The sequence below is a fragment of the Schistocerca nitens genome, chromosome 2, assembly GCF_023898315.1.
Source record: "Schistocerca nitens isolate TAMUIC-IGC-003100 chromosome 2, iqSchNite1.1, whole genome shotgun sequence".
Classification (NCBI taxonomy): Eukaryota; Metazoa; Arthropoda; class Insecta; order Orthoptera; family Acrididae; genus Schistocerca; species Schistocerca nitens.
In genome coordinates this window covers 1,061,290,181-1,061,362,269 of record NC_064615.1, presented here as the reverse complement: position 1 = coordinate 1,061,362,269, position 72,089 = coordinate 1,061,290,181, and the positions used below count along the sequence as shown (strand labels likewise).

General features: G+C 39.5%; 1 protein-coding gene across 1 annotated transcript; it reads left to right on the top strand.

Moving 5' to 3' along the window:
- Positions 1-24,738: 24,738 nt before the first annotated feature.
- LOC126237425 (group XIIA secretory phospholipase A2) lies at positions 24,739-56,863 on the top strand. Its single transcript, XM_049947534.1, has 4 exons — positions 24,739-25,245; positions 37,238-37,305; positions 51,175-51,346; positions 56,453-56,863. The coding sequence occupies exons 1-4, from the start codon at positions 25,014-25,016 to the stop codon at positions 56,569-56,571; spliced, it is 591 nt and encodes a 196-aa protein (XP_049803491.1). The 5' UTR covers positions 24,739-25,013; the 3' UTR covers positions 56,572-56,863.
- The last annotated feature ends 15,226 nt before the right edge of the window (positions 56,864-72,089 follow it).

Below are 72,089 nucleotides of genomic sequence, written 5' to 3'. Positions count from 1 at the left end.
AAAGATGTTTTCGTCCGGTTTAGTGCAATTTCCAGCTCGCATTCGAAGAGAATAGCAATTTTAATGTAATTTTCAGCCTGCGTTTGAAGAGAAATGGTATAAATTTTGTGCTGGCGTACACCTTCGCCAGCACGCCGATCGTCACTAGGAGACATTGTATAGCAGGCGCTGAATTAGGCGCGCCTATGACAAAAGAAGACCAAGACACGCCCCCTGGGTAACGTGCATATAGGCCACCGCCGCCGACCGAGCTGCCTCAATCTCAGTATCACAGTACGTCGCACCGGGACTCAGTTCGCATTGCACCTCAATACGTTGCACTGTGCTCTAATCTTCCACAGTGACAGTCGTCGCCTCGCACCTTAGCCGGCTGTGAGGGAACGTTAGTCATTGTACATAGTTGTGATATGGGCACGGACAAGATTCAAGAGTTAGTACGTGTTATATGATTGCTGTTAACCACAGAACTTCAGGTTGGACATCATTGAAGTAAAGTACTCAGTTGGTTCCTGTAATAAAGTGTCTTTTAACCATGTGTGCCTTTTGTGTTGTAGTGAGAGGAAAATGACCACTCACCTATCATACCACCCTCTCCTCATCCAGCCAGGAACCACAAAACATTACAAGAGGTCACAACCACAACAATTTTAGTGTGATATTTGTAGTGTGCTGTAGCACATTATGAGATGATAACCAGCCACTGCTGTTGCTTCATGTCTTCAGCTGTTTGGCCAGTTTCACAACACTGTCTCTAAATGAAGCCGCATGTCTGCAATACTATAAGTGTGGTCCTATCGCTGCATCGCCGAAACTACTGTCATGTGTGTATCGAAGTTACACTCCTGTATAGCGCGATTTTGACGTATGCTTATTTCGTAGCAGAACAGCAAACAAACTCTGATGATGCCCTGAAAAGACGAAACGCGTCATTAAACAATAATTATCGTAACCAAGACCGTTTTCCTTTAAAATAATACTCACTATATGTGATCTTTCCCAGCCCTTTTTCCAGTATGAAGTCTTGAACTATTCCTCTTGCTAAGATGTATTTTGTTTTGTTCATGTTGAACTGAAGGCCCAAATTTTTATAATTCTCTATTAATTTTCTAGTAATATATTGAATTTCTTCTTCATTTGTGCCTAAATTTGCTGGTCAGCAGCAAATAATAGTGAATATACAGCATCATCATTTATTAAGATTCCCATCTTCTCACATATTTTCTTCCAATTTTCCAACGCTTTCTCTGTATGTATTTTATAAAGTGCCATTGATAGGCTGCATCACTAATGCAATCTCTTTGCAGCTTTAATTCCAGGTGAGAGGAAGTTTTTTATTTCTGTTATTGCTGTAGAATTTTCGTATAGATTCTGAATTCCTTTGCTTATTATAGGATTAATATTAGATCGGCTTAAAACCTAAACAAACTTCGTAAAGGTATGTTACGATAGGGTTTTTCTGTGTCTACAAATATTAAGGAGCTGACTACGAATATTCTTCTACTCAAATATTTGTTCCAAACAACGTTTATGATCCATACTGGAACTTCCTGCTCTGAAGCCAGCTTCTTCTTTGACCTCTGTTTCCTTAAATTACATTTCTAAAAATGTTTAATAATTCTTCCCTGCAAAAAATATTAGTCAGAATTATTCCTCTATAATTGCTACTCTAACTCTTTTCTTGTTTCTTATGAATTGATGGTAAAAAACCTGTTTTTCAATCTTCTGGGATAGCTTCGCCATTTAAAATTTCTTTAGAACGGTTTCTATAAAGTTTTCATACTTTTGACAGTTTAGTTGGGGTTCCTCCGGTTCGTTTAGCTCTTCCGGTCTTTGGGGTTTTGGTTGAATGTTTTAGTAGTTATATATTCCAATAAATGCCTACATTATTTTCAGTTTCATTTGTTTTGTTATTAATTGTACCCAAAAATTCTTTGCTATATTCCTTTAACAGTTCTATAAAATATTTTCCCAAGACTGAATACTAAAATTTAAAGTGGCTAAATACACAATATGTTCAGGATAAAATAGAACTAAGAGCACAATAAGCTAAAAATTTGAATAATGAATATTTTATTACAGACTACTGTAATAATTATGTGCCATGTAAAACAACTGAATAGTCTGTATGTGCTGGGCCTGTACGGAAGTACAGCAGTGTTCTGGAAAGGTTCGCATTTACCTTCAGTTTAGGTCAGCAGTAATATACCACTGTGCAGAAGGAAACGATGCAGTTAGCCACGAGCGGTGTGACAACCTGACGCCTTGTACCATTTCAAAAGTCCAAGATCACGAATGGTCCAATAATAGTACATGCGTCCTGTCAGGTCCTGTCCAGTTCTATGTTGCTCAGCGATTTGACGAAATACTGTTTTGTGTGCAGTTTGGAATAATAGTCTTTTGCTAGGTAGCAGAATCCACGTGTCCATTGCATGCTATTTCCTTGGTAATGTTCACTCAGAAAGTGGTTGAGATGGTCTGCACTCACTGACAGCAACAATTTCTGTTCGGTTTGAACCCGACTGTCACTGGTAGTGCATGGCACTCGCCTCCAATCCCTGTCGGACAGGATCTTTTTATGACTGCTGTTAGATGGCTGTGGGTGGTACACCATTCCTGTACATTGGACAGGCCCCATTGTTACAACAGGAAATCGGACAATGTCATGCATGGTGTGGTTTTAGACACGTCAAAATACGACAAATGCTTTGCACCATGTTTTCAAGTCTCCACGGCGACCATCTAACTGCACTTTTTGCTTATAAACGATTGCTGCATACATACCACTGCACTGCCGTAAGTTACGTCAATGGTCACATGACCGCTTGGTGCCAGTTGTAAACAATCTGCAGCGCCCCAAAACGGTCAATGTCTTCTTTTAAGGGGGTGGCTAATATTTTATCAAGTGGGCAAACCATCCCAACACTCGTCTTAATTGCTTCAAAGATACCACGGCAAATCTAATTCTGAATTCCAGAACAGGGATTTAAAGCCTCCATCTCTCCAATCCGAGTGGAGTGTGCTATAACCACCGCACCAACACGCTCGATCATGGGCTGTGCATTGTTGTTGTGTCTTCAGTCCGAAGAGCGATTGGTGCAGTTCTCCACGCCAGTGTATCTTGCACAAGCCTCTTGAACTTCTTATAACTACTGTATCCTACATCCATTTAAATCTGCTTACTATATTCAGCTTTTACCTCACCCCTCCCACCCCCAACCACTTTTCTTCCCTTATCAAACTAACGTTCCTTTGATGCCACAGGATTTATCTTGTAAACCGATCCCTGCCGCAAATTTCTTTTCTCATCAGTTCTACTCACCACCCCTTCACAAATTTCTCGTTACACTGGTCTAATCTTCAGCATTTTTCTGCGGGCACCACATTTCAAAAGCTTTTCCTACTATGCTACGTTCCATAGATATACCTTCAGAAATCACTGCATAACACAATCCATCTAATATATTTCCCCTCTTCCTACTACTGCGAATGTGCACTCCATTCAGTGCCCTGTTATCTCAGCTTGTGGTCTAGTGATTAGCGGCGTTGTCTCCAGATCGCGGGGTCCGGCGTTCGGTTCCCGGCCGGGTCGAAGGTTTTCTTTGTTCAAGGCCTAGGTGTTTGTGTTATCTTATCCATTTCACCTCATCTCCTTCGACGTGCAAGTCACCGCAGTGGCGTTAAACAGAAAGACTGCACCTGGTGCCGTTTAACAGTCACAGGTCGGGTGTCCTGGCAAACAATTTGAAGCGATCTTTTCATTTTTATACCCTCTTTAAATTGCAAAATTCATCTATAAATTTTAGTGCTCATTTTGTAGTCTGATTTCCTCGGAATCGCCTGATTTAATTCGACAGCAATTCATTAGCCTTGTTTTCCTTTACTGGTCTTCATCTTATACCCATTTTTCAAGAGACTTTACATCCTATTCAACTGCCTTAGACTAAGCGATATCTGACAGAATTACAATGACATCGACAAACTTTAATCTTTTTATTTCCTCTTTTTGAACTTTGATTCCATATCCAAATTTCTCCTTTTCCTAAATCGAGAAATGTTATGAATGTGGGTTTTGCCCTTCGATGGTGATTTACAAAAAGAGGAACAACTTGGAAAAAATGGTGTCTGTTTATGGAGAGAAACTTTATAAACAAAGAATGATTGTGTGAGCGAACCATTAGCAACAAAAAACGACACAATACAACAAACAAATCAGCGAATACATAATGTGATGCCAAGGGGAGAAAAAATGTTTAAATCTGTTGACTCAGTGATTGAACCAGATGAAATTGCAAACTTCCGAGTAGAACTCCTTAACTTGCTCAATGTTTCCATAATTATTCATAGCATGAATTTCACTCATTTCAACTAACCATTAGGCTTTAAAAGGCGAAATTTGCAATACGATTAGCGTACAATATGATTACCAATAAAGCACAAGAGTGAATTAGAAGAGTCCTGTTTTTCACATGGACAATTGTACATAGCAAGTTCGTATGTTTGACAACCAGAAAACCTGTTCGCCTCTGCACCCAAAAGCAAAACACGAGATGCAGTTTATAATAATATATTATGAATAAATTAAACGCTGCACAATTAAGAAGACTAGTTGAAGACTATTTTCAATTCAGAAGAAAATGAAAAAAGAGCAAGAGAGATTGCTCTTTTTCAGCTAGTATTTGTACACTTACATGAGGGTATGATTTTGTAATTCTATCAGTGATAGTAAAGCACTTGGAAGAACAGTTGAGTAGAATGGATAGTGTCTTGAAAAGAGGGTATAAGATGAAAATCGGCACAAGTAAAACAAGGAGAATGGGATGCAATAATGTGAAAGTGGGCAATGCTGAGGAAATTAAATTAGGAGATAAAAAACTAAAAGTAGCAGATGCGTTTTTCTATTTGGGTTGCAAAATAACTGAGGATGGCAGAGAAATGAGAATGTAAAATTAAGACCGAAAATGGTTCAAAAGACCTTTTATGAAAAAGCCGAATTTGTTAATATTGAATATAAATCTATATTTAGGACTAACACAGGTACATGGTGCACAGCCGCAGTTGCACGTTGCCTATCTAATGGCTTCCAGCAGTAACAATAACTTTCTTTCAAGCATTTCATTTCATTACTGAGCGAATTTAAAAATTTAAACTTCTGTCATAACCTACCCATTATGAGGTATAATCTTGCGAGAATGTAAAAGGTTTCACACAGCAAGAAAAGCATTACAGGCCTATTGGCCTTTACTCCCCTGAAAATCTTGACGAATTTTTTTCCTGGGACTGTTTGATGTATCTGGAACTGGCAAGGAGCGCCGATAATCTACTTCTTGTTCTTGTCGATGTGGCGCTTTTTCTTTTTTTTCTTACTGGTGGCTGAGGTCTGTTCCTCGGGGTTGGCTTCATACTTAGCGTATTCTGCCTTCAATTGTTCTCCATAGATCAGAGAACAGATTAGACCTCGCATCTGGAAGGTAGTGAAGGCGGGGTAGGAATTAATGAGCTCAGAGTCCTCCCTGGAAAGTCCAGTAAGACCTTCTGGATAGGTGAGTCCATGATCTGGATGTGGCGGTTTTGGATGATTTGGTGGGACAAAAGGATAAGGATTATCGTGGTGGGGATATGTACCGTCGCGAAGCGAACTAGCAATCTTCATCAGTACAGCACTTGCGCGGGAAGCGACAGGAATGGTGCTTCTTCCCATTCTTCTTCCTCTTGGGCAGCTGCTTCGGTGACCTTCTGCTGTATCGCCTCCCCTTCGGCAGGCTCGTCGGTTTGCGTGGCCACCGTTGCGAAGTCCTTCTCTCAGGCAGGAGTCGTCTGGGTGGCGGTGTCTTCTCTTGTGGCGGAGTCTTCTTTGACTGAGCGAAGTTCCTGTGTCAGCACAGCAATCTGACGCCGAGCCTCGCCCAGTTCCGCCAACATGGCCGCTCTCTCTTCCGCCATGGCGGATTTGAAGGCGGACATGGCTTCTTGTACAGCGTCTTTTAGACACCTGGAGACGACGTCTTCTGTACAAGAGACCACCTCTTCATGTGTGGTGGTCACTTGCTTCTGCGTCTTCTTCTTGTCCGGTCCGCGCCAATTCCTCTTGTAGGCTCAGGAACAGGCGTTCGCCGCATGTGCGCCGCCGCAGTTGACGCAGGTACAAGGGGTGTCCTTCTCCTTCTTGTAGTCGCGTGTGTCATGTGCTTGCGCACGCTTCAAACATGCAACTGCGCCGCTGCAGTGCTTGGCGACGTGGCCAAGCTTTTGGCAGCGAAAGCACTGCGCTACAGTCTTCTTCTTCTTCTTGCCGGATGTTCCTGCTAGCGTGAGCAGCAACTCCGCCAAGGCAGCAGCTTTGCGTCCCCTTCCGCGTCCCGACATCTCGAATACCAACAGCGACAGCAGCTATGCGTACCTCTCTACAGCCTGAGCGGGAATGAAAAAAAAGCGTGCCTCGCCGTCATATTTAGATGATACCTGTAGAATGAGCGTCTTTGCTACATCCCGCCTCATTTATACTCTCCTCGCCCCCTCCCCTCCACCCCTTCCTCCACTGCTGGTTGCATGTCGTTATTGGTAGAGTGGAAGAGATTAGCCAACTGCCATTTTTGGACATCTTATGCAAGCACAGAATGTACGTCACTATAGGACACAGTGTGTACAGGAAAGCCACCCACAGTAATTTGTACCTCCCCGTCGCCAGCTACCATCGTCCTTCAAAGTGTGAGGGTGTGCTATGTACACTGGTACACGGGGCCTGCATAATATTGGATAAATAAAGCCTACCAACGGAGCTTAACTACGTTAAGCACGTTTTCAACAAGAACTGGTACTACGAAAGACAAATCCGACATGCTCTCAGGCAGAAAGTACAAGCCCAGCAGACAGAAAACGACGAGGAAGAAAAAACATTGGCGTATCTGTTGTTCGCCGGCGAAGTGTCGAACAAAATCGGCAGAATCGTAGGTACGGTAAAAGATGACCTGTTTCTCTGTAAAGCAGGTGTTTACAGTATTCTGCGTAAACGCGATAAGGCATATTTTGGGGAGACTGTACAGACAATTGAAAAGATGTGTAAGGAACACAGAAGACACACTGAGCTTAACCAACAAAATCTGCAATTGCCAAACGCTGCATGGCTGTAGGAGACTACATGAAGTATGAAGAAATGGAAGTGTTAAGGTGGACCTCACCATTTTGGGATTGTTGTGAAAGAGGCTATTCAAATACGAGTGGCTGATGGGCTGATCAACAGAGACGCTGGGTGCACTCTCAGCCAACTAAAACCACAGTATTAGCCGAGGGCGACTTCTGCACCACGCGCAGGCCACAGTGAAAAGTCAGAACTAGAAGGCCAGTGGGAAAGCGCTATATTTCACCCATGTGCATGTAAACGGTGTGTAACATGTGATTTGTGTTCTCATGGTTTCTCCACATTTTCGCTTTATGCACGCTTGATCGAAGTTCGAAGTGCATTGTATTCTCGTGACTTTTCGCTTTGTGTTCGCCTGATGGAAGTTCGCAGTTATAATTCATCATGATTACTTTCAGTGATAAAACTGCTGACGAACAAAAGAGTGAAATAGCTTTAACTAAGTAGAACTGTTTACATTATAGTTTTCCTACTTCCGTTTTTATCATCTTACCTTTCTATCACTGAAAGTAATCATGATGAATTATAACTGCTGACTTCGATCAAGCGAACACAAAAAGAAAATGGCGAGAATACCGTGAGAACACAACAAATGTGTAACATACATCTTATCTGCGCAAGGGTGAAACTTAGCGCTTTCTCATTGGCCTTCCACTTCTGACTTTTCATTGGTCGCTTGGTTAGAGCTGGGACGATGTGGTGGGGATAGTTCAAAATCCCCAAAACCCCGTGTCGTTTCCAGTCTCGCGGAGTACTGATGGACCAGAGCTCACAGCCACCATCCGGCGGCGCCGTACCCCCCTCTCCCCACCTCCACCACTCCACCCATCCCAGCGTGCGACAAGCGGTGGTGAAAGGGGCAGGGATCGATCAGAGCGTAAATAAGGCAGGATGAAGCAAAGACACCCAGCAAGGTACGATGTCGAATTATTTTTACAAAAATGACTGCACCCAGCTAGACACCTGACAGCAGTGCAGATACATCATGAAACGTTTTCTTCGTTCACCCCGAGCAAAATGAAGGACGATGAAAGGTAATCCCATACTACATTTTCGCTGGTCCTGCAATAAAACTTCAGCATCAGGCACAGTATTTAATTTATTAATCCTTACTACTAATTCAATGTGCAGTATATTTTACAGAGAGGATCTACATATGTTACTGTATGTACTTGTACAATTATCATTGTATGCAACATAGTTCTGGACATATGACAGCATAAAAATTGAGATGCATGAGATGCTACCTTTACTTAAAACGGTGGGCCAAATTACCTAGCCTACATTCATCCAGTATTTGATAATGCGTTCCCACAAACCTTTTCTCGCTACATTTTTAATGCCAAATATTAACAAAGTAACTCATTTGTAAAGTAATCAGATGTTTGAATCTGGTTTATATGTGGGAGTTCAACTCCTTAAAGACGCAGGGGTTTACTGGTTTACTACTAATAGAAGGGATCTTTTTATAATAAACTTACCGAGGTATAATGGAATCGCCAATTTAGTAATGGAGGATAGCGATGGCGATTAAAATCGTGGACTGAGACACAAGTTTGAATACTGTAAACAACTTCAAATGAATATAGGTTTCAGTAATTGTGCAGAGATCAAGAGGCTTGTACAGAGTAGAACAGCATGGACAGCTGCATGAAACAGATTGAAGATAACAACAGTCTCACTAAAATCACACAATAAAAAGCCTTAGTCAAAAGACATTATATACCCAGTGGTAACAGTTTCTGATTTATTGATTGTAGGCTATTGGTTTTAAGTTAAATACAGCCTGTTCTGTTGCTCTGTCAGAAATCCTACTGTTTGCTACTGACTATCTTTACCCATACTAAGTTTTGTAAAGTATATTGTGTATTATCTTTTTAAATTTTTTTTGAAGTATTGGAAGTAATGAATTGGATTGGTAATCCTATACAAATGATTCATCACCGTTTTGTGACAATTCTTTATGTAACTATCCCAATACATTAATTAGTTCAGTAGAGAAACATTTCATTATTTTTACTAGTGATTTCATCATAACCATTTAAACATTTAGTTCTAAAAGAATTGATAAGATCGAAAACTGCCTTCTGTGGTGTAAAATTATGTGGAATGTAATAAAACTTGTTTTGGAAAATTTTTCTTGGAAAATGTATGTTGTTTACTAATGAATTATTCAAACAAAAATTATCTGCCACTGGCAGAAAAAATATTAAAAACTACCTGAAATTTTATAGTTGTTTTTGATAAATTATCTACCTTTTTAGAAATTTCTTAATTTCCCTTATTTGTTCCTCCTGTCTCATTTTTTACTATGTTGCAAATAATCCTTATCTTGTTGCTTGAGGATATTACTTTATCTAGAAAGTACACACATTTTGGTGCTCTGCTGACTGCTTATAGTTTTACAATGTAATTTGTAATGTACAGTTTTCTGTTTGTTTTCTATTATATTCTAATTCCATTTGTAATCGAGGGTTGAGGCGCATTTAATCTGCTTGCTCTGGTTAAGTTGTTAGGAAACTGTTTTAAAGTAGTCTGTTACTTTGTTACAGAATACGTTACATTTTTCATTAATACCAGTGGCTTTGCATACAGCTTTTGAGTCTGTATTTGACAAATACTTCTTGAATTTCTTAATTCCTTTTTTATCTCTTATCCATATAGTTTTTCAGTTATTTTTATTTGTGCCATGCACGTTGATATTAAATGTCAGAAACAGTTTATCATGAATTGAGTGACTGTTAACTATGGGAATTACTCTGTGACTTTTCAATCTCGATGCATGTGTAGAAACATTGTCAAATGCAGTGTTGCTGGTTCTCATAAATCTTGTTGCATATTGTATGAGGGGAGCTGGATCATATGAAATGTCAAGGAATTCCAGTAAAACACTAGAATAGGTATTCTCTAAAAAGCTGTCTGTCATTTGGCATAAAAGACCACTGTGCTATCATACTGTAATATAAGTCATGAGGTATAACAATGCAAAAACTTGTACATGTTATTAATACATCATTGAATCTTATCCTCAACTTTGCAGTTGAGGACGACTAAGATCACATTGTCGGGAATGCTTCTCACAATAATGTGAAGACTGTTTGATTCTTTGGTAGAACAAAATGTACTGGATCAACTGTTCTGTCAAATCTGTAAATGCAGACCAGAATTTGCTTAACAGGTTGAGGCAAATGCAAGTGTATGTGATTGGTACATCACCCTCACAAGGTCGAACCATACACATCATTGTACACATCTGAATGTACTGGTAAGAGATTACATGAACAACTATTTACCAGGAGCATGTACTGTAACTAGACCACTGTCTGTCAAATCCCTCTGATTTTCAACATTTTCAGCATACAGTAAATGTTTCTAAACACAGATCTGTCCAATCCCAGTTGACTGGAGAATTTCTCATATTCATAAAACAATGCAGCTGAAACGAAGTGTCTTGTGATGAAGGTTGTGGAATCTGTCACCCAGTATACTTACAAATTGTGTTCATTTATTACCTATTTTACTGTTGGTGATTTTGTAGTCACACTACAGTCTAAATTCATAAAATCAATACAACAGTGAGGTAGCTATAATTGTAGCTAATTCGGTTTTGAGGAGCTATCTCAACACTTTACTCTGTTTCTCTTCAGATTAGCCATTTCTTTGCAAAACATTATATAATAGTAGATACCACAAGCATATTTTTAGCGAATGAATACTTTCTGTTTTGGGCAAAGTTGCTTTCAATGGGGAGAAGCTAGTATAGTTCGAATAAGACAGCAGTTGACAAATGAACAGCTTTGGAGATAACATATTGGAGTTGATAGGGTATATCGTCGTTTTCCTATTATAAATTGAGTGTTATAGCCAGTTCATACTGGTTGTCATGTCACATCACATTGGGTTGTATTCACACTGTCTGTCACATCACATGACACCATGTCAATTCGCTTAGCTCAGTACCAAATGTGAAAGTGAGGTTATCAGCTGTGATGCTTTACACAAACACCCAGAGTATAGTACTGGAATTGAGGAACTAACAATGATAACGTTTGTTAACCGCCAAAGCAAACTCCATAATGTATATTCTTGATCAGTATCTTAAGGTAAAGTTCTGAGAAATGGAACAACATTTTAAAATACCAACATTTATTTCCTAGCGAAAATTAGACATACAAACACATCAACATTTGTAAGGGAATAAATAGAGCCTGTTTATTTCAATTATTATGCTTTTTTATTGTGTAATCAACAACATCATAAACATCTATATTTTCCTCTATATTAGACCTGATTTTGTCACTTAAAACTTTATTTGATTAAAATTTCATCAACTTATATTCTCTTTTAAATACAGTGTGGGCATCAGCTCTGTTTCTTTCCTGAAAAACGTAAGTAATTTTTGACTCTCAGATATCTGACCTCGCTTGTGGATGAACACTCAATGTAAAAAATATCCAAGCCGTCATGAAACATGTGTGATTTGCGATGACAACAAAGCATAATGATAAAATAAATATTAAGAACACACAAAATCTAGTACTGTGAACAAAGCTAAAATTGGTTAACTCCTAATGTTATCATCTGATACACGAACAAAGGCAGTCCACACAGATAGAGACACAGCAGGTATTGATTGCACTGTTGCTAGCTCCGAGCAACAGTTGTGGTATGCACATAGAGAGGCTTTCCATTTGAAGAAAGTATATACCTTGCAAATTATGTCTCTCACTTGTTTGTGTAGAATTTGTTACTTACCACCACTATCAGCCATGACAGCTCACAACAAATGAAATAAAAATTCACTAAATAGCTTGCTACAATTACGTTTAATGCCCGCATTGGTTATGACATTCATCAGAGTCAGGACATTACCAAACACTCACTGGCTGTTGGAGAATGTTTGATGTAAGTGTGCAGAACAAGCCTAATCTCGGCCTCTACTGGTTGTGACTCCAACTACAGCAGAAAATGTCACTGGTCCATTGTGTGAATGCTGCCGTTTGAAACGGTTTATGAAATGTTTTTATATGACAGGAAATGACAGCCAGTGTAAAGTAGCCTTATAACAGTATGCCGTTTCAAGGCAATGGTGCACTGGAGATTTATTGCATGGATTCAATAACTTAAATAATTTAAATGCATAATGCAGTACAGATTGTCGCTGAAATAAAGTGTGTTTGGGGTGGGGAGGGGGGGAAGGTCAATATTTTACACAGTAAGAGTATAAGTAATTCTGAACAAAAAATTTTATATGAACATGGGTCTGCAAATGCTGCATTAAAGATGTATGGGTATTGAAAGGAACTTTAATTCTGCAAAATTGATGTGGACAACGAGAACGTATACACAATACAACTGGACCGTAACGTAATTTTCTTGAAAACAATGTTACAGAAAAGTACTGTTATGTTACATATTTTTACACAATGTTTATTTGTTTTGCTTTTTGTACATAATGCATTGCAACATGCATGTTACATGTACGGCTTTAACACTTATCATACAGATGTTGTACTGTTCACAGAATAGGTTCGAGTATCCTACCATGAACGTCAATGCACTTTTGCGCTCTATCGATATGTTGTGTTGCTTGTTCAATTGCCTGTGGTTGGTTCCTAATCAATTCAGCAACGTCCATGATGTGACGAAGTAGTTCCACTCGTGTATTCACCTTCACTTTGTGCACCTCTGATTTCATCCAACCCCATAAACAGAAATCTAAAGGTGTAAGGTCTGGTGATCTTGGAGGTCAGTATAGCACTACCACGGCCAATCCAGTGATTAAGGTAGGTGCCGGTGAGATGGTCCCTCACTTGTAAGATAACATGTTGAGGGGCACTGACATGTTGAAAGTACATTCCAGTTCGCTTGGCGTCCAATAGCTCCACAAATGGATTTTCCAAAAAATACAGATACCTCTCTGCCATCAAGCACTGATTGATAATAAATGGACCAATCAAAAGGTTACCGATCACGCCGCACCAAACGTTTATAGCAAAACGGACTTGGAAATTGTTATCCACTGAAGTTTGTGTATTTTCCTGTGACCCCCCGATTATTGTGTGTGTTGTTTATTCAAAGTCGTGAAAACTGGGCTTTGTCAGTGAATATTATGTATGGAAGCAAATGACTTTTCTCAATTAGGCAGTGACAGAATTGAAGTCGTTGAGATTTGTCGCCATTGAGGCGATTTTGGACTCGCTGTATGTGAAATGGATACAGGTTTTCCACATGTAATGTTTCCCATACACATTTCTGTGGGACGTTCATACACAGGGACATTCTTCGTATGCTTGTACTGGGACTTCGCTCAACACCTGCGATAATTTCCTTCTGTTCTTGCAAAGCATGTTGACGCGCACGCTTGGACGAAAAATGTCTACTTGGAAGAGAGCCTGTTCAACGAAAAGTGATAAACACTTTGGTAAACAGCCTGCGATCAGGTAATCGTCGAGTCGGAAAGTGTCTGTGGTATTCTTCTCTTCCAGTGGTAGCACTACCATCGTAAAAGACCATAAACATGCAACATATCTGCGTATTCCTCGTTACTGTAGACGTGTGGCATTGTTAGTAGCGCTTGTACAAACACAGTTAACACAATCCACTACAAAGCTAACCGATCCGTCGTCGGCACACTACACAATGAGGCTTACACAGCACAACTGCGCAAACAACTGGTGATTGTACTACATACTACGTACGTCACACGATCACAGTACATGGTAGGTTGCATAGTGTAAACATGGCAACGTTACGGTCGAGTTGCATTGCATATATGTTCTGCACATCAATTTTTCAGAATTAATGTTCCTTTCAATATACCTCCCTAATGAAGCATTCACGATCTATGTTCATATAACATTTTCTGTTCAGAATTACTTATACTGTCACTTTAAAATATTAATCTTTCCTACCCAAACACCCTGTATAATACATTAGAATAACAGCATAATCTAATATATAGTGCAACAGTTAACGAAAGCAATTTTAGTTACACATCACAAAAAGGAAAATAATTTAATGTAAACTGGAGGTGGATGGGGTCAGAAAGCAGCATAGCGACTTTATGAGAAGACAGTGAGTGAATACATGTGCAGTGCCGGGATTCGAACCCAGGATCTCCTACTTACTAGGCAGTTGTGTTAACCACTGTGCCAGTCAGACACAGTGTTTATCGCAGTTGCATGGACTATCTCAATATGCCCCTTGGCCAACCCACATTCCCACATAGCGCCATCTATCTGCAGTCCCCATGCATGTCCTCCATGCTTGCTACATTGAGATTCCTGCAGGAGGTTGAATGTGATTATGCATTAGCACTGAAGGTAATGGATTCATGACCCATTGAGGCGACTCTGTTATATGAGTGCATGGAGTCTTTGTTTCAGACATGTCCAAAAGAACAAACACATGCATTACTACAAAAGAAATAATTTAAATTTATGTCAAATGTACAATGTATTAGCACCTGCCTTGCAAATATGCTTTTAGAGCCTTTTGAATTTTTGTACTTCCTTTACTGTCTTGATATAGCGAGGGAGTTTGTTGTATAGCTTTTTCCAGTTTCCAGTGGTCCATTTTGTCTGAGAGTCATGACTGCATACTCACTGCGAAGTTCAATTTTCTCCTGGGCTGATATATGTGGACAGCTTGATCTGTACAAACTTAGTGTTTTATAGCCTCTGAAATATTCTTAATGTAAGTAATAATCTCAAGAATGAACAGGCATGGCACACGGTAGTAAGTGGAGAGATTTAAAAACGGGTTTCCGAGAGACATAAACCTCAACAGCCATGTGAAATAAATGAAGTGGAATTTGCATATTCAAAACCCAAACAACATATGAAAGCAGCAAAAACATGAGATTTAACTACTTAAGTAACGAAATCAGACCCAACATCAGCATCAACCAGTGGAGAAGAGATGAAAACAGCCTCAACATCAACATCAACTGCTGGAGAAGGACACAGGGGAACTCCTAAACAAAATGTGTGTATTTTTTATGGAAAAACACTGAGCTAGAAACATCAAACTTCAGGAGGGAGAAACCACAAAATCATGCAGATTTTTGTTCTTGAAAAAGAAGAAAGAGACACCAACATCTGTACAGCAGAATCTTCCATTGTTTGACAGCTCAATGGAATATCAAGGTAGTGTGTATGAAGACTATCTCTGCACCAGAAGGAGAAGAAAGTCAACTCAGCAGCATACCAAACCAAGAATCGGAAGAAGGAGCAGAAAAAGCAAGTAAGCCCCAAATTTCAGAGCTAAGTTCTGACCTTGTAGTGTTTCACCAAAATATGCAGTCACTAACAAATAAAATTAATGAATTTCAAATACTGCTAGAAAACAAAGCTAAAGACATTTCAGTACTGTGTCTAACTGAACACTGGCTGCAGGAATACACACTGTAAATAGTATATCTTTGAGACTTCTCACTAGGCAGTCACATGTGAAGGAAAATAAAAAGCTATGGTGCAAGTGTGTCTACATAAGCGCCTCAAGGTGAATAGATCCTCAATTACCGTGCTGCAGAGGATGATTACTGCAGGTAGCAAGGAGATAACCACAGTGTAAATGACTGCAGAAAAACCAGATACATATAAATTGCAGCTGTGAATGTGTCTCTAGTCCACCATCAGCAGTGGTGGGTGAAGCTAAGACAATGTCTGTCACTCATGCTGGTGAAAAGTCAGAAAAATTATCAAACAAGTGTCAGTTGAAGAACCCGAGACAGAAGACCAAAGACAATTTTTCAATATCATATTTGTGCCAATTTATTTCCCAGAAGATATTCCCAGGAAAAGAAATCTTGAAATATCAGATCTTGAACTATTAAATTATTAATAGAGTACCTATGAAATATAACACAAAATGTTGCACCATAGATTTTGGAGAGCACGTTGCACAGATAATATCAGTAAAATAGATCACTGTCTACATCCTAACAAATCATTAGTAACTACTGCTAGAAACATCAATGTAGGAAACATAAATACATTTATTCATTACTTAAGTAAAGAGGCATGGGAGGAATTATACAGCTGTAGGAAAATGATTGAAAAATTTGATAAATGTTTAAGCACCTTCCAATATCATTTTGAGCTGTGCTTCAAAGTCAGAAAAGTAAAATCATGAAAAAAATACAAAAAGTAGTTGGATCTCTCTAGATATAAAAGGTTCACAGAAAGAAAAAATATTTCTTTGTTCCATAGCTGACCACACAAAAACAACTCTAGAATTTGATGCTTATTTTAAAATATACAAACAGATTGTAAGTAAAATTATCAGACGATAAAAAAACAAATGACTACTACACACAAAGAAACTACAAATAAAATGAAAGTACTGTGGGCCATTGTTTGGAGAGAAACTGGTAAACCACACGAAAGACACTTTAACATTAATCTGTGTGAGAATGGAGAGAAAATTACTGACCCACTCAGACTAGCTGTTGTATTTAATGCATATTACACAGAAATTCCAAACAATTTTATAGAAAAACAGCTGAAAACGACTTCTGGAATTAGAGATAAGGATGAAAATTATTTAAATGAAAACACGATCTTTTGTATCCTAAAGATGAAAAGGAAATATTAAACATTATAAAGGAATAAAAATCAAATTTTTTTCAGGCTCAGACAATGTTCCTGAGTACACACTTAAAAAATAATCAACAGTATTAACTAAGCCCCTAACTCAGGGCCACCCACTATGTGCCAGACTTCGCACAGGGTGAGTGTGTGTCCCAAGGGTAACAGCACTAACACAACGATTCTACTGAACTAAAGAGAGATGCGCTGGCCGAAAAATGCCACATTGTGATGGTAAATGAAATTTCACGCTGTACTGAGTAGTGTGTCCAGGAAGGAACAAGCAAAAGTCATACAATTGTAGCGTTAAGACAAACTCGTCTGCTAACATAAAGTTAAAACTATTTTCGCCGCGCTCACTCAAGTTATAGTCGTGGATTGAGTACTTTTGCTTATTCTTATTGTTTATTTTATTGTTTTCTTTGTTTTCGTGACAAACTGCAAATGTTCCATGACGACTTTAACATTTTTTCCATTCAGTGTTCTTCGCCACATATCTGAAAGTGAAAAGTGAGTTAGGTATTACAATAACAGAACAGAGCATGCGCCTACACTTTGTAAAAATAGGAAAATACATTTATGAAGCAATTTTCATTAAATAGAGTAAGTCAGCTTTCTTGAAGGAGAAAAATGCATTTGTTTGTGACATTATTTGCTATGTGGAAAAAAATGCATGAGGTGAACAGGGTCTATGTATTCCCTTATAAATATTGTTAGACACTCATTTCGACAATAAGTTATGTTGGAATACTCGGAGTTAAAAAGTTTGCAATAAGTTATCTAGAATAGTGTACATGATAAGAAAATTAGAAAGCGGTGTCAGTTATGACCCCCTCCTGATGGCCTATTGTGCACTTTTCCTTACACACACGAACTATGGGCTGATTCTACAGGGAAACTTTTCTGGAGATATGAATGTCTCTAGGAAAACACAGTAATAAGATGCATTTTTTGTGAACAAAATGCAATTTCTTGCAAAAAACATTTTACTGAATACAAAATACTTACTGTTCCCAGTTTTTACATACTCTAAGTCCTTTTCATGCCAAAGAGAACGCATAATACCGGGGCTAATGTGCATACTTACGAAACCAAGACCACAAACCTGATAAGAATCCCCTGGACTAGATTATCAAAGACTAAAAATAATTTTTCAAACATTGGAATGGTGCTTCTGAACAAGATACCACAAAGTGTTACGGAACTGCCACACAATAAATTAAAAATGTTGATGGAATCATGGCAAAAAAGGAAAACCCATAATGTGAAGGAATTCACAGGTAATAGCGTAAAAATTTATAATTTAATGATATTGTCAATTAAATGATGCATATTATAAGCTGTGTAATATACAAATGTAATTTGCCATTTATATAAATTACATAAGTAATACTATATTCTGTTTTAATATTATAGTCTGTAAAGAAGTAACTTGTACCAGAGAATGTCTCATACAACAGCAGTGACAGCATGAGACAAATAAAAATATTACTTGATTTGATTTGATTGTTTGATGCATTTGTATGAACACATTTTCGCTTGCAAAAAAATGTAGATGTTGTGATATGTTGTTTCACTTCTTAGAAATTTACTATTAAAAATTATCAAGAATATAAATTATGAAGTTTGCTTTGGCTGTTAATAAAATCTATAGTTGTTAGTTCTCCAAGAGTAGAAATATCTCTGGAGTGAGCATTGCATTCTGCACATGTTGTCAACCAACGAGCTTAAATTTCAAAGAGTGGCTAACCATGATTTACTGTACTTCTTGCAGCAACCAACATGAACTCAGCTGCCATATTGACTGTGGTCAAAACATTGGGAAGAGCCAACCTACTGATTGTCTATGTGGAAAGTAAACCACTTTATTTCGTGACATTTATTTTTTCTTTACAATTTGTTTACCAAAATATAAATTAAACATGTATAAAGTGGGTCTAGTATTCGATTGTACAGGTCGAAATGACAGTTGGTAATGGAGAGATGGACAGCAAATATGAAATGAAACAAACTATAGGGTGTAGAAAAATTTCCGCTATCGGTCACAATAAAAGGTTGTTTATTTGTCACACCACCGGTTTCGGGATTGTGTCCATCCTCAGGTGTTTATACATTCATATACATGTTTATATTGCTGAACCATCATTATTATAATTGCGCTGTGGTGACAGTTTTTCCATTTAGTTGCACACTTGTTATCGTTTACACGTCCATAGCCCATATATTTGTATGTGAACACAGTGTCTTTCACGAGTGCACGTCGTAATAGTGAATTATGCAGCTAAACTTTATAAAACTGAAATACAGACTTGAAAACGATAACTGTGCAACTAAGTGGAAAAACTGTCACCACAGCGTAAGTATAATTATGATGCTTCATCTTGATTGATCTCCAGCAATATAAATATGTATATGAATGTATCAACACCTGAGGGTGGGCACAAGCCCAAAACCCGTTGTGTGACAAATAAATAACCTTTTATTGTGACTGGTAGCGGAAATTTTTTTTACATCCTGTAAAGGAACAATCACAGAGGTCAACAGCATCCACTATGGATAAAATTTACTTAATGAGACAAACTGTTTCGAACTACTTGCTACATCTATTCAAGTCACTTTGAAGAGAAATATATATATGACACAAATGACCAGAGATACCTTTTGTCCAAGGCAATCCCTTTCTGTCTTTAATTTTCCACAACATTTACAAAAAAAAAGGTGGACTCGCATCAGTGCCCAGAAAACGAACTTCCGACAATTCCGTCAATAATATTCTTAATGAGTCATCAGTAGCACATAGTAAGTCTGTAATTTAGTAATTTTACTGCTTTTACATATTTTCATACAAATAAAAGTACCATTTCTATTATCTAACCACAACACATTTCGAAGTTTACTCCATAATCTTCAGGTGGTACCTACTCGTTTTTCAGTTAGTGAGCAATAAGAATTCATTGTGGGTGGACGATTATATTTTGAGTCTGTCAGTTTCATCTACACCGAAAAGTTTATCCATATTTCTGCTAAAAATTTCCTTGTTGCTGCTGGTGTATAGAGAAATCACTGCTGTTTACTGTTTGTTGTGAAAAAATAAAGCTAACATGAACTTTTTGAAGTTAGTTAAAGTCAACTTCAAGCAGACAACATCCTTGACCACAGATAAATGATGAACGGGTATTCAATTTGCTTAAAAAAGGCAGATGTGTAGCCACTCTATGAAATTTAAACTCATTGTTGCTGACATAAAAATAAGTGCAGCTCTCATACCATCAAGAATTTCAAGCAGATGTCCGTAAACTCAGTTACCCCAAAATATTAACTACAAGAGTTTTGATTGTTTCAAGTTGTGAAAGTTGTGCGATCAAAAATGCCAGCTTGCATCGTTTAAGGGGTAGTACTCCTTCTAATGGTAGTCCAAAGTGTAAAGGTATTACATGTCATTTGTTAGTGGAATTGTCCGAGCAACATTTCATCAAGTCCTTTGTTCAAAATGGTTTCTTCATATCTATAAAAAAAACATTTTTTGCAGAAGAACACAAATGAATATTGACTGAATAAAATGATAGCTGCTTGTGATAGTATGGTTCCTTGGTTGAAATATTAGGAAGAGGAAGATTTTTCTGGTAATGTATACAAATTGCTTTCTTAATCACAGATTTTGTGGACTTCCAGTTTAATAATATTTAATCTCCTCAAACTTGTCTGCTTTTCGCTTTTATAGGTCATTTTAACTCGTTAAATATTGTTTCTGCTTGTTAAAGTTTGTATCTTAGTTGTACCTTTCTCGTTGCTTCTCTATAAATCAAGTTTAGAACAGTCAGTTCTAAACATGTCACACACTGCAAATGTACTAGTTCTAACATACCCTAAACCAATGTTGTAGTTACTCAAAAAAAACCAGTCTGTACTGCTCGTATGACACAAGGTTTGGAGTAATTTCCTCTGGATGTAACAGGTGTAACTTTGGAATATTAAATTCTGCCAGTAGGTACAATCGTTTGTTATCATGAATGCTATAATGTGCTTTCCGGCATCTCAGCGACTGTATATGTCGTTGCACGTACTTATGGGTGAACATAGAAAACATTAGTACGTTTTTTGCAAATATGAACATTGAACATGATTCGGAAGTTGGAAATGTAACAAGTAACGATCAGTACAAGAAGCAAACAAGCACTTTTTTGATGTTCTAGCTTTATTACCTATCGAAGCAATTACAGTAAAAGAGTGTTTAAATGGATTATGAAAGCATGCTTTTCACATAATATACTTCTCTTTTCGGTTATTTGAAATGTATAAACAAAAGGAAAGTTGCATTTACGGGGATAAATGCGTCGTATTACTGGATCAAATACGCATATAAGATTACAAACAAAAATTGAAAATGCCTTCTGGAAACCATGATATTTACTATTTAAAATAACTGTCGCGTGCACATGACAGGAATTAATGCACACGACAGAAATTACGGACAAAAAGTAGTCGTAAATGATTTCAACTTAAACAATAATCTGCTAATGTTTTGGGGCATCTAATATGATGGCGCCTGCTTCAAAACAATACATAGCGTCAGTCTGTAGCGCCATCTCTCTTTATTTTTATTTCAATGTCAACATTAATCTGCAACTGTCACCTGATCTCGGGTCGACGCTGTTTCTTTAAAGTCAATTCACGTTGGCCACTGCATCATATCATGTCATAACATTTCACAATGCATTTCAAAAGATGGCATTCACACATGTTGTCAACCGACCGTCACGTTACGTCAAGACACGGCACATCCTGTGGTATCGGAATAAAGCTTCGACGGTAACGACGTCTGCTAACATTGTCAAGTTGAACTATATTCACCACGATCACTCGTGATGTAATAGTAGATTTTGTGCTTTTGTCACTTGTAATCTTTATTTAATTTTATTTTATTATTATGCTTTGTTTTCGTGGTAATTGGATATTTTATCCGTTGAGTGTTCTTACACAAGCGAAGTCAGATATCTCAAAGCGAGTAATTATTTAGCTTTTACAAAAACAGAACAGAGCTGACACCTAAAATGTATATAAACAAGAACATAAGTTGATGAAGTTACTTGAATTACAAAACATTTTAAGGGTAAAGGAGAAAAATATGATAGTAGTGAAAGATCCGATTCCACCATCTACTTTGACACATGATGTCATACATCGAGTAAAGAGGGTAGTTTACACGAGTTGCCAAGACAAGCACAATAACATTTAATAACAGGCCTATCACATTATTCAAGATGGCGACCACAAGATAGACAATTACAACAGAAAACAAATGTAAAACACACGAACTATTTCAGTCAACAAATAAAATGAAATAATGGGACAACTGCGGCAATGAGAATAATTTGGGTGGGGAGAAACTAAAAAAAAATCAGTGAAGCTATGGTCATTCCAAAACAACTGAAGAATCGAGAAGTCATGTACATAAATTCCTCTAGAATAAACGGAACAAAAATATAAAGAAAATATTAAATTGGACTCTAATAATTCGCTTGACCTTTATTCAGCCACTATTCATTTGCTTTCTTCTAGGACATGTGTATTTTATAGATGTGATGAAACACTTTACAACAAATGTCCAGACGAAATATCACTTGAACCAGTCCCCACAAGAATGAAATATAATTACTTTACACTTTAGATTACAATCACAACGGGTAATATATCCACAAACGACGAAAGCTGGCATTTTTGATCAGACGACTTTCGTGATCCAAACAATCAAAACACTTGAATGTAATGGATTTGGGCAGCTAAGATGATGGACGTTGGCTTTAAGTTTTTGATATCATGACAACTCCCTTTATTTTTACCTCCATGTTAGTTCTTCGAATTCCTGTATTATACTCTGTCTTTTTATGTCACAGATTTTATCTCACAACCGCTTTCACAGTTCTGTACTGGGCTAACCGAAATAATATCAGATGAAATATCAAAGGGTGATATTGCAAGCCGAATTCACAAAGCAAAAGCTGCTTTTAACAACAGAAGAAACCTTTTCACATCCAGCAGCATACTACGAACATTTAAGGAATGGTCTCATATAGACATTTGTATTGATGTGATGTTGTACAGAATAGAGAGAGAGTCCCTCAGAGATACAGAAAACACATAAAATAACAACCTCCGGGATGTGATGCTACCGCAGAATGTTCGAGGTTTCATGGATAGAGGAGATATCAAACAGAGGTGCTCCAAAGAGTAGCAGTAGTGAAGCATTGTCTCCCGAAGCTCATAGAACACAGAAGGGACACAATGGGCAGCCATCTGCTGAGACATGAACAAGTCATCAAAAGAATCATTGAAAAAACGGTAGAAAGGTAGAATGAAAGAGGCAGATCGTGGCTAGAATATATCAACCTGTCATGGAGGGTACCAGATGCACCATCTGTGCCGCTCTCAAGAGGAAGGGTGAGGACAGAAAAGCGTGGCGAGCTGCTAACCAGTCTGGCAGCTGAAGACTGAAGAAGAAGACTTGACATTGCGTGAGATCCTGTTCTGTTAACGTTTGGCGAGAATTGGCCTTAAATTTCCGGGAGTGAAACGACCAGTAATGACAACTGCATTTTTGCTTTTCAAAAATATTTAACTGCTTTTTTTATCATGATTTCCTAGGGTCCGTTACGGACGAGAGAAGTTAGTGTTGGTCACTGTCTAATAGACTGTGGTGTTAGTGTAAAATTTGAAACTTTCCCGGCGAATCAACTGTTCAAAAAGATTTCGGGCTTGCAGCCGGTCGTCGTAAACTTCATTGCACGATATTTCGGCTGGCAGTTGTCCAGCCGAAATATCGTGCAATGAAGGTTACGACGACCGGCTGCAAGCCCGAAATCTTTTTGAACTGTGGTGTTAGTGATGTCTGCGCAGACAGATCGTTGCGTGTGGACCGGGCTTTAAGCCCGGTCCACACGCAACGATCTGTCTGCGCAGACATCGGTGCAGATGTCTGTACATGCAAAAGATCGCTGCAAATGTGGTGTGTTCACACGACACAAACCCCAATCTACTACTCGCCCGCCATCTGTCGGTGTAGAAAAGAAATATCAGTGGCAAGCGACTACGCTCCCCGTAAACATCAAACATTTAATTCAGTTATTTTGAAATATAGAAATGGAGGAAGTTCTGTTGTGGTCTGTGTTCGCAACTTGTGTTGCAAAAAACATTCAGACCAACCGCAGGAAACAGAGAAAGCGGGCAAAATGGTGTAGACAGTGGCTGCTAAAGCGAAAGCAGTTTTCTCACGTAAATTTACTGAGAGAGTTGCAGGACGAACCTAACGACTGGCGAAATTATTTGCGGATGGATGTCGAAACTTATAATTATCTCTTAAAGCTCGTAACCCTTCATATTATGAGAAACAATAATTGTATGGGAAGGGCAATTTCTCCTCTTGAACGGCTGGCGGTTACATTGACACTCCAATTTCATCTTCAGTTGTACTCCTGCTTGGTCTTGGTGTTTCTTGATCACTAAGAAAGCCAAGCAGATCAAAATACCATAACGTTGGCTGGTATACTTGATCTACTCCTACACCAGATCTAGATTTCTGAACTTTGGATAACTCAATTAGAGCATTGTATGCTGCAGTCTTTTTGCCTCGGTCACTATATTCTTTACTTTTAATCTTCTACAAACATGGGTACATGGGTGTTTTCTACGTATTTCAATGAATTCACTTACAAACTCTCGAGAACACTGACGTGTATCAGCCAATTTAATGCCCGGTGCGCACAAATACAAACACTAGACTGAGCAAACAGCTGTTTCGCGCCAGATTTGCGGCGATCTCCTGTCCACACGCTCCAACTTGTCTGCGCAGATGTGGTTTGAACCCACAGATTTGAGAGGTTTCGCTCAAACCTCCAACTCCAACTTCCAGGTTTGTACACACCTCAGGTTGGTGCAAATCTTCTGTCCACACGCAACGATCTGTCTGCGCAGATGTGATGTGCGCAGACATTTGCGCAGACAGATCGTAACGTGTGGACGGGCCTTTAGACTATGGCGTTATGGCTGTTGGGTCGACTGCTATCGACTTCTGTGGTCGCTTCGATTCATATGTCATGCGTCTGCGCAAGATTTGAGTGATATACACTTTTAACGCAGTTGTTATTGTTGCGGAATGTTGGCTGTACACCTGTGACTCAGTAGCGGCAGTGTTATGTCCTGAAGCGTTGTTGTATTTGTAATGAGCTGAGAACCCAAATATGAATATGAATGAGTCAGTTGATTGATGATATGTGGTTGCTGTTATTGTAATGGAGATTAATAAAACAAGGGTGTTCATTTATGCATTAACATTTCTGGGCTATGCCTTTAGTGGGTATGGAGCAGAAATAATCACAAACTTGAGAGATGCAGTAATAGCAGCAGAAAGTGTTTTCGGAAGCTTTCTTAAGAATGCAATAACATGGGTGAAACAAGTGAAGAACCTGCATGACGTCTTCGATGCCGCGATCGAAGAAACGTGTGTCTTCTCATGTCCAGGGGGTGTGTTACAATTTGTGTAGTATAGAATATAGTTCAAAGTGAGCCTTTTCTATTTTAAATGGTTACACTCAATTTTGAATCACGTTCATTATACTGTCGACTGCGCAGCAAATTGGAACACTCACAATGAGAGAGATTATTTACTAAAAGAAGATTTCATTGCATTCTCACATAAGTTGCCTCCTTCATAAGTGAAATAGATTTCCTAAGGGCTCTTCTATTGAATTCTGTCTTTCTTGACAACTAATTTTATCTTCACGAACCCGACTAGATGTATTATTAGATTCCATTATTGATCACCAATGCTTTATTACATCAGTTGTACAAATGTCATTGTATTTGGTAAAGTTTACATTAAAAACATTTTGAAGAGAAATTAACTGGCGGACTGTGCAACTGAAGGAGGGTTATTTGTAATCAACCTTTTATTGACATGAACACAAACATATTCCATCAAATGTCTTTTGCAAGTTTGCTAAAAATGTAACTTTCACTGACGTAAACAGTGACTCCTGTCTCGTCTTTTCCAGTTGTACTGGTAAGTCTTCATGCTACCTCATTGTTCTGTATATGCTTTCATGGGCTAGCTTAGAACACTGTTTTTATTTCCATCATGTGTTTCACTAAGCAGTGTGACGCCATCTGTAAAGGTACTGGACTCACGTTTGGAAGGACCAGCTTTGAAATGCATCCTGGTCACACAATTTAGATTTCACATGGTTTTCTTAAATTACTAAACACAAATGCCAGAATGGCTGCATTTGGAAAGGACATGCCTGATTTCTTACCTTCCACAGTCTGAATCTGTGCTCTGCCTCTAATGGCCTTGCCCTTGACTGTACATTAAATTCAAATCTTCCTTTTTTGCAGTAGAAATACAGTCACAGCTCAAGTGTATCTCTACCAGTTAAGATAAAATGCTGTACCAAAATTTTAAGCAATTTGTTTTGCACTGTTCGAGTTGTTAGTATGCAAGTGTGTACTGTATTTTCCCACTTCAACCAGTTGAAGACAGAAAACATTCTGCATGTTGTGCAAGTGAAAATGGTTTTGCAGTAGGGCTAAATGGTAAGAATGGTGTGTTCGGAAGGTCCGGATCATGGTCATGGTTTGCCTATTGTTTTTTTTTGTGTGTGTGTGTGTGTGTGATATATATATATCTTGCTGCATTAGTCTAATACGGTTAATTGATGCAGAGCATATTAATCTTATGGTTGCCTGAGTTTCTACGCTTATCTTATACAGAAAAATAAATTTCTGACAATGCTAACTAAAATTTTCTATGAGCGTGAAATTAGTTCCGTATTTGCTGCAAAAGTCAGTATATGTTCAATGAAAGTTACTTTACATAATCTGATGTTTCTGATCTGGAAACCTTATTTAGATCTAGCTAATTAAATTTTAAACAGGAGTGGGTAATGACATTAGAACTCTCACTGAGAATGTGCTCTTTGATGAAGCTTAAAGCAAGAAAATAACTGTACACCAAGTAATGAATGCCATCTGTGATCATGGTGCACAGTTAGGGTAAATAAGATAGTGCCTTACAGTTCAGATACTCCTCAGTATAAATGACTCCAGGAGAGATGTTTTAGTAAAAGTTGCTAGAGGTATCCTGTGATGAAGTTTGTAAGGAACAAAGTGCTAATGTAAAATTTAATGTATTCTGTGTTAAATTCGTATTGTTGTTTCGAAATAGCTTTTTATGTAAGCTAATGATAAAGGACATTAAAAGTCATGTCAAAAACTATGGATCACTAGATGGATTGAAATATCTCGTAAACGGAAGGTGTATCTGTTGGCGAGAACAAGTAAAGGTCCTGCAGCAGTTGCACATTCCAAAAACTACACAAAACTATTAATAAAACTCATAAAAGATGATAGAACATGCACGTTATATCAGAAATCAGTAATTTCAACAAAAGGCTTAAGTCTGTGTGCGATGTGGTGAAATGAGAGGACAACAAACCACAAAACAGTATAACATCACTACTGATTTCAATGATCGGGCTGTTATTGATCATTCACAGATAGCAGATATGTTTGACAAAATTTGTGATCACTTACCGAGTGATAGAAAATGTCTGACAGATAGTAAATTTAAATTTGAAAGCAAACTGGTAAGGTTTGTCCTTGTCAACTTCTTCAGTTCTGTAGACATATTTCTATATTTGTGATATATAAAAGGTACTGGGTAGAAATTTCTAACCCCTTGCAAATTGTCAGCATTTAGTCACATGAATGTGTAATGCGAATATAAAGTGACTGATTCAACATAATTGTGATTAATCATACAAGTGATACAGGGAACACGGAACTAACTTGTCTATAATTCAGTACAACATTAGTATTAACACTGCTCTTATGTTTTTTTCCCCTTCAAATTAATATCAGATCATAACACACCAAAGCACTACTGCGTTATGAATGGAAAGTGGTGTATTTATGTTCCACTTTCATCTGGAATACAAGGGAAATACACTTGACAAATAAAGTACGCAAGTTTCACAACATTTTCATTTTTGGCAGGGGTACTGTAATTTGCATAAGTGACTTTTATAAGAATGAAAATTTATGATCCATAACAAAAATAAAATAAACTTTACATTACTGCTGTCACCTAGTGTACTGTACCCAACATATCTACAAGATGAAAAAGTAACTGACTAAGATTGGTTATTGCTTTTGTTGTTTAACATCATTTTCTTTCAGTCCTGGTTCTATATCAATCATTACATCACATAATTTAATCCTAGTGTAGGATCTCTGAAACTCACTGTTTATTCAGATAAGGTTTAGTAAATAAAAAATAAGTACATACTTCATCGCAGAGCTTATCAGTAACAGCCATGTGCATTCCTGAGACAATTTTTAGGTGCGGGGGCAGTCGTTTTTATGACTTCATTCATTTCAGATGTGGTAATGAGAAAAATTAGTGCCTTGACTGTAACCATGACATACCAGTGTTGTCCTGGCACTGGCAACTTTATCTGCATTTGTTTAAAAGCATTTCCACCAAAGGGACTTTCCTCAAAAGTAGATGACACGGTATACAGTTTTTCCCAGGAGGAATCATCAATATTTGGGGATGTGACAGGAATAATCATTAAAAGCAAAAAAAAGAAAGAAAAAAAAGTCCAGTAAACATGTGCTCTAAAATGCATGCCTTTAGAGCTATGAGTGCTTGTTCACGTGAAATAAATCTTTTCTACTGCATGCTCTTTGTGCTCCACATTTTGAGAGGTGGTGGTATGGAGAAACAAGGAAAAAATGTCCAGTAAACATGGGTTCTAAAGTGCATACCTTAAGAACTGTTCTTGTTCACCTCTGCTACTGTGAAACACACATCTCCTTGTGAAGGAGTGCTCGTAACTCTTTAAGGTAGGCCTATGCATTTTAGAGCCATGCTTACTAGACACATTTGCTTAAAATTATTGTTTCTGTCATGTCCCTGACTACTGATCATTCATCCTAGAGCGTCCTGTATGGTTGGTTATCTCAGTGATTTCTTTTCTAACTGTTCCTACACTAGACGAAAAATACTACGTAAGAAAGAAAAACCAAAAGATAAAAGTAAAACTCACAATGCGAGTTGTAGTTATTAAATAATATAGTTAAAACAATGGGAATATATTATTGCCACTCATATAGTGGAGGTGCTGAGTTGCAGATAGGCAAAAATTAGTGGCAGAAACCTCTCCCCCCCCCCTCCCCCTTCCACCCCCTCACACACACGCAAATGCAACTCGTACAAAGACCACAGTCTCTGTCAACTGAAGCCACACTACACATTAAATTTTTGATATTGTAATCTGTCAGTTTTAATATCATAATTTACGTCTTCCATTTCCAGTAGAACATAAATGTATTTGGCATTCCATTGAAAGAAATGAAGTTCACGATTCACGAAGATGTATTTTTGGCATTCAGTATCAGACAAATATATAAACGAACCAAGAGTCCACTGATAAGGATTCCTATAGTAAGAGTAAACAGACAGTGACACAGCTTAATATAGTATTCTGATAACGGATATTACAGGATGGAAACAAACAAAAACGAGGAGATGTATCCACTCATTCAGAACCGATTTACATGCGGTGCACGGACGTACATAATAGTACAGGGAATTTTATTATCTTCAAAGCTTCCTTTCTTCTTCTGATCTAATGCCCATTCACACACAAATGCACCCACTCATGACTGTGGGTTGTTTGTGAAGTCTTGCATCAGGTGGTTATAGGTGTATAGTTGACAATTCTCATTTTTGTTCATTAATTTGCTGTCCTTTATTTAATGCTAAATTCGAGCCACTTCTTGTCTGTACGTCATAACTCTGCTATGCAAATAATCATAGTTGTGACATAATATATTAAAACTTATTACCCATTCCTAATACAGTAAAAGTGTAGCTTGGTGGCTCACAAGGGGGCCATATGAGCTTCTCTTCACTAATTTGATTCATATAGGCATGGTGTGTAGGGCACAACTAAGACTTTATGAAGCTGCAACTGTGCTTTATAGGGTCACCTGTGTTCAGGGAGCCCACAGCCGAGTTAGTAAACTTCTAGTTTCATAACTGCGAGGTGTCTGGATAGACTCTTGCTACTGATACCTTTTTTTTAAATTTTGGCATAATTCTAATAAGAAATTTGTTATGACAGTGCAAATTATTAATATTTAATGATTCAAGTATTATTTTCCTAGTCTTTGTCCAGAAAAAAAAGGAAGATAATTTTTTTTCATAAGCATATTGGTAGTCATTTTATATATATTATTGTATCTGCATTCGTCAGAAGTATAATATATAACCTGTAACGTGAATCAGGATGATACTAATCATAGAAACATGGAAAACAGTAATTATTGTTATATATTGTACATGTAGTGAATGCTGGAGTTTCCTATGTGCATGGTTTTACGGTGTGTCTGTTGCTAAACAAACATGGTTTAAATCCATAAATAGCTCTCAGTCCTCACACAGTTCTGTGCCATTCACCAAATGCTGGTTCAAACAGCTTATAATAATAATAAAAAGAAAAGAGTAGCAGCAGTGGGATTCGATCAAGCGACATTGTGCTTATGAAGCTAAGCGCTTACTTGCTCAGCCGCAGAGTCCTGGAATACTAGTGACCCTACAAAGTATTTCAAACTATATCACCTCAAAAACAGTTGAGAATTGCATCTTCCTTACACATGTTGAAGACCTAATTGTGCCCAACACACCATAGCAATATGAATCAAATCTGTGAGGGGAATTTCGTACAGCTCCCTTGTTGATGGTAAAGTGCCAGCTTAGAGGATCAAAACGTCTTGGGTTTAATCCCAAGTCAGTCCGAGAATTTTTATTTGTCACTTATCACCCTTTCACCTCTAACAAGCTTGTCAATGTGAAAAACGCCTTGTTGCACCGTGGTTCGGAATCCATGTTAAACTGTATGTTCCCCTGGGTAAATCAGTTTGAAGTTCAGAAGTCAATGGCATAGCACCAATAGCACAATGCTTAGTAAAGCTCTAACATGTTCAACCAACCTTTCAGTTGGTGACAGCTTTACTTTTTAATATAACAAGGAGAAAAAGACCTGAAAATAAATAGCCAAGCCATTCAGATGGAGAGAATGATTCAGTTGACAGTGGCAAAAGTGTAGGTGGTCAATGTGTGTATTAACAGTACTGTTCTCAAACGTTTATGCAGTTGCAGTACTTCCACTCAGCTGTTAATGATACTTAGTGCAGTCCGTAAAAGATTCAGTACCAGTATGTGACATGAATTGTGTAGCTGAGAATGAGGAGAGTTCTGGTTCAGAGTTTCTGATGTAGCTCATTGTCCACCTATCGTGAAACCTGGGAGAATATGAGATAGATCGATAATCTACTTGATAGTAGTTGCTAGCTCTTGGACCATGTGCAGATCAGTGGAAAATAATGATTTTTGTTTGTGAAATATACGTAATTTTCTGGCATGTCCTATCGAGTTGCAGATCTGATGTTTTGAATCTCTCTTATTTTATTCCTCTGATGAGATAAGAGAATAGGTTTGTGAGAAAAAATTGAATATATCATGAGCCAAATGACAGGTGGTGAGTAGAGAACCTAGAATATTACCATTTTATGTGAAAATTTGGGAAGTAGCTGTATTTTTCCAATCTTTGATAGGAAGTATGCCAGGAAATGACAGTTTCTTCTCATCAAGTCTGTAAAGATGAACATTTGTAATTGTCAGATGCCAAAAGAGGAAGGCAGTCTGCCTAAGTTTGCAAACAGGATTCTGGTCGACAAAACAATTTGTTAATAAAGCCATTCTATAGTGTTTTTCCACTTATAAGCAGAAGTACACTGAAGAAAAAGGGCAAAGATTTGGTATTTACTACTGAAACATGATTCCACAAATAAGAGTGGCACTCCCCTACAAACATTTTATGTTTTTTCCAAGGTATTGCAGAGACAACAAGCTCTTGTTTCGTTGTCTGAAACATCAGTCACTAAGACATTCAGTATGCTTCAGATGTGCTAATGACATAGAGAACAAAATACATTTTATTGAAATGGCTTTGTTGGAGACTGTGCATTCCTATCCCGTTTGTGGACTAAAACCTATGAGGAAACAATCAGACAAATTGAAATATTTTCTGGCATAACTGATCCCAAGTCCTATAGGTTTCCGTGCTATGCCATTCGTATGTCAAGAAAGCACTACACTTTCACAAGTGTACAGATTGATTCAAACATATTTTTTCCTTGTTCTTACTATTTGTAAATCTCTAGACTAATAAGGGTGAAACATTTTCAGATAAGCTGCTGAGTGAAAACTTAGCTGGTGCACAACTAATTACACTAACTGAGCCAGTGATCTAACGAGTCAACTTGCTCCTTCTGTGAGGCAACCAACCAACTGCACTTGAATATGCACAGCAAATTACACCATACAGAATGAGATTGATTGTCTCTTAGGACTCTTACGATTGGCATTTAAAGCCAACAGTTTCAATGACCTCAACTAATCTAAAAATCAATTTGCTGCTCTGAGTTAGCTTTAATTATTAATTTACTCGTCACCTTCTGTAGGACCAAATTGAGGAGCAAATTTCCGAGGTCATGGAATGTGTCATTACATTAAATTACAACATAAAAGTAATAACAGATAAAAATAAAATATTTATGAACCCAAATAAAGTCAGTCCATAAGTTTAAGTAAACGCAATCAACAATACAACAAGAATCAGCTTAATTTTTTCGAGGAACTCCTCGACAGAATAGAAGGAGTGACCATGAGGAAATACTTCAGTTTCGATGTGAAAGCGCGTGGATTACTGCTGAGATTTTTCTTAAATTCTAGTGGTAGCTTATTGAAAATGGATGCAGCAGTATACTGCACACTTTTCTGCACAAGAGTTAAAGAAGTCCGATCCAACTGCAGGTTTGATTTCTGATGAGTATTAACTGAGTGAAAGCTGCTTATTCTTGGGAATAAGCTAATATTGTTAACAAGAAATGTTAATAAGGAATATATGTACTGAGAGGCCAATGTCAAAATACCCAGCCTCATGAACAGGGGTCCACAAGAGGTTCATGAACTTACAGCACTTACTGCCCGAGCCACCCGTTTCTGAGCCAAAAATATCTTTTTAGAATGGAATTAATTACCCCAAAGTATAATACCATATGACATAAGCAAATGAAAATAAACAAAGTAGACTAATTTTCCTGTCGCAATCACTCACTTCAGATACCGTTCGAATAGTAAAAATGGCAGCATTAAGTCTTTGAACAACATCCTGAATGTGGGGTTTCCACAACAGTTTACTATCTGAACACCTAGAAATTTGAACTGTTCAGTTTCACTAATCATATACCCATTCCGTGAAATTAAAACACCATGTTTTGTTGAATTGTGTGTTAGAAAATGTAAAAACTAAGTCTTACTGTGATTTAGCATTAGTTTATTTTCTACAAGCCATGAAGTTAGGTCATGTAATGCACTATTTGAAACTGAGCCAATGTTGCACACAACATCCCTTACTACCAAGCTAGTGTCATCAGCAAACAGAAATATTTTAGAGTTACCCATAATACTACAGGGCATATCATTTATACAGATAAAGGAGTGACCCCAACACTTATCCCTGGGGCATCCCCCCACTTGACTGTACCCCACTGTGACCCCACATCACAGCCATTCTCAACATTGTGAATAAAGACCTTTTGCTGTTTGTAAGAGTTGAACCAACTGTGAGTTCCTGTCCGTATTCCAATATGGTCCAACTTCTGGAGCAATATTTTGTGATCAACACAATCAAATGCCTTAGTTAAAAAATATGCCTAGCGATTGAAACCTTTTGTTTAACCTGTCCAGTACCTCACAGAGAAAAGAGAATATGACATTTTCAGTTGTTAAACAACTTCTAAAGTTGAGCTGTACATTTGATAGCAAATCGTGTAATATAAAATGATCAATTATCCTTTCATACAAAGTCTTTTCCATAACTTTAGCAAACACTGAGAGCATAGAAAGAGGTCTAAAATTGTCTACATTATCCCTTTCTCCCTTTTTATAAAGCTGCTTTACTACTGAATACTTTAATCGTCCAGGAAACTGACCATTCCGAAAGGAAAAATTACAAATATGGCTATATACAGTGCTAACATGCGCAGCACAGTATTTTAATTTTCTGCTAGGCACTCTATCATATCCACAAGAGTCCTTAGTCTTCAGTGATTTGATTATTGACTCAATCTCCCCCTTGTCTGTATTGCAGAGGAGTATTTCAGACACCAATCTCGGAAAGGCATTTGCCAAGAAAGTTATATGATTCCCTGTAAAAACTAAACTTTTATTTAATTCACCAGCAATGCTCAGAAAGTTATTGTTAAATACTGTACATATATCTGATTTATCAGTAACAGAAATATTTTTACTTCGAACTGACTATATCGTCGACCTTGTGCTGCTGACCAGACACTTCCTTCACAACAGGCCAAATGGTTTTAATTTTATCATGTGAATTAGCTATTCTATTTGCATACCATATACTCTTTGCCTTCCTAATAAAATTTTTAAGCACCTTACATATTGTTTGTAATGGGCTACTGTAGCTTGATTGTGACTACTTCTAACATTTTGATATAGTTCGCACTTTGTCCTGCATGATATCCTTACCCCACTAGTCAGCCACCTGGGCTGCCTATTGCTGCTAGTACCCTGTTTAGAACGTTCTAATGGGAAGCAACTCTCAAAGAGCATTGAGAAAAGTGTTAAGGAAAGCATTATGTGTATCATGTATGTTATCGGCACTTTAATCATCCTGTCACTCTTGCTCCTTGACAAGGTTTAAAAAACTCTGTATTGCTGTAGGTTTAACTTTCCTACATAGTTTGTAATTATATGTGATATTTGTTTGAATACAAAAGCCTTGTAATGTTAAAATTTGTGCATCATGGTCTGAAAGACCATTCACCCTTTTACTAACAGAATACCCATCTAGTACTGAAGAATGAATAAAAATATTGTCTATGTCTGTGCTGCTGTTCCCCTGCATCCTAGTTGAAAAAAAAAATCATTGTCTGCATCAGATCATATGAATTTAGGAGATTGACCAACATCCTTTTTCTTGCATCATCATCATATACAAAATTTATATTGAACTCGCGACATATAACTAATTTCTGGTACTTCCTGCAAAGTGAATCACGAACTCTCTCTATCTTGAGCAGAAATGCTCTGAAGTCAGAGTTAGGGGACCTGTAAACAACAACAATTTGAAGTTTAGTTTCACTAAAGTCAACTGCCCCTGCACAACTGTGGACTCAAATGAATACTGTTTTTTAAGTACATAGCCACTTCCCCAACCTGCAGGGAACTCCTTGAAAAACAGCCAGCTAATCTGTATCCTGGTAAAGGAAGCCTCCCAATTGTCTAATTATTTAGGTGCTACTCCGATGTACCAGTAATTTCAGCGTCAACATCTATGAGCAGTTCACTAACTTTATCTCTAATAGCTCTTATATTTTGATGAAATATGCTAATTCCTTCTCTACTTGGAAACATGACATCCTCTGAAGGTGAGCCCTTAGCTAGAGGAACGTCCTTTAAGCAGTTATGCGTATTAGCTGACTCCAGTCTAAAAAAGGTGCAGCTCTAACTCCAGCTACTACAGGAATTTTTCCATGAGTGATCCCACCACCACCCACTACACCATTGCCAATAAGCTTTGCCAGCCTCCCCTTCCCATACCTGTTGAGGTGCAGGCCATGCCTAGTGAAACCCAATCTGCTGATAGACCCAACTGGCACCACTGAAATGTGACCCATGCCCCCTGCCATCAGTATCCTCTCCAGCCCCATGTTAGCGTGCCTAACAGCCACATTACGACGAGTCTGATCATGACGCTGGAACAGCTCCACGAAATGCACATTAGTGCCACCAGTTTGAGTAGCTATCTTTACCAGGTCACCACCTACATCATATACTCCATCCCTATCAAGACGTTTTCCCTGCTCCACCCACCTGATTCTCCTTCGTAAAATTCCTACATAACTCCCCTATGCTGTCAGTCACCTGAGCAAACCCTGCACTAGGCTTCATGATGCTGGTGACCTGGTACTCACTCCCCAACACTTCCTGCAATGGCTAGCTCACATCTCTACCGTGCGAACTACCTAGCAGCAGAACCTTCTTCTTTCTGTTAGACTTTGCAACTGACCTAAGCCTCCTAACTGCTGAGGACTGCTGCATGTTCCCTACACCTACGGCTACAAGAGGCTCCACTCCACTCAGCTCTGATAGTTGGTCAAATCTACTGCATATTCACAAAGTATAAATGTCTGAATTCCTACTCCTCCTAGCTGCCTTCTTGCCAACTGCCAGTTCCCATTCCCCACCACTCTTCACCCTCAACCTATCTAGTTCCTCCTTTGTATGTTGTAACTGCACCTGAAGGGCACAGACCTTACACTCCTGCTGCTCTATCAACTTATTTCTACTACAGATTCTTAATTCCCAGGAGAGGATGTCACTAGGATACCCACTGGCTTCCCCACTGCATTCCCCACACTGAAAATTCTTTGAACAAATCGGACACTGCACCCCACTACTCACAAACGTAGGACAGAGCGCACACTTCTCACTCATGGTAAAATTTTACAGTTACTTAAAAAAACTATATGCCTACATCACCGAAGTTCAATTACACCAGCAGAACTAACAGTAGCGGTCTTGAAATTCTCTGTCTACTAAGTAAGCAACTGCTTGTATTAATACTACTACACCACGGCTAATACCAATACCAGCAGAACTTCACAAAATTATTAGCTAAAACCAAAAATTCAAGTGGCCATTGGAACATTCAACAAAGTTAAAACATTGAATGAAAATGTTACTGAAATATTTCACTAGAAAAAATAAGAAACGTCAGCTGAAACCTAAAGCACGAAATTTAGAAAACGAGTTCAATGCACAGAAAACTAAAAAAACACAGCGAGCGAATGTTTCCAAAAGTTTATTAAATCGTTATTTCACCACAGAAAGCATGTTGCATCTCTGGAAAACTATTAAATTTAGTAACTGTATAACAGTGCACAAATAACTTTGTCAGTACTTAGCTTTACAACTGCTACAGCACCAACTGCACGCCGCAAAATGTAAACACACTATTGAGGCATGAGGCTTGGACGAACAATACCGAGTGAGGTGGCGCAGTGGTTAGCACACTGGACTCGCATTCGGGAGGACGACGGTTCAATCCCGCGTCCGGCCATCCTGATTTAGGTTTTCCGTGATTTCCCTAAATCGCTCCAGGCAAATGCCGGGATGGTTCCTCTGAAAGGGCACGGCCAACTTCCTTCCCTAATCCGATGAGACCGATGACCCGTTGTTTGGTCTCTTCCCCCAAACCAACCAATTGGACGAACGATGTCACAAGTTGAAATGAATGCCAGATGTAATACTTATTTTATGTACTTGGCAAATAAATTAATTTTTTAATTTATGTTCCAGGAGAGAAGCCTAAGAAAAATAAATATCATACACCATCAAGTGATGGATGTGGCTCACAAGGATTGAAAGTAAGTACCAATGAATTTTTTATTTTAATTTCTTATTGTCTTTTTCTTTAATAATTATTAATTAATTACAATATTTTGTTTTTAAAATGTGTGAATGGCTGAGTTGATGCAAAAGTCTCATAATGTGGCTGACGTTTCAGGAAAATGAAATTCTTGTAGGAGCTTATGATTAATTGGCAGTCACATTTGATTTATTCACTGTTATCATTTGATTTCTCGCTCTATCTCTGTTAAATTTCACCAGTCTAGCATGAAACGAAGCCCACAGGTTCGCAAATGCTTTTCATATCTTCTAAAATCCATCTAGTATGTACATCCGCTAGGAACTAGGAGGCCACAAAACCTCTACCCGTCAAAACTTTGCAATTTCTCCACTATTCTAGTTCAAAAAATTCAGGACTTGCCACTAACAACATGCATATGTCATCTAAATATATTTTGCACTCACACAATCGTAATCAAGTTCTCAGGCAGAATGCATTTGCAATATCTAAGACTGGTGTTCAATAGGTAATACAACACATTTTTTTCCTCGGTCAATTTTGGCTGGAGAAGAAAAATGTGGAATTGTTGTGGGAAGTCATGGAATATTCCTGCTTCAGCCCCTGTAGTGTCATGAAGTTCTGATAGGTGACAGCAGTATAGCCTACAAAATGGAGTGTGTAACGGAGGTGCATTCCAAGTCATTGAGTTTATTTTGGTACAAAACCAGAGCCCTGCAGATATTCATAGGCACTTGCAATTTGTCTATGGAGACCTGGCATGAGCAAAAGCATTGTGAGTCACTGGATGAGGCGTCTGTCATCATCGCGAAAAGGTCGTGCAGACCTGTCCAATCTCCCGTGTGCTGGCTGGCTGCACACGGCTGTGATTCTTGCAGTGTTGAAACATGCAGACACACTCATTTGAGGTGATCACTGCACAACTGGAGATCTCTGTTGGTAGTGCTGACACACTCTTTCACCTGTTGGCATACTCGAAGGTGTATGCCAGCTGGGTTCAGCGCTGCCTAACAGAAGACCAGAAAGAGCAGTGAAGGACCATCTGTACAGAACTGCTTGTGGTGCATTACAAGGCTGATTGTCAAACATCATCACATGCAATGAAACGTGAGTTCATCATTTCAAACTGGAAACAAATCGGCACTCCACAGAAAGGCACCACACCACATCTCCTCCAAAGAAAAAGTTCAAAGCCGCACACTCAGCTGGTAAAGTCATGGCTATGGTCTTCTGGGTCACTGAAGGGGTTAATCTGAGTCCTCCATCATGTTGCAAAGATCAACTCTGAAGTGTGTTTATTGTGCTACCCACAGGAAATTGAAGTTCTCCTTCTCCATGTCAGTGCAAGGCCTCACGCAAGTCTGTGCACCCGAGAAGAACTCACAAAACTTCATTGGACTGCTCTTCCTCATCCACCTGACAGCCTGAATCTTGCACTTTCCAACTTCCATCTGTTTGGCCCAATAAAAGATGCCATCCACAGGAAGCAGTGTTTGGATGATGAGGAGTTTATTGATGCAGCAAGATGTGAGCTCCAGTGTAGACCATTAGAGTGGTACCATGCAGGCATAGTCCCTCCCAATAAGGTGGCATCAGGCTGATGCATTGAATGGAGATTATGTTGATAAATAGGGTTTTATAGCCAAAACATTGCAGAAAAATGTGGTGTATTCGAATAATGAATAAAACAGGCCTGCTTTCAGAAAAAAAGAAAAAAAGTGTTGCATTACTTATTGAACAGCCCTCATATAACATTATAGTGTCACTTTGCTTGAAGATGAAACATTGTTTAAAGATAACACAGCCCCTTGGCTTATAAGGTGAAAAGTTTTCATCAGTAATTCCTTTCAGTTACATTTTATTTCTGTGTATTATTTCCATTCATTCCCTATTTGACCAAACTTAACTTTTTTAATCTTGTGTTATTGATAGGCAGTAAAATGTAGAAAGTTCATTGCTTTGAGGTAATAGCTAATTGTTTTGATATATCCTTGAATGTGAATATCGATGATTGATTCTGTTATTGCTTTTGATTCACCTATGTCTTTTGCGATGTGACAGTTTTGACTGACTTTTGATATTTATTTATTTTGGCTGGCTATAGTGGGTTTGTCCTCTGTGTGTTTGGTACACTCTTTGTGAATGTAAGATTGGCTTTCAGGCAGCTTGTGTTATGCCAAAAAGTGACCACCTCAAGCATTTCAGTTGCCAGTAGCTGGATTGAATTATTGTGAACCTGGAGTTCCTACATTGGTTCTGCCTTCTTATTTATATAAGTTCTCTGGGTGCTTCGGCAATCACCATTAAGCGTGATGGTTGAATATCATGCGTCACAAGGATCTCAATCTAAATGCTAAGATGATTGACTGTAATGGGTAGACACTAAAGAACTGGAAGCGCATGTCTATCCTGCATGGTTGTTACTCACCTGCAGAGTGTGTGTGTAAGTGTGTGTGTGTTAGTGTGTGTGTGTGTGTGTGTGTGTGTGAGAGAGAGAGAGAGAGAGAGAGAGAGAGAGAGAGAGAGAGAGAGAGGGGAGGGGGAGTGTTGAATAAACTTTGCACCACTTGGTGGCAGTTGCTGAAGATGAATAAAACTATCTCGGCAAATGGTACAACCATTTCCATGATTTCCATAGCCACACGGAATGCACGTAGAAGTGCAGAGGCTGGCGCGATGATCTGCTTCTACTTTCAGCACTGCAGCGTGATGTAGCTAACCACTATGTTTCCCAAAACTCCAGCTTTCTGCCCTAGTTTTTGTGGAATAATCTCTGATATGGGCCACACAATTTCCTGTGTTTTGTTTATCTTACTAAAAACAAATGTAGAAAACATTTGACAGGTACAATTTCACACTGTCTGAAATTGTACAAAAAGGGACCTTGCTTATGGAACCAAAAAAGTGAGTTACATAAAAATCTGGTTTGAGAGACCAACAACTGCTATAAGTTACTGATTGTGTGTAGGAAATACACTCCTGGAAATGGAAAAAAGAACACATTGACACCGGTGTGTCAGACCCACCATACTTGCTCCGGACACTGCGAGAGGGCTGTACAAGCAATGATCACACGCACGGCACAGCGGACACACCAGGAACCGCGGTGTTGGCCGTCGAATGGCGCTAGCTGCGCAGCATTTGTGCACCGCCGCCGTCAGTGTCAGCCAGTTTGCCGTGGCATACGGAGCTCCATCGCAGTCTTTAACACTGGTAGCATGCCGCGACAGTGTGGACGTGAACCGTATGTGCAGTTGACGGACTTTGAGCGAGGGCGTATAGTGGGCATGCGGGAGGCCAGGTGGACGTACCGCCGAATTGCTCAACACGTGGGGCGTGAGGTCTCCACAGTACATCGATGTTGTCGCCAGTGGTCGGTGGAAGGTGCACGTGCCCGTCGACCTGGGACCGGACCGCAGCGACGCACGGATGCACGCCAAGACCGTAGGATCCTACGCAGTGCCGTAGGGGACCGCACCGCCACTTCCCAGCAAATGAGGGACACTGTTGCTCCTGGGGTATCGGCGAGGACCATTCGCAACCGTCTCCATGAAGCTGGGCTACGGTCCTGCACACCGTTAGGCCGTCTTCCGCTCACGCCCCAACATCGTGCAGCCCGCCTCCAGTGGTGTCGCGACAGGCGTGAATGGAAGGACGAATGGAGACGTGTCGTCTTCAGCGATGAGAGTCGCTTCTGCCTTGGTGCCAATGATGGTCGTATGCGTGTTTGGCGCCGTGCAGGTGAGCGCCACAATCAGGACTGCATACGACCGAGGCACACAGGGCCAACACCCGGCATCATGGTGTGGGGAGCGATCTCCTACACTGGCCGTACACCACTGGTGATCGTCGAGGGGACACTGAATAGTGCACGGTACATCCAAACCGTCATCGAACCCATCGTTCTACCATTCCTAGACCGGCAAGGGAACTTGCTGTTCCAACAGGACAATGCACGTCCGCATGTATCCCGTGCCACCCAACGTGCTCTAGAAGGTGTAAGTCAACTACCCTGGCCAGCAAGATCTCCGGATCTGTCCCCCATTGAGCATGTTTGGGACTGGATGAAGCGTCGTCTCACGCGGTCTGCACGTCCAGCACGAACGCTGGTCCAACTGAGGCGCCAGGTGGAAATGGCATGGCAAGCCGTTCCACAGGACTACATCCAGCATCTCTACGATCGTCTCCATGGGAGAATAGCAGCCTGTATTGCTGCGAAAGGTGGATATACACTGTACTAGTGCCGACATTGTGCATGCTCTGTTGCCTGTGTCTATGTGCCTGTGGTTCTGTCAGTGTGATCATGTGATGTATCTGACCCCAGGAATGTGTCAATAAAGTTTCCCCTTCCTGGGACAATGAATTCACTGTGTTCTTATTTCAATTTCCAGGAGTGTAGATCCGAGTGTGACAGTTGCAAAAGCAAAAATTAGAAATATGCAAAACGCCAACATTAAGTAAAATAAAAAAAATCTAAAATTCAGAAGAGTGGAGTATCTGTAGTGGATATTTAAAATACAGTTGTTAATTTATAAATAAATACACTCCTGGAAATGGAAAAAAGAACACATTGACACCGGTGTGTCAGACCCACCATACTTGCTCCAGACACTGCGAGAGGGCTGTACAAGCAATGATCACACGCACGGCACAGCGGACACACCAGGAACCGCGGTGTTGGCCGTCGAATGGCGCTAGCTGCGCAGCATTTGTGCACCGCCGCCGTCAGTGTCAGCCAGTTTGCCGTGGCATACGGAGCTCCATCGCAGTCTTTAACACTGGTAGCATGCCGCGACAGCGTGGACGTGAACCGTATGTGCAGTTGACGGACTTTGAGCGAGGGCGTATAGTGGGCATGCGGGAGGCCGGGTGGACGTACCGCTGAATTGCTCAACACGTGGGGCGTGAGGTCTCCACAGTACATCGATGTTGTCGCCAGTGGTCGGCGGAAGGTGCACGTGCCCGTCGACCTGGAACTGGACCGCAGCGACGCACGGATGCACGCCAAGACCGTAGGATCCTACACAGTGCCGTAGGGGACCGCACCGCCACTTCCCAGCAAATTAGGGACACTGTTGCTCCTGGGGTATCGGCGAGGAACATTCGCAACCGTCTCCATGAAGCTGGGCTACGGTCCCGCACACCGTTAGGCCGTCTTCCGCTCACGCCCCAACATCGTGCAGCCCGCCTCCAGTGGTGTCGCGACAGGCGTGAATGGAGGGACGAATGGAGACGTGTCGTCTTCAGCGATGAGAGTCGCTTCTGCCTTGGTGCCAATGATGGTCGTATGCGTGTTTGGCGCCGTGCAGGTGAGCGCCACAATCAGGACTGCATACGACCGAGGCACACAGGGCCAACACCCGGCATCATGGTGTGGGGAGCGATCTCCTACACTGGCTGTACACCACTGGTGATCGTCGAGGGGACACTGAATAGTGTACGGTACATCCAAACCGTCATCGAACCCATCGTTCTACCATTCCTAGACCGGCAAGGGAACTTGCTGTTCCAACAGGACAATGCACGTCCGCATGTATCCCGTGCCACCCAACGTGCTCTAGAAGGTGTAAGTCAACTACCCTGGCCAGCAAGATCTCCGGATCTGTCCCCCATTGAGCATGTTTGGGACTGGATGAAGCGTCGTCTCACGCGGTCTGCACGTCCAGCACGAACGCTGGTCCAACTGAGGCGCCAGGTGGAAATGGCATGGTAAGCCGTTCCACAGGACTACATCCAGCATCTCTACGATCGTCTCCATGGGAGAATAGCAGCCTGTATTGCTGCGAAAGGTGGATATACACTGTACTAGTGCCGACATTGTGCATGCTCTGTTGCCTGTGTCTATGTGCCTGTGGTTCTGTCAGTGTGATCATGTGATGTATCTGACCCCAGGAATGTGTCAATAAAGTTTCCCCTTCCTGGGACAATGAATTCACGGTGTTCTTATTTCAATTTCCAGGAGTGTATTTGTCTTTGAGCATTATTTTGTGTATGTGTTTGTTGCCCTGTTTTATTCCTGCACAATTTCGAGTTCTGGATCTAAGAGTTTGGTTTTCTTTTACTTGTGTGTAACTCTTGCTTGCTCTATAACATTACTACCAACCAAAAATACCTGCTGATGCCATGTTGAAAACTTTGCCACTTGTAGAATTTATGGCATCCTGTGTGAATGGTAGCTCACAGTGCTACTGCAGTATGGCAAGAGATGTAGCATCACTTCAGTTGCATATATGAAACCATCTTTACTTCAATTTTCAGGGATCTGTGTTAGTGGACCGGCAAGTTTCTTGTTGACTTGTGTACTCGAATTTTTTAATTTCTCACCATCAAGGAAAACTAAGAAGCTGGCTTTCATGATCAATAATAATAATAATAATAAAGCATGTTATCATAATAGGGCATTCCCAATGTAGCAAAATTTGCTTATGTTACAAAGAGTGAAGATGAAGATGGAGGGTGTCATGGCTTCCAGTGGCTTTATGCACTTTGAGGCAACACAGCTTCAGGTGCATGGGCAGATAGAAGAACTTTATAGAGGTGGATAACATTATTAAATAATACGCATACATCACAAACATCCCCCTTCTCAGGTTGTGAATCTGAATATTATCCTGTTGTTTCGTAGGTGTCGGCCGAACAAAGGAAATTTCTTCTTTCTTGCTGTTTAAAGCACATGCAATATGCGTTTGCCTATCACTTTGAGTCCAAAAATGTGTCTTCTGAATTCGTTTAAAAGGAGTAGTTTGTTTGGAGCATTCTTCTTTTTTCTGCTCACAGAATTCTTCAATTTACTCTTTGGATAAAAGTATGAGTGCTGTGGATGTGTAAGAGTTCACAACTCTTGTAAAATCCTCAGCATTCTGAATTGCAGTTGTATTTGGTCTGAAAAGATTATGTTTTGTAGCATGGTGCATCAGCAGGCTTCCTACACCACCAGAGGCCCCTTCCCATGACCAGTAGCACTGTATACCCAGTCAGTTGGCACAAGCGACTTACTCAATTCAAACAGCTGGCAACAATTTTTAAAATGACTACGAACACCATCAGAAATAATGATGATCTTCTCTGCCACTGTTTGCAGTTACAGAATTTTGCGCATTGCTAGCAAAGCATGGGCTGAGTCATGTACTGTGTTATCACTTATAACTGCAACATTTCTTTGATTAGACCCAGAAGAAGGCCGCTGCAATCGTGGCTGGAACGTTGGCTTTTCTATAGCAGCAGTAGTTTTTACATTATGACGCGGTACCAAACCTAGAAAACTTTTATGTCGACTGACTCTGGCCGCGGAAGCCTACGCAATTATATTTGTGGTCTTGTTTTGAAAATATGTCACTCCTGTAAAAATTTAAACTGGTCATTACTCCAGTGATACCCTTGTACTTCTTGTGAGTGAATTACATACCATTTCTCAGCAAAATCACAGTGAAGCACTAAACATAGTTCTTCAGCCAGTACACACCTTTTCACTTCTGCAATGTGTTGTTGTTTGAATTTCTTCAGATGCTGGTGTGTTACTGCTTTCACTGACCGTTTACCAAGTTCGTCAATCAAATTGTCAATGGCAACAGTTTTCTTAATTAGTTTATTTTCCTCCCATGTTGCATATGTAATTTCTGCAGAGTTATCTGCTACGTCTTCCAGGCCAAGTGTCTGTAAAGACGGTCCTTCCTTTCCAACGCAGTTACCACATTCTTGAACACACAAGTCTCTCACTTTACGTCGCAGACTACTAATGACTTCACACACCCAACCAAGCTGTCATATGAGGCGTGTTTTTTAAAGTAAGTACCGTTTTGTAATTAAAAAAAGACATGCTAAGATATCTCAATAATTTTTTCTTTTACATGAAAGCCTTTACCTTAATCTACTTTTCTACATAATTTCCATCAATATTGAGGCACTTGTCATAACTTAGTACCAGTTTTTGAATACCCTCCTCATAGCAGTCTGCCGCCTGACTTGTTAACCACTGCATCACCACTGTTTTGACTTCGTCATCGTCTTGGAGATGCTGACCGTGCAGGTGTTTCTTCAAGTGCAGGAACAGATGGTAGTCACTGGGCGCAAGATCGGGGCTGTACGGAGGATGATCTAGAGTTTCCCATCAAAAAGATGTGATGAGATCTTTGATCTGATTCGACACATGCGGATGGGCATTGTCTTGCAGCAAAACAATGCCCTTGCTCAACTTCCGTGGACTGTTGCTTTGATTCTGGTGTGACGTAGGCCACCCATGTTTCATCGTCTGTAACAATTTGGCTTAAGAAATCATCACCGTCATTGTGGTACCACTCAAGGAAAGTCACATCCGTCAACATTTTTGATACCCAGCGTGGGCACAATTTTCGGTAATTCAAGTGCTCGGTCACAATGCCATACAAAACACCACGAGGAACATTAGGAAAGTCATCCCGCAAAGAGGAAATCGTAAAGTGTCTGTTTTCTCTCACCTTGTTGTCCACTTCCTGCACTAGACTTTCATTAACGACCGAAGGACGCCCACTCCGTTGTTCATCATGCACATTTGTGTGACCATCTTTAAACGCTCTCACCCACTTTCTTAACATTCCGTCACTCATAATGTTTTCTCTGTAAACTGCACAGATCTCACGATGAATATCGATCGCTTTTAGGCCTTTAGCACTAAGAAATTTTATAACAGCCCGTACTTCACAGTCGGCGGGACTCGCGATTATCGGAGACATCTTAAACACTCAGTACACAACGTAAACAAGGAAGAATCAGACTGTAATGGCGTCCGTGCGTAGATTAAGGTACAGGCTTTCATGTAAAAATAAAATTATTGAGATATCTTAGCATGTCTTTTTTTAATTTCAAAACAGTACTTACTTAAAAAACACGCCTCGTATGTCATGTGCTCCAGTAAAGTCTTCAAAGTTACCAAAGTTCAAAATTCTTGCAGTACACTCATAAACAGACATCTCTAGATGGGTGTGGAACTACCCACTTAGGTTGTAGTGCATAAAATTTTGATCTTCCAAATTGTGAAGTTGTATAATTGCTCTTATAAATTGCAAAAGTTTCTTTAATACTGCAAGTCATGTACCTCTTTACTTTCACAACTTTTTGACTTTCAACTGTTACAGTTAATGTTTTTTGTTGGCATTCTGGCGAGAACAGTTCCATTTATCTTCCAGATAAGATTTGAACTTTAGCTGCTTCTACAGGATGCCGTAATAGGGATCTGGTCTTCCAAAGACTCATTTTACAGACCTCACATTTCTTGGTTTGTCTACCGTGTACTTTGTACTGACAAAATGTGGTTCAAAATTGTTTTCTTTGAAAATGTCTCTGGAATAACAGTTGAAACTTGCACTTTTTGACTGTAGGAAATGCAATATTCAACAGCTGACTTGATATTTGTGAAAAGTTCCTGGCAAGAGGTGGAAGAGTTCTTTGGTTTATTTTTTTCTGAAGATGGAATTTCTACTTTGAAGAATGTGGTCATTTTTGCTGTAGTCTATACATCCATTGCTTTAATAATTTCTCTGTGCTTTCTTGATGCATAGAGTGGTCGACTTCATTGACCATGGTTTCTTAACAGGACTAACACCTACCTCTGTAGATGACTGATTCAGGGTATTTAATTCATCATCTATTGATGCAAAATCTGCACCAGAGGAGGCTTCACATTGTTCAGATACTATCATTGTTGTTATTCTGTCAAAACATTTACAACACAAAAAGTCGTCACTGGAAACATGTTCGTTTTGAAACAAGAGTCTTCAAATGAGAACACTTATTCCCAACCAGAACAAAGTCTGTTTTCTGTTTGTCTTATATATCACTCTTTTACGGATATGCAGCTAACTTCACTCTCCTGTGGTCCCAGCCAGAAGACATTTCAAATAGTCCTTTTCACAAAACACACTGCAACTGTGTCAACTGGCAAATTCCTCATGAAAACACAGAACTCACTGGATGGTCTCAGATTTCTTAGAAGCCTCTTCAGTAAACAAATTAGCACTAAACAACTACAATACAGAAACCCGCAATGAACAACCACAACAAAGAAACTACAACAAGTGGAAGAAATATCTGCAACAATGAAAGTAAAAAGAAGTAACTGCAACAAAGTAAGTGATAAGTAGTAACTGCAACAGAGACAATAGAAATAAACATTGTAACAAAGAAATTTGTAAGAAACAAACTTCACTGAAGACGTACATTACCCTTGAAAGTGAGAAAGAATGAGTTTTAGAATAAAACCTGTCTAACTTAAAAGTGGAAGCTCTCCTTTACAGAAAATATAGTATTGCATGGTAATAAGCAACAGAAAAATCTAACTTTTCTGTATTGGCATTCTGAAAAAAAAAATTTTTTTTTCTTTAAATTATAAAAATTCGAAAGGGGGCAGTAAAAGATCTTTGACAGATATGTCCAAACGGAGGATACCATTGTAATCATAAATCATTTATCTTTCAAACAAAAAAACAAAAAAAAACCAAACAGAATACCTAGAACTGTGTCAGAGAAGCCGTGCAGAGTGGCTGTACAGTTTGAGGCGCCATGTCACAGATTGCGCGACCCCTCCCACCGGAGGTTCGAGTCCCCCCTTTGGCATGGGTGTGTGTGTTGTTCTTAGCATAAGTTAGTTTAAGTAGTGTGTAAGTCTAGGGACCGATGACCTCAGCAGTTTGGTCCCTTAGGAATTCACACCCATTTTTCCGAAGTTAATGTCTTCAAAATGGTGTTTGCAGCGTCATCTTTAGAGGCCTGTATCTCGGGGTAGGAATTTTTTTGGAGGGGGGGGGGGAGTGTTTCTTACTTACTCCTGAATTTTAACATATACTAAATTCAATAACTTCCCGGACTATGAAGGTAACCTCCCCACCTGAAGTGATACGGATTATACCTCTTAGATTGCGTCTGCAGGACATCTCAGTTGTTGATGATAAATGTCAGCTGTGATGGTTGCACCTCAGTGAAGTAATTTGTAGTGCATCACAACGTCACTGTTCCATCAGATGCATAACATTATCTTTTGTGGATATGCGCAGGTCTTTGTACAGAGATTTGCTGCTTTATTTGTGCTCAACTATTCCTCTCTTTTCTTTATAGTAGCATGTTGTTGTTGTTGTTGTTGTTGTTGTTGTGGTCTTCGGTCCTGAGACTGGTTTGATGCAGCTCTCCATGCTACTCTATCCTGTGCAAGCTTCTTCATCTCCTAGTACCTACTGCAACCTACATCCTTCTGAATCTGTTTAGTGTATTCATCTCTTGGTCTCCCTCTACGATTTTTACCCTCCACGCTATCCTCCAATACTAAATTGGTGATCCCTTGATGCCTCAGAACATGTCCTACCAACCGATCCCTTCTTCTAGTCAAGTTGTGCCACAAACTCCTCTTCTCCCCAATTCTATTCAATACCTCCTCATTAGTTATGTGATCTACCCATCTAATCTCCAGCATTCTTCTGTAGCACCACATTTCGAAAGCTTCTATTCTCTTCTTGTCCAAACTAATTATCGTCCATGTTTCACTTCCATACTAAGCTACGCTCCATACAAATACTTTCAGAAACGACTTCCTGACACTTCAATCTTTACTCGATGTTAACAAATTTCTCTTCATCAGAAACGCTTTCCTTGCCATTGCCAGTCTACATTTGATATCCTCTCTACTACATCCTTCTGAATCTGTTTAGTGTATTCATCTCTTGGTCTCCCTCTACGATTTTTACCCTCCACGCTATCCTCCAATACTAAATTGGTGATCCCTTGATGCCTCAGAACATGTCCTACCAACCGATCCCTTCTTCTAGTCAAGTTGTGCCACAAACTCCTCTTCTCCCCAATTCTATTCAATACCTCCTCATTAGTTATGTGATCTACCCATCTAATCTCTAGCATTCTTCTGTAGCACCACATTTCGAAAGCTTCTATTCTCTTCTTGTCCAAACTAATTATCGTCCATGTTTCACTTCCATACTAAGCTACGCTCCATACAAATACTTTCAGAAACGACTTCCTGACACTTCAATCTTTACTCGATGTTAACAAATTTCTCTTCTTCAGAAACACTTTCCTTGCCATTGCCAGTCTACATTTGATATCCTCTCTACTTCGACCATCATCAGTTATTTTGCTCCCCAAACAGCAAAACTCCTTTACTACTTTAAGTGTCTCATTTCCTAATCTAATTCCCTCAGCATCACCCGATTTAACTCCACTACATTCCATTATCCTCGTTTGGCTTTTGTTGATCTTCATCTTATACCCTCCTTTCATGACACTGTCCCTTCCATTCAACTGCTCTTCCAAGTCCTTTGCTGTCTCTGACAGAATTACAACCGTCCCTTCCATTCAACTGCTCTTCCAAGTCCTTTGCTGTCTCTGACAGAATTACAATGTCATCGGCGAACCTCAAAGTTTTTATTTCTTCTCCATGGATTTTAATACCTACTCCGAATTTTTCTTTCGTTTCCTTCACTGCTTGCTCAATATACAGATTGAATAACATCAGGGATAGGCTACAAACCTGTCTCACTCCCTTCCCAACCACTGCTTCCTTTTCATGCCCCTCGACTCTTATAAGTGCCATCTGGTTTCTGTACAAATTGTAAATAGCCTTTTGCTCCATGTATTTTACCCCTGCCACCTTCAGAATTTCAAAGAGAGTATTAGCATAAAGACACCATTTCTCATCACCAGTAATGATACAGGACAGGAATGGTCAGCATTCTTCTTGAGGAATAATTGGCAAGCGGAGGATCACATATGGGCAACCACAGATTTTTGTGCTTAGCACATGCGGTACCCATACACCCAGTTTCCGAACCTTCTCCATTGTATGCAGATGTTGCACAATGGTGGAATGATTACAGTTCATCACATTTGCCAGTTCCTGAGTGTAGTGATGTAGATAATTGTTAATTAATGCATTTAAATAATCTTCGTCAATTCCCAAAAGTTTTCCTGAATGTGGAGAGTCACTAATCTCAAAATGATGATTCTTAAAATGAGAAAACCATTTCCTTGCTGTGCTCTGTCTAATAGCTTTGACCCCCATACAGGGTACAAATGTTTGTGGCTGCTTCCACTGCTGCCACCCCTCTATTGAACTCAAACAGAACATGTTTGAAATGTTCTGATTTCTCCACTAGACACTCCATTTTCTAGAGTGAGCAGCTCCAATCACTATTTCCAAATGACAAAATGACAGTATTTAAACTCAGATAGCTGCAGTGAACTACAAATAAAAAATGAAAATCGATAAATAAGCCCATGGCAAACAGAATGCTGTGGACTTATGTGCCAACCTAATACTTGAAACATAGCACATTAATTTTGTTTTTGAAACAACAAGTTAATAGGTTTCGTCTTCAGAGGGACTTCTTATTGGCCTAAAGTCCAAGAGACCTGCCCCCACCATAACCATCTCCTATTTCATCCCTCATTTTGCAGTGTTTTGTTTTCTATGATACTGTATCGCACATTCCACACCCAAAAGACTCATCTCATTTTTGGGTCGATGGAACGAAAACTGGGTGTAACAGTCTAATTTCCTTCAACCAATTATATTTTCCTCCCAGTAGAAAAAACTTAATACTAGGGATGCTGTATTCTGTGGTTACTGTTTCTATCAACAGTAGTAGCACCCCTTGTAGAAGATCAGTCATTTAAGTATGAAATTTTTGCCCATTTAGCCACAATTGGTAAACTCTGTGCACACATTGTGTTGCAGTACATAATTTATTGACTGTGAATAATGTTGTTAGAGTTCTATTCTTCCAGTTACATCACATGAAATGCATTGTTATATACTTGTGTGTTCTAACTGCTCCTTAGTTAAGATCACCTTACTGATGTATTCTTTTTAAAAAATTGATACATTTTCCAGATTGACAATGAATATCTGCCTGTGGGAGATATGACAAATTGTTGCAATGACCATGATATCTGTTATGATACATGTGGCTCAGATAAAGAGAAGTGTGACTTGGAATTCAAGAGATGCTTGTATAAGATTTGTGAAAAACATCAGAAACTGATAACAGATAAAGGTGTTAAAGGTAAGTAGTGGTCATTTCACTACTGACATCAGTTTCTAAAATTTTTGAGAAAGCAATATATTCTAGAATAATATCCTGCCTGAGCAACCATATCATCTTAGTGAATCATAGTTCTGATCTCAGAAGAGCTGCTCAACTGAGAATGCAATTTATACATTCACTAACCAGATTTTACATGTGTTAAATAAAAAAATACACCAGTTGGTATTCTCTGTGACATATCTAAGGCATTTGAGTGTGTGAATCACAATATCCCCCCCTCCCCCCGATAAACTAAGGTTTTATGGAATTGATGGTATAGCCAACCAATGGATCGAGAGCAGGGGTTCTACCAGAATCAATCTTAGATCCACTACTATTTCTCATGTATGTAAAAGCCCTTCTGTCTAATTTACAACAAGCAGAATTAGATTTTTATTGATGGCATAAATATTGCAGTCAGTCTAAACATAAATATACCACAAAAGAATTGGTGAATTATGTTCTTAAAAGCGTTATTGCGTGATTTTTCTGCAAGTTGTCTTATTCACAGTTTCAGAAACGTACATGTTCATTTCTACACATTTAGAGGTACTTCACCAGTGAGAAATATGACACACAGTGATGAAATAATAAATATGGTGAATTAAGTGTCCATATTGATAAGAATTTGAACTGGAAAAAATGCATTGTGAAACTCCAAAACAACTTTAATTCAATAATGTTGTATGGAATAATGCCATGGGGTAACTCATCTTTAAGAAAAAAGTTTTCATTGCCCAAAATTGTGTTGTAGGTCTAAAATGTGGTAGTCATTCACAATCATGAGTGAGATCTCTGTTTGGTGAGTTAAGCATTTTGACTACTGCTTCATGCTATAGTTATTCCCTCGTGAAGTTTCTGTCAATAACCCACTGCAGTTCAAAAGGAACAATGATGAACATAGTTCAATACCGGAAGAAAAAATTATGTTCATTATTCCACTTTAACGTTGTCTTTAACCTAAGATAGGGTGCACAGTGCTGCCACCAAAATTGAGTTGATATAAAATGTGTGACAGATAGAGTTAAATTTGAAAACAAATTGAAAAAGTTTCTCTGTGACAACTCCTATCCTGTAGAGGAATTTCTGTTTATGTTCATATAATAATTTATTGTGTTTAAATCACCTAATAACTACAATATTCACATGACTGGTTTTGACAATTTATGGTCGTCTTCAGATTAATCTACCAACAGCTTCATTATGACCTATAAAAATTTGTTATGCAGCCTGAACACCTTGAAGTGTAATACTGTTGTAAGTGAATTAATCACATTTGAAGAGAACAATAAATTGCCAAAACCAGTACTATGAATATTGTAGTTATTAGGCAATCTTGACATAATGAATTATTATATAAACATTTGTAAGGGGACATAGTTCCATTTGACAATAAGTCTTTGTGCTCCTTTCACATTTGACAATGATTTCCAAATGTGAAAACTGCCTAGTTGCACCATGTTTCAGAGTCCACCTTAAACTGTAAAAACCCTATAAGTGGCTGGGTGAGTTATTTTAAAGGCCAGGTTTGATAGGACTCTACCTGGTAACACACTTTGTTGTTCACCCCAACTTACAGATGGAGGACAGCATTAGCATTAAAGGCAAGTAAACACGGTAGCTAAAGGAATGAGAGTACCTGCTGGAGTTTATGACACACACAAAAGTTTGGAGAGGAGGGGCTATTACATAAACTCTTTGTGAAAGTTAACAAATGAAGTTACAGTATTGTTAAAAGTGTCTCCTTGTAACATATCTGATACCTGTGCACCATCATTTTACAAGCTCACTACCTTGTCAGTTAAGTCACACTCAGACTCCACTCGGGCTTCATGAATTTCATTTATCAGATACTCCTAGGGAAAGAAGTCCACCATGTGTAGTGGCATGTGGTGGATGAAGGTGTGTAATCTTGTTGTATGAGATTTCTGCATATAGATTACTTGTCCTCACCTTGATCCTCCAAGTACCTCAACAGTATCTCAAGTATTTTTTGTTCATAGAACTTCTTGTTTCAGTTTTTCATTTCATAAATTATTTCTGTCATCATTCAAAGGAAACAAACAGTATGGCACCTTACGTCCCAGAGGAGTTTCATACAAAGCAGTGAGGTGTGTTAATGAGAAGGGGATACAGTGTTTTAAGAGTAAGCGAAAAGGGGTGTTATTGGTTGAGGTACATACTGAAAGAGATGTTAATGTCGAATTAAATTTATTCCATAGTAAATTTATATCAGTATTTGATAGTTGCTTTCCTAAAAAATTATCCAAAAGATCTGTTAAAAAAAGTAAGCTGCGGATAAATAAGGGAATTAAAATCTCGTATAAGAGAAGAGGGAAATTTATGTAAAGGCCAGAGTAAGTCAAGATCACATATTACTTGCATATTACAAAAAATACTGTAATATTTTAAGGAAAGTCATTAAAATGTCCAGAGTTATGCATGTCCTGACAAGAATAAATAATGCAGACAGTAAGATTAAAATTGTATGGGACAATGTCAAAAGGGAGACAGGACAGCCAGTTAGTCTACAAGATTCCATGACAATTAAAGTAAATGACAACGTTGTGAATCATGATTCACAAGTTGCAAGTACTTTTAACAATCACTTTCCATACATAGCAGCAAATATAAGAGTAAGTGTTTCAGTTGAAGAATCAAGAGAATATATTAAAAATGTCATTCGACAAAAATTTAAGAAACTGGAAGTAGCACCAACATCCTCCACTGAAATTAATGCGGTTATAAAAATTCTGAAAAACGATAGGTCTTGTGGGATTGATGGAATTTCAAACAGTATTCTGAAAACTTATTCCCACTTAATAAGTAATGTCTTTAGTGATATATGCAATGCACCACTGGCACAGGGAATTTTGCCAGTCATGTTAAAATATGCAATTATTAAACCACTTCGTAAAAAAGGTGGCAAAACAGACTTAAACAAATGTCATCCAGTTTCCTTGCTGACTTGTTTTTCCAAAATATTTGAAAAAGTAGTCACACACTTAAATGGAAACAATTTAATTAACATACCACAGTTTGGATTCCAGAAATGCTACTCAACTGAGAATGCTATTTATATTTACTTATCAAATAGTTCAAGACTTAAATTATAATATATTGTCAGTTAGTATTTTTAGTGATGTCTCCAAGACCTTCGATTGTATAGATCTTGGTACTCTCTTCAAAAAGCTCAAATTTAATGGAATTGATGGCATTACATGTAGCTGGTTTGAGTTGTACAATCAGAATGCGAAATGTCGTGATGAATAATTCAGACAATGTCGGAAAGGTTGGAAATTATAGTGATGGGGGGGGGGGGGGGAATCACAAAGGGAGTCCCACGAGGTTCAATTTTGGGTCCACTCCTATTCCTTATATGTTTAAATGATCTTCCTCTTAACGTTCAATGTGCATGATTGCTACTTTTACAGACGAGACCAGTGTTATAATAATTCCCTTTAGGGAAAAAACAGCAGAAGAGTTAGTAAATGATATTTTCCAAAGGATTATTAAGTGGTTCTCTGAAACTGGACTCTCGCTAAATTTTGGGGAAAAAAAAACACTATATTCAATTTTGTGCAACAAATATAGTCACACCAACAATTGATGTAATGCATGAGCAGGAGTCAGTGAATAGAGTAGAATGCTCCAAATTTTTGAGTGTACATACTGATGAAAACTTAAACTGGAAGAAGGATGTTACTGAGCTTCTTAATCAAAGTGTAGCCACCTTTGCTCTTCGTATAATTACTGATCTTGGAGAAAAATATATCAACCTCCTGACATATTCTGCATATTTTCACTCAGTAACATTATACGGAATAATTTTCTGGGGTAACCCTTCACTTAGAAAGAAAGTATTGATTACACAAAAGTGAGAGTAAGAATAATATGTGGCATTCACCCACAGACATCATGTAGGTACCTGTTCAAGGAGATAGGCATTTTAAGTGCGCCGCCACAATATGTATGTACTCTAATGACATTTATCATAAATAATCCATCACAATTTTGAGAACAGTGATGCACATATATACAATGGTAGAGGGAATGATGACCTTTATTACCCATCTTTAAAGCTGTCAGTGCCTCAGAGAGGACTTCAATATGCAGCAGTAATTATTATTTTTTGATCATTTTCTCCATAATAGAAAATATCTGATGTAGCGAAATCTGATTTAAAATCATTTCTCCTGCACAATTCATACTATTCCATTTATGAATTTTTACTTATCTGCAGCATTTTGATAAAAGGACGGGTCGCATGAGCTGTGAAACACGTACCTGACTAACTAATTCACAGTATTTATTTGTCAATAATGGCTTTCCTTTCTTAACCTTTACTTTAATTGTGGTTTCAGTGTATTTCTTCTTTTATGTTTCTGATGACGAGCAGTTAATTAAAAAAAAAAAAGAGAGAGAGAGATGTTAAAAATTATCCTTGTCCTTTCTTTAATCTTTTGTAACCGTACTATATTTTGTATTTAATTCTAGAATTAAATTTGTGGTATATATTTCTTTTTGTTGCATTGGTTTATGTAAATCAAGGAACATTTTAAAAATTTGATGATAAAAAATTGGATATGAAATGTGATAAAACTGTGCATAAATAAGACATAAGAACACAGGTCACTGAATACTTGTAATCAGGTTGTGATTCTATTTGAGTAGTAATGGTTGTGCACAGCAGCCCACAAATATTGTTGGTTGGTTAGAAATGGTTGCTCAGATTATTAACAACAGTACAATGGACATTTAATCACACAACCGAGTGTGTCTTTAGTTGAATTGTGTGGACTAATTACACTCCATCATGGTTTGTTCAATAAATAATGCCTGGATGCCACTGGAACAAGTTGCCTGGTAGTGGTGCTTTGTTTTGCTGTTGCAGTCTCATGTTCTACACTAATCGAATAACAACACACTCAACTTTTGTGTAAATTAATGTTAGTTTTCGTGATTTGTTACTGACTTTGTATTTTTCCTTTGTTTACGGAAACCACCATATTTATATTGAAAAGAAAGAACTTAGACAGCAAAGAAAAAAAACAGTGTAATGATTCATATTTCTGTTTCTTTCAGCTTGTAAGGCAGCAGCAAAGATGTTATTCACAGGCACGCTTACACTTGGATGCAAATCATTTCTGGACAGCCAAAAACGTGCATGCTTTTGTCCATCTTCCAAGCGAAATGAATTCTGAAGTACTCTGTAAATGTGAAACTAAGCTGTGATATTCTTACTGAGATGCTGGAAGTGCATTACAATTGAAGGGGTGAAGTGGAATGTTCCTTGCCAATTATGTATTATTTTTATCGGAAAGTTTTGAATAAGAAACTGTGTAGCACCTTCACCGCAAAGAAATAATGGCAACTTTTGATTTAATTTTAAAATACATCATGTACACTGCATGCTGTTCCAGCATTGGAATGAATCTTTGTAGTCATTCTTTCAATATTCTTACTGATAATAAAAATCATATTTTATGACTATAACATTGCTTTTTTGTCATATCACTCTTAGCTTTCGTACATAGTTGTCTTTGCTCTTCCCAGCTACACTCCAGCTTCCTGTCTTTCTTTACCCATCTCCTCCAGTTTCCATAATCACCATCATCATCATATCTCTCTCTCTCTCTCTCTCTCTCTCTCTCTCACTCTCTCTCTCTCACACACACACACACACACACACACACACACAGAGAGAGAGAGAGAGAGAGAGAGAGAGAGAGAGAGAGAGAGAGAGAAAGGGGGGGGGGCCTATAAACAACAAAGTGTTGTTCAACATATATCATTGATGGTGGAAAATTTAATAAGTTACTTGTTGGCAATACCAGCATCTAACAGTTGTTTCTGAGCCTTTCATTAACTTTTTAACTGCTTTTAAAATTTTAACACTGGCAGAGTTCCTCATCATAAACATGAATTGATGCATCAGGCATTATACATTTGTAAATAATGTTTAAAGTCAAGATGTGATATACTGGCTGGTCATAATTAAAGTGCAGCTACTCACAGAGGTCATGCTTGGACTGTAATTATATGGGAGCAAAACTTGGTAGATATACTAATGTGTTAATGCAGAACCAATTTACACTGGAAAACAAATTAGTTCCAGTTTTGGCCACTAGGTAAAAATCTGGTGCCGTATACTGGATAATGGTATGACATCCATGTTGTAATTTGACGAGCCATAATGCGAGTAAACAGTATGGCTGCCAAGAAGAGAGACCGTGCGCTGTTAGTGAAGATGTATTATGTGAACGGCAACAGTTACTGTGCTGCAAGGAGAGAGTATCACTGACTGAAAGGTCTGAGGAGAGGCCCAATGTAATTAAATGATTTGAAAAAGATGGTCATGAAATTCGAAAACGCTGGTGAGCTTGGGATGGCACCTGCAAGAGGAAGGTGTCCTATCCCAGTGGAAGTTATTAATGAAGTTGCTGTTGTAAACAATTGTACAGCATGTGCTGAGGGTTGTTCAGTACTCGTGAAATGCCACAAGAATTTTCCATCCCATGGTCAGTAGTTTGGGAAGTTTTATGGTCTAATTTACTATGGTACCCATACAGGATCCAGGTGGGGCAACAACTGAAACCTCATGATACACAGCAAGTATTTGCTCTTCGGTTTCTGGCATGGATAGAAGTTGATGAAATGTGATTGGGCAATATTCTGTGGAGTGATGAGGCACATTTTACACTACAGGGTGCAGTGAATAGACAGAAATGCTGACTTCAGGGTACTGTAAAACCACATATTGTCCACAAAGAGCCATTGCACTCGTCGTATGTGACTGTGTGATGTAGATTCACAAACTCAACTATTCTTGGCCCTTTCCTCTTTGAAGAGAATACACCCAGGGGGTGTGTCAGGTGTACCATGACATCTGCATGTTATTGGTACCTCCTTGTACAGCATGTGATTCCTGCTTTGTAAGAGGACAACTATGTGGAAACCACTGTTTTTGTGCAAGATGGGGCTACAGCTCATGTCACTTGTCCAGTGAAAGATCTTCTTAATGCAATCATCCTCAGTCGTTTTATCTCCAGAGGTTTTCCAGATGCGTGGCGTGTAAGATCACCTGATCTGAATGCATCTGACTTGTGGCTTTGGGGATTTATAAAAACAAAAAAACATGTTTACTGGGGACACATTCGGGTTCTACCTGATCTTAATGGCCAGTATACAAGAACACGTTGCTCAGATTCCTCTGGAACTGCTGCGAGTAACTGTTGATCATGCCGTTCTGTGGAAGCATTATCTCGTCAGTGTTTCCAGTGCTCATACTGAACAAACTGTGTAAGTGGTGGTTAACAATAAAATCAATATAGTGTTTTTCTCACTTGTTTGACCTTTTCTGCCTATTCCTAATCCATAACATATGGACACATTTCTGTACGTCTTTCATTCATTCACAATGCCAGGTTTACACCTGGTGGCCAAAACTGTATCTAATTTTGTGTAGCATGAATGGGTTCTGCGTTAACTTTTTAGCATATCTACCAATTTTTGCTGCCATACAATAATTACAGCCCACACTGGACCTTTTTGAGTAGCTACACTTTAATTATAACCATCTAGTACTGCACCCTTTCATTGTTAAGAGAAAACACACTTCTACTGCCAGAAGAGTAAGTGCGGTAACTATGTCTTCAAACACCTCAGGTGTAGCCTCATAATTTCATTAACACACATGTGATTAATTTTTAATATATACATGAATGTCTGAATTGCCTTTGGATTCAGCACCCCTTGGTTTAATTCTTTGTTTACAAAAATACTGGGAAAACAGAAAACATTCATAAAAGTAATGTGCTGGACAGACTATTTTGTGAGAAAGGCATGTTTAGCTGCTTGTGTGGTGTTCACATGATAAGATTGTGACATGCAGGTGGAGACACAGTGCTAAAGAGATGCCAGCAGAGTATTCGGAAGGTGGTGGTGGACACAGATAAACAGAAGAAAGAGGTATATTGCATGGTGGAGAGGCAACATTGAATGGGGTGTGCCACAGTCAGGAGTGTATACGAAGTATTGACAAAAACTAACAATTTTAATAATTATGTTCGGGGTGCAAGAAAGGTGTGAGCATCATCAGTGAATAATGGGGAGAACCCATTACTCAAACTGAGCATAGACCAATTGAGACACCAGTGTGTGATACATTAAGACAACTATGGTGCTGTTCTGTAGAAGATTTAACTTCAAGATAGCTAAATGGACATCTTTTCAGGAAGAACTTGACAAAGCCATTGAGAACTTTACCCCTACAACTGAAAATTACGAGGCGTTTGTAAAAATATTACATTGTAGCTATTTGCATCATTCACCAACTGTTACAAAGAATCTCGAGACCATAAGTCTGCATACAGTAATTTATACCACATTTCTCACATAGATCAAATGAACTCTTCGCCAAATATGAGAAACTATATGGCACTGATGGAAATGCTAAGTCAAGTGAGGCAAAATATACTGAAGTGCCAAAGAAACATATAGGCATGTGTATTAAATTACAGAGATATGTAAACAGGCAGAATACGGCGCTGTGGTCTGCAATGCCTATATAAGACCGTAAGTGTTGGGTGCACTTGTTGGATTGGTTACTACTGCTACAATGGCAGGTTATCAAGATTTAAGTGAGTTCGAACATAGTGTTATAGTCAGTGCACAAGCTATGGAACATACCATCTCTGAGGTAGCGATGAAGTGAGGATTTTCCCATACGATCATTTCACGAGTATACCGCGAATATCAGGAATCTGGTAAAACATCAAATCTCTGACATCACTGCGGCCGGTAAAAGATCCTGCAAGAATGGACTGACAACGACTGAAGAGAATCATTCAAGGTGACAGAAGTGCAACCTTTCCACAAATTGCTGTAGTTTTCAATGCTGGGCCATCAACAAGTGTCAGTGTGCAAGCCATTCATCGAAACATTATTGATATGGGCTTTTGGAGCCAAATGCCCACTCATGTACCCTTGATGACTGCACGATCCCCAAAGCTTTATGCCTCAGCTGGGCCCGTCAGCACTGACATTGGACTGTTGATGAATGATGTTGTCTGGTTGGGTGAATCTCGTTTCAAATTGTATCGAGCAGATGGACATGTATGAGTATGGAGACAACCTCATGACTCTATGGACCGTGCAAGGATCTCTTTTTATCCCTAAATCAGTAATACATCTTATACAAACCAACATGCTGACATCCAGTTTCAGATGCTCCTTCATGGCCGGCCCTGGCCAACAGGAAGTTGTGCTCTTCCACATTGCTTCTGAGACTATCTTCACCTTAAATAATATTCCACTCATGGTATCCACCATTGTGGAAGAACCCAAATGGGTAAAGTCTGGGTGGCTAAATCAGCTCCCTACGATGTTGTAGCCAATATAAAAATGCTATTTTGGTTTGAAACATTGAGGACGGGGACTTACTACATACGATGAAGAATGAGTCCCTCCAGGTGGTGATCCGCACCACCTCTGCATTTGTGTCCACAGCCTGGTTCATGCCAGTCATTGGGACGTCAGCCAGATGAAGAACTTCGTTCACTGTCTTGCTTATTGACTGGACATCAAGGTGCTTATTTGCTCATGTCTCATCTATGCCCTCCCAACAGGCATAAGCTACAAAAAATTTTTTATTCTGGTCTGAGCCAGCTATGCCTTTATTAGTCTTTGCCAAAATTTTCATTCGGTTGAAATTTCTGAACCACTGTCCATGTGAAGTTGAGCTCCATTGAATGTGCAATAAACACATGGTGGACTCAGTTCTCTCTATGTCGTTTTTGCCAACCTATTACCTTTGCGTTTGATCCTTGACAAAGCCAGATAACATAAATAATAGAAAAATGAAGAAGCCAGACCAGATGAATTGCTGAAATGAAAAACTGTTGCCAGGAAAAAGCCAATAAGAGATTAAGCACTTCGTCTAAACTAATCTACACTGAAGAGCCAAAGAAATTGGTACACGTGCCTAATATCACCTAGGGTCCCTGTGAGTACGCAGAAGTGCTGTAACACGATATGGCGTGGTCTCAACTAATGGCCCAAGTACTGCTGGAAGGAATTGACACCATGAATCCTACAGGGCTGTCCGTAAATCTGTAAGAGTATGAGGCAGTGGAGATCCCTTCTGAACAGCATGTTGCAAGGCATCCCAGATATGCTTAATAATGTTCGAGTTTGGGGAGTTTGGTGGCCAGTTGAAGTGATTAAACTCAGAAGAATGTTCCTGCAGCCATCATGTAGCAATTCTGGACGTGTGGGGTGTCTCATTGTCCTGCTGGAATTGCCCAAGTCCATTGGAAAGCATAATGAACATGAATGGATGCAGGTGATCAGACAGGATGCTTACGTACATGTCACCTGTCGGAATAGTATCTAGATGTATCGGGGGTCCCATATCACTCCAACTGCACGTGGCCCACACCGTTACAGAGCCTCCACCATCTCGAACTGTCCCCTGCTGATATGCAGGCTCCATGGATTCATAAAGTTATCTCCATACCTGTACACATCCATCCACTCAATACAATTTGAAATGAGACTCGTCTGACAAGGCTACATGTTACCTGTCATCAACAGTCCAATGTCAGTGTTGATGTGCACAGGAAAGGCGTAAAGCTTTGTGTCGTGCAGTCTTCAAAGTACATGGGTGTGCCTTTGGCTCCAAAAGCCCATATCAATTACTTTTTGTTGAATGATTTGCAAGCTGACATTTGTTGATGGTCCAGCATTGAAATGTCCAGCAATTGGAACGATTGCACATTTGTCACATTGAACGATTCTCTTCAGTCATCATTGGTCCTGTTCTTGCAGCATCTTTTTCCGTCTGCAGTTATTTGGAGATTTGATGTTATTCCTCATATTTATGATACACTCGTGAAATGATTTTCACTTTATCACTACTTTGGAGATGCTGTGTGCCATCGCTCGTGCCGACTATAACACCATGTTCAGTCTCACTTAAATCTTGATAACCTGCCATTGTAGCAGCAGTAACCAATGTAACAACTGCATCAGACACTTTCTGTCTTATATAGGTGTTGCCAACTGCAGTGCCATATTCTGCCTGTTTACATCTCTCTGTCTTTGAATATGCATGCCTATACCAGTTTCTTTGGTGCTTCAGTGCAAGTCATGAGTGGAGTGATTTGTGAAATGCAGAAAAAATCTGAAAAATGTTGTACTGGAACACAGTAGAGAAGGAAGTTACAGTAAAATGTACTGAAATCTTAGGTACAGACCACAGAAGAAAAGTACTGTATGACAGCTTCGTAAACAATGGTTTGATCTTGGTGTTTACAGATAAATTTATAAAGCACACAGCACAGATAAAAAATTAAACTCTTTTTTTTAAATGTGTTCCTACAGCACTTTGAGTTTGTTTTCAACTAACACAATCAAGAGTAAAAATGTACATATCAATGATAAGGAACAAATAACTCCTGAGATTAAAAGTATCCTGTGCTACAAAAACAGGTATACACAGTTGAGAGAACAAGCAATAGTGAGAATGTTGAAATTTCATTAGCACCAGTATCACAAAATCCTTTTTGTTATCAAACATTGTCACAAAATAAAGCACTGCAAGAATGAGGTAAACACATTTGGAACATTGTTAAACAAGAAACAAACACAAAATGTGATGGAAATGAGACAGCCCACAGAAAGTAGCTCTGGCAGAAATGGTAACACTTGGAAATAACCAAACAATATATTCAATGTTTGTTTTCACACAGGGGTAGCAAACAGTGCACCTGTTAATGACCAACAAAATACCAATGCATTAGATTTACTTGTGCAAACACTTCATGCATAACCAACAGACATAGTTTAAAACATGAAATAGCTAAGAAGATCGTAAAATTCATTAGCATACTAAAAAGTAGTAATTCTGCTGGCTATGGTGTTATTTCTAGATGAATATTAAAATCTTGTGGTGCAAATACATTTGGAGTAAAGGAGACCACTTGCTGAATAGTAGAAGTGTTGAGTTGTCAACAGGCACGCAAAAGAGAATGAAAACTTGTTAGCTTTCAGATGAATTGTCAGGGTGCAGTTCGATAACAAGACAGAATCGACATGTAGATAAACTAATCAAGATGTTCAGTTCAGTATGTTATGCCCTTAGCAGCATCTCTCATAAAATTGACTGAAGGACAAGAGTGTTGTCTTCCTTTGCTTATATTCACTCCTGTCATCCTGCGGAATTATCTTCTGGTGCTGTGCACTTTAAGTAAATAAAGTATTTATTTGAAGGTAGTGAGCACTAAGAATATTGTGCAAAGTAGATAACATTACAATAAACAGAAAACTTTTTAATGATCTCAGAATTCTTGCACTCACTACCCAGTAGATTTACTTCTTAATGATTTTTGTTACTGATAATAAAAATTAGTTTCAGCTGCATTTACTATACAAGACACAGAATAATTTTCTTATAGACTTTGCTAAGTAGTGATGATACAACTATAATGTATCTGAGAACAGTTATCTGAATATATGAAGCAGCTTAAATAGACTTGTGGAAAGAAGAAATATTGTTGGTCAATATGTAAAAATTGAGAAGTATTCCAGCTTCCTGTCTCGAGCACTGAATACATTGCAGAGGATTAGTAGTCCACTAGCAAGAAAAGAAGCTCAGTTATTGATCTTACTACCTGGTTGGAATAGTTATTAATTTTATGAAATAGGCAGCCACGGAGAAAACATTACGCAACTAGATGAAGTAAACCCAAAATAAACCCCCGAAGCTCACTAGCTGCTCTTTCTACAAACTATTTGAATACATATACTCAAGGATCAGTTAGTTCTGTTAGCTTTATATCAAGTAAATGTTTATTGTAAAGCTGCATGACAGTTACATACTCCAAACGGAAATAAGTCTTTTATGGTGTATTGAACCATTTTCTTTGAAAAATTTCGACATAATCAAGTGAATTTTAAGCCATTTATGGAACAGTCTACGGGTGCACTGTCAGTTCATAGTGGTCAAAAGGCACAATCTTTTGGTAATCAAACATGCAGCCATTGTCAGGTGTGCTGATGAATTGACATACTGGAGGTGCAGGACTGACTGACATCAGCCTTCCTCGTGCGAGCTGTTCTTTATGCATTTGCACCTGAGGACAAGTCAATGGCCAAGGATGAAATCGTATTGACATCTGTGGCCAGCAACACCTGGGAGGGCACTCTGGTTGTATTAGCATCAGTGTAATTGCTCCGTCCTGCCTGGCCACCAGAACATTATGTTTACTGTTTTCTTAATTAGATCCAGTGCTGGTTTCCAAGCCTTGCTGAGATTATAGGTGCAGTCCTGATTGACAAGATTGTCCCTGGTGCATATTTCGATGGTCTTTCTAATGATGTTGTCCCAGTATTCGGAGGTTTGTGCTAAAATCCTGCTACATTTGTATTCCATCACATGAGTTTCAGACAAACAATGCTGTGCGACCAACTGTTTGTTGAGATATATTAGTTGGCTATACTGTTGGTGTTCTCGGCATCAATCTTTGATGATGTACCCTGTTTGTCCAAATTATGTCATGCTACACCGTCACAGAATTTGATATCCCTGGGCCTTCTGTAAATTGAGATCATCTCTGACATTCCCCAGTAATGCTTCTGTTTTGTTGAGTGTGAGCAAAAGGCAATTGATGTTTCCTGATAGCGCACCAGTGTATGGAAAAAAGGCAATGGCTGCTTTTTTTCAGAACATATTCCTGCAGTGTTCCAGTTCCCAGGGAAGATGCTCTGCATCTGAGATGGTGTGCACCCTTTGTGCTAGAGGAATGGGATACTAAAAGCTCTAGTAAACAGGGTGTGACGAAGCAAGCTGGAATAATTTTAATTCCCCTCTTGTGTTGTTATCTGCCTCCTTAAAATTCATATTTTCGTTTTGACTTAATTAACATTAACATACGTGAGTATAATCTGTATTTTCATAAAAGAGAAAGATTGGCCCTCAGTTTCAAAGTAAATAACGCCAGAGCTATTTTTTTCTTAGATTTATGTATGTAATTGATTTTCTAATTTATTTCACATATTCCTAGTTAGTTCCGGTCTTGGAAACTGACACACGGCCGGGAGTGTGGTGTGGTGACCACATGCTCCTCCATATCCACATCCAGTGGCACCTATGGGCTGAGGATGACATGGCGGCCAGTCGGTACCGTTGGGCCTTCATGGCCTGTTCGGGAGGAGTTTAGTTTAGTTTATTCCTAGTTAGTATCTTTGTTATAGGGTGAAATTAATAAACTGTTTTGGAACTTAAATTCTATTGTTGACATATAAACAAATATAAATTCTGTACTAATTGTAAACATTTGGAAGACAAACGAATAGTATTCTTAAAGTATGTATTTGAATCCATTTGAAAACATGTTAGCAAAACCAGCCCTTCATTAATTACAAAGTAATTAACAGTTTTGTCAAAAGTATTGTTTACGTAACTATATTTGTTAATTTTACGATTTAAACAAATAATTTGGCCTAACTCCCTTAGTAGAAGAAAATTCTAAAAAGAACCAATTTTTGATGTGGTCAGTTAATTTAATGAGTTAAGTTTTAATTGTAATTTCTGTAAATTTAACTATAAACAATGTGTACTTGCAATTCATATTATTTGACGATATATAAGGGCCCGAATTTTGGTCACGAGGCAGTCAGTCCATGGCTGAGTTTCAGATGAGTGACTTGTGCTGGTTAGAACAACAACAATGCTTCAAATCAACTGTGGAACAAGTGTTAAACAATTAGGCCATGTGTAAAAACAGTGACAGTGTCTGCTCCGTATATACCTGATCATTCTTCAAGAACTGTCAACTTTGTGGTTAGGTTTTACTGCTCGTAGATGTTCATCTGTAAACTATTGTAGCAATATGTGGAGTTTCACCTGCAAACTAATAATGAGGCTTATTTGAAGGTTAAATAACAGTGCACTGGCCATATAACTGTGTATTATTGGGGGGCTTGTGCAAAGTGAAATTAAAGTACGGTGAAACACAACTGCGCACCTGTAGGCTACATTATATACAGTAGTCAATGTCGGAATCCGCAACCCATTTTTCAGCCCGTGGAGCAACGCATTAGGGCGACACTGAGGACAGTCAACAAATAATGATCGATGAAGAATTAAAAACAGGTGGGACTGCCACAAGGGTATGCACCATTTTAGATGCAGAGTGTCTTCCCTGGGAACTGGAACACCACAGAACTGTGTTCTGAAAAGAGAGAGAGAGAGAAGGGGTCCCTCAGAATGGTAAATTTGGTACGCTGTACGCCTCTCCATTACAATACATCCAATGGAGAAGGATGAAGTCGTGGAGACAGAGGCAGCCAGTGCCTTTTTACCATACACCGGCGTGCTACTGGGAAAAATTGGGCGCATACTGAAAAAGCACCAAGCGCAAAGTACAAACTGTCCGTTGTCCACCCAATAAAACATGGGCATTATTGGGAGGTGTCAAAGATGATCTCAGTTTACAGAAGGCCAGAGTACATCAGTTTCTGTGCAACTGTGGGAAGACATATTGGACAAACAGTGTGCACCACTGAAGACTGATGCCAAAAACACTAGCAGCACACTTGACTAATGAACCTCACCAACCTGGAAGCCAGAGAGCACTGTTTATCTGAGGCTTATGCTATGGAATATGATCATCACTGGATTTTAGCACAAACTTCCAAATACTGAACAGTGCCATTAGAGAGGCCATCGAAATACACTCCTGGAAATTGAAATAAGAACACCGTGAATTCATTGTCCCAGGAAGGGGAAACTTTATTGACACATTCCTGGGGTCAGATACATCACATGATCACACTGACAGAACCACAGGCACATAGACACAGGCAACAGAGCATGCACAATGTCGGCACTAGTACGGTGTATATCCACCTTTCGCAGCAATGCAGGCTGCTATTCTCCCATGGAGACGATCGTAGAGATGCTGGATGTAGTCCTGTGGAACGGCTTGCCATGCCATTTCCACCTGGCGCCTCAGTTGGACCAGCGTTCGTACTGGACGTGCAGACCGCGTGAGACGACGCTTCATCCAGTCCCAAACATGCTCAATGGGGGACAGATCCGGAGATCTTGCTGGCCAGGGTAGTTGACTTACACCTTGTAGAGCACGTTGGGTGGCACGGGATACATGCGGACGTGCATTGTCCTGTTGGAACAGCAAGTTCCCTTGCCGGTCTAGGAATGGTAGAACGATGGGTTCGATGACGGTTTGGATGTACCGTGCACTATTCAGTGTCCCCTCGACGATCACCAGTGGTGTACGGCCAGTGTAGGAGATTGCTCCCCACACCATGATGCCGGGTGTTGGCCCTGTGTGCCTCGGTCGTATGCAGTCCTGATTGTGGCGCTCACCTGCACGGCGCCAAACACGCATACGACCATCATTGGCACCAAGGCAGAAGCGACTCTCATCGCTGAAGACGACACGTCTCCATTCGTCCCTCTATTCACGCCTGTCGTGACACCACTGGAGGCGGGCTGCACGATGTTGGGGCATGAGCGGAAGACGGCCTAACGGAGTGCAGGACCGTAGCCCAGCTTCATGGAGACGGTTGCGAATGGTCCTCGCCGATACCCCAGGAGCAACAGTGTCCCTAATTTGCTGGGAAGCGGCGGTGCAGTCCCCTACGGCACTGCGTAGGATCCTACGGTCTTGGCGTGCATCCGTGCGTCGCTGCGGTCCGGTACCAGGTCGACGGGCACGTGCACCTTCCGCCGACCACTGGCGACAACATCGATGTACTGTGGAGACCTCACGCCCCACGTGTTGAGCAATTCGGCGGTACGTCCACCCGGCCTCCTGCATGCCCACTATACGCCCTCGCTCAAAGTCCGTCAACTGCTCATACGGTTCACGTCCACGCTGTCGCGGCATGCTACCAGTGTTAAAGACTGCGATGGAGCTCCGTATGCCACGGCAAACTGGCTGACACTGACGGCGGCGGTGCACAAATGCTGCGCAGCTAGCGCCATTCGACGGCCAACACCGCGGTTCCTGGTGTGTCCGCTGTGCCGTGCGTGTGATCATTGCTTGTACAGCCCTCTCGCAGTGTCCGGAGCAAGTATGGTGGGTCTGACACACCGGTGTCAATTTGTTCTTTTTTCCATTTCCAGGAGTGTATGTGCCAAGGGCAATCTCATCTACTGCAACTGAAGCTGTAATCTGAGCAAGGCTTGGGAACCTACACTTGGTCTAATTAAGAAGACACTCAGCAGACATATTGTTCTGGTGGCCAGGGTGTACAGAGTAACTACACCCAAACAATTGCAACTGGAGTGCCCTGCCGGGCGTCACTGGCCACAGATGCCAATGTGATCGCCTTCTCAGCCACCAATACACACCTTCGGACACAGACTGCATACAGCACTTAATGTGGGTGGGAATGGATATAAGTCAGCCATGTGCCCCCAGAATATCAGTTCGTTAGTGCTCCTGATGATGGCAACATGTCTGATCACCAGACTGTTGTACCTATTGGACACTACGCAAATGCAGTTTACCTTTGGACTGTTCATTCAACAAATATGGCTGATGACACTGAAGAAACACAACAGCCATTTAGGATAATTGAGGATACACCAGCTTTTCCAAAGTAGCAGCTTTCTTTCTGATTTACTTGATTAGATGTAGTTGACATAAATATGAGTAGTATTAAGCAGTATTGTGATAGTCTTTTTTCTTCTTCATTTCCTGGCTCACAGCCTGTTCCATCTTCACTGAAGCTATCTTTTCCTCAGTCATCGTACATCTCTCTTTCCCATTGTTTTATAATTACTTGTTTAACTGATCTGTCTTCCCCCATTCTGTTCATATGTTGCTTCCATTTTATACATTCTTGCTGCATTCTTTTTTTGATGTGCTGTATGTATTAACCTGTTCTCATCTATTATTATTTTGTATTTGTTCTCTGAGGGTATATATATTAACTTTCCTTAAAAAATTCATTTCAGCTGACTGTATTCTCCTTTTGTCTTTCTTTTGTTAATGTCCAAAATTCATTGCCATATACTAGGATAGCGGTAGGTAATACTTTGTAAAAATTTTGCTTTATAACCTTTCTTGTAATGTCACCCCATGTTCTGTGTATATCATTTGAAACCCATATCATTTGAAACTTATTTTATTCATTAGTGATATGGTTTTTAAAATCATACCTAGTATTGCAGCATAACAACTGAAAATCTGACACCTGTTCTACTGATTGTTCGTCTAGTACTATTTTAGAGGATATTGAAAATTTTACTTTGAAGACCATTACTTTATTTTCTTTTTAATGGAATTCAGGATTATTGTTCTCATGTGTCTGATAATGATGTACTCCAAACTGGTGATCTTTTTCTGTCTGCTGAGTAATTACAGGGGATGGACAAAAATATGGTAAAACCAAAAACTCTGTGCGTTATCATGCCTAATGTGGTGGTAGGAAACCCTTTGGCATCAAGACAGCTTCCAATAATCTCAGTTTGGATAAATACAGGTCCTGTATGGTTTTCAAGCTAATTTTTTACCATTCTTCCTGCAAAATAGTGGCAAATTCAGGTAACGGTGCTGGAGGTGGATAGTCATCAAGCACCCTTCTCTCCAAAGTAGACCACAGAGGCCCAATAATTTCGAGATCTGGTGACTGCGGCAGCCAGGAGAGATGGAGCAATTCATTTTCATGCTCACAAAACCAGTCCTGGATGACGTGAGCTGAGTGAATGTGTCCTGTATTCTTGGAACAAAGCATCACCTTTGGGAAACAAACACTGTACTGTAGGATGGACCTGATCAGCCAAAATCGTCACATAATCCTTGGCAGTAATGCAACCTTGCAGAATAACCATGGAGCCCACAATATGGCTACCAAATCATCACTGAGCCCCTGCCATGTTTCACTCTTGGTTTGTAAACTTGGCCAGAAGTTGGAAACAGTGTGAGAGAAGACTCATCCAACTGAATAACTTTCCTCCATTGCTCCATAGTTCAGGATTTATGTCATCAGCACCAGGTTTTCCTGTTACTGGGATTTGCATCAGTGATGAGTGGATTTGAAATTCCATCTAGCCCCACAGTTCCCTGTTTTCATGCTGAACGGGTTTACGAGTGCAACATTAAGTTCTGCAATGACTTTTGCAGTTGTTGTCCTCATATCTTTCACCACAATCTCCTTCAATGATCCTCTGTCAGGATCACTCAACACACTTTTGTCTGCGTTGGGACTTAGCAGATTGTTGTAACCCCGACCAGAACACTTGCGAGGTTGAAGTGATGGAAAGCGCGGTGGGACCTGTGGACCGGCCCACGAACAACAACACAACGGGAGAGGACGGACACTACCAACAAAGGACAGAACGAACAACAACAAGATCAAAAGTCACAAGGAAACATAACAACCACATCCACTCGTACACAGAGCAAGAAAGTAAGTAAGCTGTCTAATGCGAGGTGATGTGTCCACAGACATACACAAAATTAGACTCACTGGCTGAGTGAGAGGCAGGCACTTGAATACTCTATCGGGGGTGCCGCTATTGGCGGCTGGAACCACGTGTTCCATTGTGGCACCCTCACTCTTTTTGCAGGCCAGGAGGCACGCACCGCCACAGCTTACAGCGCGATGGTGCAGAGACCTCTAGGGGTCTTCGACGCCCATGACTTGTGGTGGGGATTCAAATTCCGCGGCGCATGGTACCTGACAGATGATGTTTTTTCCACTTTCCCAGCATGCAGTATAGGCATTTGATATGGTGCCTTATGAAACACCAAACGCTTCGGCTGTGCCAGCTACATAAGCATACACCATTCAAGCACCATCAATTTGCTCAAATTCACTTAGCTCTGACATAATGCACTGACAACTACACAGATCACTGTTCTGACCATGACTGACACTTGCAATGTATTGAAGACATTGCATAGGTTGAATACCATAGTGCAACCTCCAGGCTTTACCAACATCTTCGTCTATTTTCAAGCAAGCAGTCCTTGTAGTGTTTCCATATTTTCGTCCAACCCCTGTATTTGGTCATTGGCAAAAATCAGAGTTCACATGAAATAGAGGATGTGGAAGGAAAGGGAGAGGATGGGTGGGAAACTCATGACTTCCTGCCACACAGGGCACTATGATAATGCAATGATGAAAGCTGAAAATTTCTGCCAGAGAAGTACTCAAAGCCAGAAGCTCTGCTTCTCTAGAAAGGGTTGTGTTAACCACCTCAGATGACTGAACATGGTTTTCGTTGGACCCAAACTCTTAACTTACAGCATGTTGTAATGCAGCCTTCCTTGTCCATTAACCACCTACTTGCAGGATATTGATTCCTCTAGGAGTTCAGATGATACTAGTGCATCCACACTGAAACAAACATCAATGAACCATTGTACTCTTACAGAAATGTATGAATTGGAGAGGTATCTGTTCTGTCGGAAATGTCCGACACAACAGACACCTTGAAGATATTTTGTGTGTGTGTGTGTGTGTGTGTGTGTGTGTGTGTGTGTGTGTGTGTGTGTGTGTTGCTGTCTTCCCTTTCCCTTTATTTATTATTAGGTCGGTGTATAAACTCGTAGTGTCTTTGATTTGCACATTGGCATTGTAGTTGCTAAGGGTTTATTTATCGGTTGTCATTTTTTATTTTCAGTTCACTGTTGCTGTCTGAGTTTACGTATTGTCATTTTGTCACATGGAAATAGTGAGT

Bases quoted from the DNA above. Each gene is read 5' to 3' on its own strand.
- LOC126237425 (XM_049947534.1), top strand. From the start codon at position 25,014: ATGGAGATTAATAAAACAAGGGTGTTCATTTATGCATTAACATTTCTG. The intron at 25,246-37,237 runs GTGTGTTACAAT...TTTATGTTCCAG, and splicing joins TGTCTTCTCATGTCCAGGGG to GAGAGAAGCCTAAGAAAAAT. The intron at 37,306-51,174 runs GTAAGTACCAAT...TACATTTTCCAG, and splicing joins GTGGCTCACAAGGATTGAAA to ATTGACAATGAATATCTGCC.